The following is a 61,620-nucleotide window of genomic DNA, read 5'->3' as shown; positions in this document are numbered from 1 at the left end:
TCCATCTAATTTGGTATTGCATATGATCTGAAACCCGTTATTTTAATCTATCATTGTCAGTGGATCATCCATAGATCTTTTCCTACTGTGGGGCAAGGAGAGGAGATTAGGAATTTTGAGGAGGTGGGTAGAAAGTGAATTATCAGAAAGCTCTGATCAAGCAGGACAGGCAGAAAGGACTAGCCCATCCCCTCTCTCGCCAACCCCATCCACGCTCTTCTCAACTCACTACAGAACAAACATGGCTAAGGTGGATCAACAGTGGTAATATCAGATAGGTGTTAGTTTACTCAGCACCTATTATTCTACTCTTTATGCAGCAATTACTCTACTCCTCTGAGTAATTAATAGAGCATGTCCTATACCCAGGGGCCAATTTCTAAGTAAGAGGCTAAATAGGAGGGTTAGATAAAAAAATAAAGCTTATTCTTCTCTGTGAATTGCTGGGGAGGGAAAAAAAACTCCCAAGCACAAAGCGGGTAATCTGATTCAATGATTAGGAAATTGGAGGAAAGTTACATAAATTATTAACCATAAGAAATAAAATCAATCTCTTTTTACTTTTTCAGGCAACAAGACTGCCATCAAAATCACTGTCAAGAAAAAGTATGTACGATGAAACTCACTGATAAAGCAATTAACTATATTTTCTAATATGTTATTAGAGAAAAATCTGTGAATCAGACAACCAGCAAAATCATCTGCTGATATTAGTCAGTTTCCCTCTTTGCCTTTTTCTCTTCCTTGCCTTTCACTCTCAGTTAATCTTGAGTTTTACAGAGGTCCAAAATTATTGTTAAAAGAGTTGTTGTTAAGGGGGGTACAAAGTTACTGTTATTGGCCTTTTGCCCAGGGGGCTCAGGAGGGTAGATTGGCGGAGGCTTAGGAGGGTTAATCATCACGGGGAAAGCATCACATACCACAAACCCACTCCACAATGGGAAGACATTAAGGGAAATACCTTTGCAGACCCCTGCAGATCTGGCTCAGGGCTGAACATCCTGCCCCTCAGGCAGGTGAGCCAGGATGCCTAGATCTGTCTCTTAATTCTCCTGGGAGTAAGAAGAGTCTTACGATAGCTACTCCATCAAAAGAAGGGACCTGGTCACAAGAGAGCTGCAACTTGGGCCAGGCAGAGAAGAGGGTAAATTTGATAAGCCCCAACTCTGGGGCTAGACAGAGGAATCATGAACAAGAAAGGGGTTCAGGGGAGTAGCACACTCACACACTCTTTCACACATACACCTGATCAATTCATAGAATGTGCAACAAACACAAAGGCTGAGACATACTGGCACCAAAACGATATTTCTTGGTTTAATAGTATAGTGAAAATGAGCTGAATAATCAGGTTCTACTTATCGCATTTCACTTCATTAAAAACTTGATGAATGTCCCAATTTTATATGTCAAAGTTGGACATGCTTCTTCTCGGCTACCCTAAGAGTAGTAATGTAGGTCTGCTGTACATTATCTCTGGTGATAAGAAAATAATATATATTGAAATTCTTAGCTCATATGTATTGGAACGGATTTAGATCAATTTAGACCAAGAAGGTGAGTAACTTACTTATTAATGTTTAAACGTTATTCTTAGAAGTGTTTGATTTAGGACATTTTACATAAGTAAAACAAGTCTTTTTCAACCATATGCTGTCATTTCAAACTATGTTTTTCAAACTCAGTAGCCATTTTCTGGTCTGCACAATAGGTGAAAAAAAAATACATTACGAGAGCTAGATAGTAGTGATGTTTGTGCAACATTGTCAATGTACCTAATGCTGCTGAACTATACACTTTAAAATGGTAAATTTTACGTTATGTGTATTTTATCACAATAAAAAATGCATTAGGAGATTTGGGAAATGGACTCGAATAAAACAGCTTTTCCTTGAAGCATCCCTCAAACCTTCTCTAATGGGTCAGGAGAGAATATGCTACATACAGCAAGGTGTTAACTTTGATTGTTGGCCTAAACCTGAACAATCTGGGGCTACCTTTGGAGATAATTCTGAGGCAACAACAACATTATAGGGAATCGGGTGCCCAAATGCCAGGATATCAAACAATGCACAGCTAAAATGCCACGCATCCAGCCTTTGCTGCCACTGACTTGTAGCCACAGCCTTGAGAAGTAGAGTTCCTGTGGAAGGTACACACTCCTGGTCTGGCTGTCTTGAGGATAACAACTTTAAAAAGAATACTGTTTTATTATAGGCAAAAGGATTTTTATGATCCCAAAATATATCTGCAATAAGTACACATACATAAACAGTTATAGAGTTTGGCAGGTGCACTTTGCATCTGCCCCTGGTCCAGTCTAAGCTGTAACAGTGAGCGTAATTAACCATGAGGAAATGGCCATTCAAGTCTGGTCCCTGGGTTTCTACTTCAGCTCATACTAAAAGAGCCCCAACTTCCCTCCACTGCTTAGCCTTCTGGCCCTTTGAGTACGAGTTCTGGCTCAACCTTTTTTCCTTCCGAAATTAATGTGCTTCTTTATTTCTTGAGCTGTCCTCTGCCTCCCAATCCAAGACAGTTTGCACTGATAATCTTTCGTTGGACCTAAGCCTGTTCATTTCCCTTAAATCATCAGTGCTAACCGTTGCCCATTGATTAAACTTTAACAACTAGCTGTAGTCATTTGCATATATAAACACAGTCAATTGACAGAGGAAGGCAGCAACAGGCCAGCCACAGAACCCACAGGCTGATCCCTCCACTATGGGGCTTCATTTTTTACCCTCATCTCCGAGCTAAACGGATGCCTAAGTAAAAGGAGGCTATATCCACAAAGGCACATAAATGTTTGAACTGCAAATTTGTTTCATGAAATAGTTTGTTAGAGGTAACCTGGTTTGTATTTTTAAGAAATACTGCTTGGGTCATAAACACAGTCTTACTTCTTGCCAGGGCATTTGTTTTCTACGAGCCTAGACACCCATTTGGCTGTTTTTTTTTTTTTTTTTTTTTTTAACCAGGAAGCCATTTATCCTCAGCAATAAACTTTTATAGTTCCAAGGGATTTGGGGGTTTTCTTCTGCTTTATTTTATTTTAATGGGTGTACTATTTTATTAACACTTAAATTTCACCAACAATGAGCTCAAGTATATGCTAGCCCTATGTTCAGATTTTTGAAACAAAGATAAAATGGACAGACAGCTTTAAGGGTGCAATGTATTTAACACTACACAATATATTCAACAATTAGACAATCTCGGTGGTGGTATAACTATACACTTAGGAGCACAAGTATAGGGTCCAAGGGATTTTGAATCAAAGAAAATCTTATTCAAAAAACAGATCACAGCCACAGAGAATAAACCAACTTGAAACTAATCTGGTGTTCTAAATAGATTTCCTATGTTCTCTCTATACACTGTGGCTGGATTGTAGCTATGCATTGTTTGATAAAAGGAATTAAAGGTTAGTCCCTGTCCCTAAAATAGAGTAAATTCATATGTGATTTTCCTTGTACTCCCGCTCACCTCCTTTCCAGATAACTTCTGAAGAACTGAACAGTATAATTCAAAATATAATGACCTGCGTTGTGGCTGCAGTGACTAGTGTATTATATCCAGCCATCACAAAATATGAAGAAAGGTCGCGAAATATTACATACCCAATGCCTGATGACTCTACCCTCTCTTCTGATAGTGAGAGTTGCTGTAGCACATGCCGTGAAACATTTCTATATGAAACAAGTAAGACAGATGGTTCAGGCAGAGCCCTGTGCAGAGGCAGCTGACAAGTCAATAGGGCAACCAGTGGCACCGTCAAAATCATCTTCTGCCCATAAAGAAAGAACAGATGTAGAAAGAACATATCATAAGAAAGAACACTCGGAAAAGAAACCTAAAACCCCCAAACCTAAATATAATGAGAAATCTGAACCCCCCCCAAGCTTAAAACCTGTAAATCCAATAGTCACCTTGTTGCACTGATTGAAACAGGCACAAGGAAATGTAAAGATGCTACCACTGAAACAGATGGCTTAGAACGCCCACTGTCTCCTGATGAAAAAGCAAAAGCTGTAAATGAGATGCAGGAGTTAAGTGATGTTTTACTTAACTTTAAATATCACCTAAAAAAGGAAACTGAGTTGATTTTAGAAAACATTTTTCATGAAATGGTGTCTGAATTAACCCAGACCATCCCCACCCTTTCCTTTGTTACGGCCGAAGCTGTGGTTGACCAAACTGACACTGACAAAGGAGACTTGCTCTCCAGTGTTGATATTTCCTCAGCAGCTGCTGAAATTATGGAAAATGTGCTTGAGAAGCTACAGTCTGCAGTTGAGAAAAAATGTACCGAGGAATTTTCACAAGAAAATGTATCCGTTCACTTTAAATCAAACTTAGTCAGTGGAGAACATTTCATTTCTCCAAAAGAAAAAACTTCAAAAGCTTCACTGCCCTATGCTTTGGAAAACATGAATGATATTGCAGAGAATATGGTTCATGTGATTTTAGAAAAGCTGACGGCTCTTGCATCTTCTAAGCAAAGTGAACTTTTTCGTCTTGAAATCACAACTGAACTGGCTTATCAGCAACACAGGGAAGATCCAACATATACATTCCTTCAAAGAGCCAGCAAAAGGAAATCCAGTGTTGAACCTGATGCTGCCAATTTGATTGGCAAGGAAGAAATACAAAATTCAGTGTCAAATATTTTTTCCCAGTTCTCTCTGGTTGGTTATATAGAGGAAGCAATCAGCACTATACTAGGCTATATACAAATTGGACTTAACAATGAAAGGCTCATTGCAACTGAAGAAACAGTGATCATCCTTCAGCTACTTGATGATATCTTGGCTTAGCTACATCAGACAACAGTGAAAACAGATGTCCAAAAGAGTAGACACTCCAGAATGAGCAGTCCTTCTGGCACTGAAGAAGACAACAGACTCACCAGCACTAGAGTAACTAATGCTCCCAGGTATGTGTGCCTATTTCCACCTATTAATGTTCCTGGTATGGCTCTTTACTCTGAAGACGAAAATGAAGAAATAGACAAAATTGTAGAAAATGTATTGATTTCATCTATCAAAGATGAAAAAGCAAAATTACAAGAACAGGTTCCTGATCACTGGTTAACAAAGGAAAATGCTGGTTTTAAACACAAAAGCAATATGAACTTACCTACAAAGCCTGATTATCAAGACAAAGTAGTATTTCACGATCAGGGATTAAATACTGATCTTCCAACTTTTAATAGTAAGGACCTTTTTAAGGACAAGCCTGGTGTGAATAAAGACATTTTACTTTTCAGCCAAGAAGAAACGTATCAAATACAAAAAGCTTTAGAAAATATAGTTAGAAGTATTTTAGCACAGATGCTCAAAGATATATCTTCTGGGCTCTCTGAACACTTAGACTATAAAAATGGTAGAGAGGCTTCACTTCTTACCTCAGGAAAACCACAAGATCTGTCACATCAAGAATGGATGGAGCAGATGTTCTCTGTGTCAGAAATCCATACGGTAGCTCAAGATATTATAGATGCTGTATTAAAAATACTTCACATGGCTTCTAGTCACATTATTGGACATTCTTCATCAGTACATCAAACTTCTCTAGATAATACTGACATACCAAATAAAGAGCCATTAGCAACATGGTTTGAGAGTAAACAGAAGAAATTTTTATCTGCACTTGGTGTAGACGCTACAAAACATACCTGGTTAGAACCTGGAGCAAGTGGCTCGACATCTGAACCTGTAGATCACATTAATGATAAGATCATTAACACGATTTTTAAGAAGTTGAACTCATTTGTTTGTCCAAAATTACAAAACTGCTTCAAACCAGAAAGCCATGCTGCCCATTCAAAGCCTGCGCCTGACAAGAAATCTTTGTCTCGATCTCACCTTAGTGTTTACCCAATTAAAGTGATAAAAATTGTTTTGGATGCTATCCAGGAAGAACTACAATACAATAAGAAAAATCTAAATCTTAGCAGGGGTAGCCCTCCCAAGAATTTTAGAGGTAGAGGATTTTTCACTGACACCGAAAATGAATTAGACTCTGTTGTCACAAAGCTAAGTAATGACATTATGACAAGTTCATTAGCAACTTGCATTTGTGAGGTGTTAAGTGGAAACACAGATAAAAGCAATATTTTACTCCCTTCAGATAAACTAAGGTCTAAAATCTCATATGGAACTGGTGGCATTGATCAACAAAAACTTTTGCCTTCTCATTGCCAGCACATGCAGGAGGAAGTTCACCAATGTACTAGATTGCAAGTGTTAGACAGAATTGGAGATACCTTATATGACATGTTATGCAAGCTCATAGGAGACCATCCACATTCTCCGCTACCTGATGAGCAAAATACAGAGAGGATCAATGAGAATTTGAGAACAACCAGTACATTGCAGTCCAATATTAAGCTAATTTCTCATACAATTCTAGAAGGTATTGTTTCAAAATTATGTGGTGTTGAGATAGATTGCATTTTCAAAAATTCAGAATTTAAAGCTATCTCAGAGTATATTGACACTGACAGCCTGTCATTTGCTTTGCTTCTTGAGGAAATGAGCAGAGGCTCTGACATAATCTTCAGCATGGTGCCCAATGTGACCTGGCCAGGTAGCCAAGAGGTGACTAACAAAAAGGGAAAAACTACTGCCCCCAAAACAGGAACCACAAAAGAAAAGCATCTAAATAAACTGAAAATCATGGCTTCAGATATCCTTAAAATGGTTTTTGCTAAATTGGAAGGGTTTGCCAATGGAAATTTAGAAACTCTGGACGCTATAATCAGTGGAAATAAAAAGAACAGCAGGACATACTGGGAAAGTGAAAATACCAACATTTGTGCTAACACACGTGAAAAACGATTGCAGTGGACTTTATACATGCATGCAAAGAAAGTGTCAAGTACTATTTTGAAAGCTATTCAAACTGAATTAAACGTGAGCTTGCCAGATTTGGAAACATGTATAAGCAAGCCACTACAAGAGAAACAAACGCTTAAGAACTTAGTCAATTTCATTTTGGATGCAATTTCTCCAGATATCTTTAATGAAACTGAACCAGAAGAGAGAGGCATTGAAAATTATAGATACAGGCCAACCTATGGAAATTTTCTTCCTGGAGGAGCTGACCCAGAGTCATATCTAGAAGACCCTGCAGAAACAGAAAGAAAGTGCTGAAGAGGAAAGACCAACAGAAGAAGAAACTAAATCAGATTCTCTTAAGCAACAGGAACTCGAAAGAACATTAAAGAAATTTGAAGTAGAACTCAAAGAGCTACAAAAGTCCCCAGTCGTGCTCATTATAAGAAATATTTTGAATGAAATTTTTCAGAATGATTTAATTGATCAACCAAATGTGCTTCCTCTTCCCCAGTCCCATTTATGTGACATTCCTCATGCTGGTGATGAGCCACTTGCTCAAACGTCTGTTCAACCCCTGGATAAAACAATGGGCCCTTTAGTGTCTGAAGCGGATGTAACCATTGTTGCAGATAATGTTGTTAGAACCATATTTCAAAAACTTTATTCTGCTGCTATGACAGATAGAAATGAAAATTAAAATAGGTTTAATACTATCACCTTTCCAGCAAATATCTCTTTTACTGAACATACCAGTGGAGGAAAGTCCCCTGTTTATTCTACCATACTGGACAGAAATCCGTGTACACTTCAGTCCACATTCAATATTGGTAAACTGACCAAAATAAATGTAGTTGAAGATATTATACAGTCAGTATTAACAAAGTTAGAAACATTTGCTAGTACCAAAGTAAAAGCCCTCTTTTGTCCTCTTATCAATTTCACAGTTCCAATGGCTTTACCTTTACAGCAGGATGAGACTGCTTCAAGCCAACCATGCTTATCAACCAAAGATTCATATTCTGATGACCAATTTTCTTGGTGCTCAGTGAATCATAATAAATCAGGAAAGACCACCTCAATATGTCAACTGAGTGCCTCTAAATTAAATATATATGCAACAGAAGTGGCTAGACAAATTTTACAAGGAAGCAAACGTAAGTTAGATAAAGAAATAAAAACTCCATTCTTAACTCATAATGTTGTGGCTTCTGAAAGTATTCCAAGTCAGGTTGTTAACACAATGTTAGATATTGTGTCTACTAAAGGCAAATATGAAAAGAATATATTTGACAGAGAGACTGATCCAGGTCGGCCAGAAGATATTGTTGAAAAGCTGTTCAATAAAAGTGATTATCGAGAAAAACTTCAATGTCAAATACTAGATACCATTGAAGGTATCTTAATTGACATCTGTGAGGAAACAATAGATGAGAATAATCTCCCATTTGCTGTATCCACTCTTAAATGTAATGTAAGTGGGAGACATTTAGAAACAAACTCTGAAAGGGACCCCGAGTATGCAAATAAGGCTATTCTTAGGCTTTTAGTTCCTAAGGAGTATGTTGCTATGATTTCCAACGGTATGGTGGATATTGTTCTTCAAAATCTCACTTCTGCTATCATGCTTGCAGTAAATGCAAAGGATTCTATTTCTCCAAGACTGCCTCTGATATTTTCTGACGCATTTCCCATAGCAGAGGTCAACAATCTCCTGTTATAGACTCAATGAATGAAAGGAAAAGGGAGAGATTTCCATTTGCAAGAAATGAAAGAGATGTACAGCTGAAATCAGCTTATTCTGATGATAATCAGACAACTGTACTTAAGAAACAAGATGCCGGACTTCCCTGGTGGCGCAGTGGTTAAGAATCCGCCTGCCAATGCAGGGGACATGGGTTCGAGCCCTGGTCGGGGAAGATCCCACATGCCGCAGAGGAACTAAGCCCGTGTGCCACAACTACTGAGCTTGCGCTCTAGAGCCTGCGTGCCACAACTACCGAAGCCCGGGCACCTAAAGCCCGTGCTCCGCAACAAGAGAAGTCACTGCAATGAGGAAGCCTGCGCACCGCACGGAAGAGCAGCCTCCGCTCGCCACAACTAGAGAAAGCCCGCGTGCAGCAGTGAAGACCCAACACAGCCAAAAAATAATAATAAAATAAAAAATTTTTAAAAAAAGAAAGAAAGAAACAAGATGCCAAGAAATCTGCTCCTGAGCCATGTGAGGAAAATGCTCATTTCATTACTAAAACTATTTTGAATAGATTAAAATCTTTTGCCACAGAAAGAATAGATTTGCTACTTATTCCTCATACGGAGACTAGAGAAAAACCATATGTTGGATCAGAATTTACAAATTGTAAACAAGATGACAGCGTAATTCTTGAATCAAACCAAATGCCATTAGATATGAATATCCTGAAAATATCAACAGCTAAAACCGTTCTCAGTCAACAAGTCACAAATTACATATTTGCTAATTTCAGAGAAAAACATGGACCTGCAATTCATGTATCACAAGCTAGTCTTAAGGAATATGCTGACATAATCGCCAGTACCATTTTGACACATGAAAAATGACATATACCTAGAAATCCAAAAGATGTATACATATCAAAACAATACTTCATTCCAAGAAAACATCATTGCAAGTGAAACTGTCAACAACATCTTAAAGAGTTTACATGATAAAATATCTTTAAAGGCAAGTAGCTTTTACTCAAAGCAGGACCCTGGTCTTTTTACACAACTAACTGTACAAAATGAAATATTGCCTGGTCAAAGAAAAATGGAAGACAACACTGAACTGCCTCTCTTTTCAAAATGCTCAGATCAAAACCAAATTATATCAGAAGGAGAAAACCAGAGAAGGACTTTGGAAGAAATATTTAGAAATGGAGAATCTGGACAGGAAAAAATAACTTCTTTGTTAAGTGTAGTTAAGGATATTTTAAAGAAGGTATATCAAAGGGTAATGGAAGATACAGACCATTGGCCTCCATTTAATGAACTCCCCCACTTTATATCTGATTCTAAAATTAAAACATCAGCACAAAAAAAAGCTTTCCAGTCACATATAAACAGTGTCGCAAATGACATAGTTGAACGTGTTTTCAGAAAAATGTTCTCAATAATTATGACATCTTCATATGAAAACAGTGAGACCAGGGGAGAATTGGAAGCATCTGGCAATGAAGAACTGCTGATGAATCCATCGTGCTTTAGAGAATTGAAACAAGCAGAAAAAAGAAGTGTTCCCCCTGAACCTGTGATACCACAAGTTTATCCTTACACAGGTATTGGAAGTGTCACTTCATTGGAAAACATTTTATTGCAATTTTCTCCATTGCGACTGGGTGAACAATTGGTCCAAAAGGTTCTCAAAAAGATCACAGATTTTGCTTTGCTGAATCTAGAAGAGAGTTCATCCCTTAAAGGTCAATCTGATGAAATTCGACATCTGAGGCCATGCAGTTCTAAAGCTAGCCCCAAGGGCAGCCCTAAGGCAAGTTTTAAAACAAATTTTAAAACAAAATCAAAAGTTACCTCTTTGGCTAAATTTGGAACAAAACCACAGCTAGGACCTGGTGGAGCTAAAGCCAAAAGCAAAACCACATTAGGTCTTAGAGAGAAGACTCTAAGAGGCAACCAGTCCAAGACTTCCATTGGGCTACCGGGTCTGCTATCCATAGGGGATGCCAAAAATCTCTCAGTGAGAGCAAAACTCCCCACTGTGGAGCTAAAAATGTATTCCAGGGATATAGTAAGTAATATTCTGGAAACAACTGTGAATGAATTTCAAGAGGTGAGGCAAAATAAAGCAATGGTAAATGTAAACACTTTACCTTCTGATCAAATTGAGATAGCAAGTGAAATAGTTGATGCAGTTTTGCAAGGATTATACACTATGAAGAATAATTTGGCCCATCCAATAAAAGGCTCATACTCAGATGATCTCAAACTTTCACAGGGATATTTTAGTACAATCTCTTTTGCAAATCCAGAAGCCCATTTCTCTTCGGAGAATGTTTCTTCACAACTAGAAAAAAATCTTTCCTAAAGAAAATATTTTTAAACAAATGTTTGATAAATGGCAAACAGAACCAAGTGACGTGGATAATGAAAAATATAAGCTATCGACGATAGCTGAGGCTGCTTTGAATGAAATTTCAATGAAAGCAAAAGAATTAGAACAATCTGTTTCACTTTTAAGTTTGTCAGTTCTTGAGCCTTGTGAAAGCAGGCACCATAATTTTCAAAGAGCTGCTTCTAGAGTTGAGGATTCCCAAACACAAATTAATACATTTGGCCAGGAAATTGTTGAAAAACTATTCGAAAAATTAGAGTTGTGCTTCTTGACTCAGATGTTCACAACAGATAGTAAAGAAACCCTAGAAAGCAAGAAAGAAACTGCTGCTACAAGTAAACGTAGTTCCTTGAGAACAAACAATCTCAATTATGTACCATATTATAACACAAAGTTATATTTGCTCAAGAGATAAATTGCTCAAGAGATCTTGGAAGGGGTTCTGAACACCTTAGAGTCATTTGTAGACCTACAGTTTAAACATGTCTCTACATATGCTTTTTCCGAAATTGTGAGAACACCTATTGAAAACTTTTCTGCTGTGCAAAGGAAACCATTAATGAAAATAATATTGCCCAAGTTACAAACACTGAATAAATTTCCTGATGAATCTAAATCAAGTAGTACGATTTCCCAGGAAAACATACAGAATACCCTTCAACAGCTTTACTCATTCCTCTCAGAATCGCTTACTTATACTGTTAATACTGTCAATGACATGCTTAGTATAATTAAGAACAAACTAGACAAAGAAAAATGCCATGAGGAACCATCTTCAATTAGCATGTTTGAAGAAAACATTGTAGCAAGTCAGATCATCAGCACACTGATGGACCAGTGCACTTATTTCTATGAGCTGATGAGCCAAAGCCACCCAAAGGAAAATCTGCTCCAAGGAGCTAAAAATGCCTGCACTGCTAATTGGTCCAGATTTGCAACTGGAATGGGAATGTCCACTTCAAAGTCAAAGGGAATTAGCTTCCGGGATGATCCTCCACAAATCCTTGCCTTGCCTTATTCAGAGAAAGATATGAAAATAAAGGACAAGACTTCCTCAAATATACCTTCAGATGTCAGATACTCTGCAGGAAATTCAACTAAAACCACAGAGCCAATGGAAGGGCTCGAATCTGACCTTAAACCATCATCTTCTAGAAGTGAAGCTCAAGTCTTCAGCCATTTTGATCAAGCTGTGAAAGGATACTGCTCTCTCCTCGAAGGCACCGTCTTACAAAAGCCATCTCAGAAATCTAGTGACTCTGCACAAGCAGCACTAGAGCACCCCATGGCCTTCAGAGAAATGGAAGAAGGTAAAAATCAAAGAATGCTTCACTATGATCCCCCCAAACCAGTTGTTAATCCAAACCAAATACAGACAACCATTTCTCCACTCAAAATATGTTTAGCTGAAGAAAATATTGTCAATACCATGCTGTTGAGTTATGGCCTTTCAAGTCAAACCCCACACACTAACGGAAGTATGAAAACTATGAAGCCATTTTTTGTATCAAAGGAAAGGCCTTTCTCTGTAACGTGTGAAGAACAAAAGGATGAGAAAAGCTTGCTTAAAATATGGGGGAAAAGAAACAGCTATGAAATTGAAGAAGAAAACAAAAGCTTTGTGGCAAGTGGAGAAGATTCCACTTTACTGGAAAAGTGGAAAAATAAGTACCCAAAGTTAGAGAAAATAGCAACTCTCGAAGAGGCTGAGGTCATTGCTTTTGCAGATCAGGAACTGGGACCACATGAAATCCATCTAGTAGCAAGATATGTTACTATATCTGTAGTCACACATTTCAAGAACTTTGAAACCAGAGGTGAGTGAGGACTGACTTACAAAGAGTTGGCATCATTTTAGGGAAAAAAAGTCATTGATAATTTTAAGACTTTTATTTTTAAACCTCACACGCAAGAAGCTACATTCACTGCTTCTCTGAAAATAGCCTTAGATTTGGGGTGGCTGTTTATTTACTTGTGTGTTTTCAACTGGTCAGTATGATAAAAGAAAAAATGTTACCCATTTACATAATTTTTATATGGAGGAGTGTTTTTCAGTTTTCCCTATCTACAGATGAGATTAAATGGGCATAATTTAAGGTGGGATCTTTTGGTTGGGCATGAGGTATGGTTATGAAATGATGTTTTGCTTGGGACATACAACCGCTTTAAAGGCAATTCCCAAACAGAAATTCCAAGAGGGTTTTTTTAAAGTTCTTTAAAAAAAGACTTCTTACATTATAGTCAGACCTCATGCATAGTTAATTGACTGTAATGATCCAACTTCTTTTTGAGGTATACAGTTAAAGTCTTTACAATTATTGATGATAGTTTATAAGAACAGTGGCATTAAACTTCTTGTTCTGTTCATGTTCCAGTGTTCTGACCTAAATCCTTTTTAGGTATAATACTCTAAACCCATGCTTACGAGTATGATATCTGCACTCCCTTTCTATGAATGCTTACATGCATATATTGGTTGAACCATATGAAATAGCCATTTTTATATGTCAAACATCAGCAGTTTCATTCTGTTCTATTTATTATATACTATTTAGTCCCAAATGGGATAATTAGCTGAATAGCCAAAAATGTTTTCAAGAATTATATGAGACCTCTAGATATCACTGGAATCACTCTAGGGCCTTGTAACACTGAAAGCTAGAAATCATTTCTCTGCTCCAGGATTTCAGCTTCTTAAAGCAACATAGCTATCCAAGGAAGAAACCAGCAATTAGAGATTTGAATTCTAAATGGGCTGCCCAGCAGAAGTAAAGATTCCACAGGTGGGAAATAGAGATTTGAAGAAAACCCAGTTCCTTTCTTGACTAGATTTTCCTATTTCTTGAGTGGGGTACACCCAAAGTGAAATTCATATGTAAAATATTGCCAGTATTTTGAATGGTCAACATTTTTCCTTAATGCATGTTAATAATACCAATGTTTTCTGTTTCAAGGTCCTCTTGATGAAAAAGTGTCTATTGTTTCCATGCTGTTAAGCAAAAAATACAAATCAAAACACCCTCTAAGAAGCATAAACAGTGATTCTTCACTTAATTAACTTTGTGAACATCTCACTGAATTGGTTATTTCCTATATAATTTCAAGCATTTCTGATTGCACCAAAGATGGTGGAACAATACAGAAATCACTGGAAAACCAAGATGCAACTTTTAGCAAGGTTATTTTAGTTCATTCCCAAGTGTTTGAGAGTCGGTCAATTTCTATCGGAGGACTTGCTTTAAGCATTTCTAAAATCATTATTCGAAGCCTTTTAAATAGTGACATTTCAAAGGCAGACGTTACACAAGTGGTTTCTGTAAAAGCAAAATATATTTATTGCCCAAAACCAGCTGTGGCTGACTTCAGCAATCTCTTTCAGGATCTCTTAATAGGAGTAACCCATGTTCTGTCCAAAGAAATAGGAATAAATCATCACCTTGACAGCAAAGGAAGAAACAAATCACCGTCCACACCTAAAAGCCATAGTTTGCCCATTTGCAACAAAACCAAAACTATGAAAAGACAGATAGGTGCCAGAGGTTGGAAATCAGCTCCTACTCACCAAATTAATCAACTAGCACAGAAAAATAAACTAAATTCTCTAGCATGTAAGTTAGACATTCTGGTTGGCAGCCTAAGAATTCATGAATTCAAAGAAGTAGTCAACAAAATTTTCAAAATTGTTTTCAATTTGTTTTTGCCAGATGAATGCCCAAATTGGGATACAGATTCTGGTAAAATAGTAAGAGAAATGTTCCTATCTTCAAATAACCAGCAAAGTCATAGAATTCCTAGAAATAACCTAGGGCTCTCCCCCAAATCAGCTTTTCTTCTGAATGTTGTGTGTGAGAAACTTATTAGAATACTCTTGGAAGAATGCACAACCAACAACTTCCTTACAGATGGTCCTCTTTCTGATGAAATATCAACAGAATGTCAACTGTTCAACATACTTCAAAATGTAGAGGATTATTGCAGGGGAACAATGGACTGTGGCTTACCAGTTGAAGGATATGACATATCAGACCTTTTGGAAAATCTGGCGGAAATAGATCAAGAATCTATGCTTAGTATTATTTCCCATAGCTTGGTAAAATCCTTAATGGAAAAATTGTCATGCGGTATACAGCAACCTCCCAGAAGTCTACCACTTAGAAACAAGCATTTAGCATATAGGACAAGAGAGAGACCTCCTAGTTTCCCAAAAGCAAAAAGGCCAGAATTAAAAGAATCAGGACAGGGTAAAGACTCTGTGAGATTCATGAGTTATGACAGCAAGCCTCTGACAGGACCATTGAATAATCGTAGGGTGATTCATTCCAAAATGCAAACCCCATTCCGTAAGCAATTTTCAGGAAAATTCCCTTCTCTACCTCCTCTTCGAAGACCAGGTAAAAAGGAATTGAATGCAACAGCCTTTCTTAACATGTGATATCCAGGAGGCATGAACACAGGAGTGTACTCTGCCACGTTTCTGGAGGAAATAATTGCAGACATTTTTCTTAATCTCACCACCTCAGTGCAGGGCAGAAATGTAAATATCACTGAAGCCCAGCTCAACGAGATGAATATATTAGATGTCAACTCTGTGGTGAATGAGTTTAATAATGCTCAAGTCACTGTTTTACAGGATGTTGAAGAAAGGATATGTTTTCCACCAATCTATAAAGAAACTGTTAGTAAGATTGTTGACTCTGTTTATAATGATGTATTGTGGGACTATGCATTTCAATTTACCTGTGGCAATCATCTGGCACATGCTGCCAAGTCAGTAGCAGAACAGATAACTAATGGCATATTGAAAGAGAGTATAGACTACCAACTCCCATTGTGCTTTGTTGGAAAGCTCATGCCTAATTCATATTACCCTCTCAAAGCTGAAAATATACTACAGAAACTTCAAAACAACCTGAGTGAACTTAATTACCAAGGTCAACACTCAACAGGCTATACTACCATCCTAACACACGCATTTTTAGAAGATGTCATCAGAAGATTATTATCTCAGCTCATTCCTCCACCCAGCGAGGCTTCATGCTTGGGAAAGAAATACTTAATGACTTCGGATTTTAATGAGATGGCCACCTATATAATAAATAAGGTTTTGTTAGCCATTTCAAAGCATAAGATTTGGCTCACTAAATACGATTGTCAATATCTATATACAGAAAAAACCCTTCAAAATATGCTGGAGTCTGTTTATAATAATATTTTGTAGATGTCTGGCTTGCTTGCATCAATACAGAAAAGTATAGAAAGCCAAAGCCCAATAATGGTTGACCGAATGGCCAGTCTTATTATTCAAGAGATTATTGAAAATCATCTTCAACCCTTTTTGTGTGAAGAGGGCTTACCTCATTCAACGACTCCATTGGATGAAATACCAAATATGGTTAAAGAGGTTCTCAGTGAAGTCACAGGGTCACACAGACCCCAGAAGCCATCATCACTAGGTATGGACATTTTTTTAAATTTTTTTAAAAACTAGATCCTTACTGTATCTACAATTTCCCCTTTCTTCTTTGCCTTTAATATTTATTTATTTATTTATTTATTTTTGGCTGTGTTGGGTCTTGGTTTCTGTGCGAGGGCTTTCTCTAGTTGCGGCAAGAGGGGGCCACTCTTCATCGCAGTGCACAGGCCTCTCACTATCGCGGCCTCTCTTGCTGCGGAGCACAGGCTCCAGACGCACAGGCTCAGTAGTTGTGGCTCACGGGCCTAGTTGCTCCACGGTATGTGGGATCCTCCCAGACCAGGGCTCGAACCCGTGTCCCCTGCATTGGCAGGCAGATTCTCAACCACTGCGCCACCAGGGAAGCCCCACTAGGTATGGACTTTTATCCCAATGCATTTGTAGAAGAAATTGTTGCCAGACTATTTTCAAAGCTCTTCGATCCAAAATATAACACTGAGTGTGATTTGGATAAAGTGACCCAAAAAATAGTAAACTCAATAAACAACCATTTTAACAAAGCTAAAATCTGCATTCTTCATGATGACCAAGAGCAGCCATTCCCCACTGTAGATACAGACACTGTGGATGAACTTGTCAATCCAGTTTATGAAAATGTTCTGAAACAGCATGGGCTGGCCCCTGAGGTTGATAATAAAGAACTCAAAGACAGTGATATTTTTGTGGAAAACATTACCATTTTAATCATAGCAGATATTTCTGATTATCTTTTTCATCCACTGTTTTCTGGGGATTTGTCGGCTTCTTCCTATGCTACTTTAACAGCAGAAAACATTATTCAGAACATCTTTAGTGGCATCACTGAACCTACCCAGCCAAGCCAGCATTTATCTCCATATAACACCTTGCTGCCATACACATTTTTAGAAGACATAATCAGAATATTATTATCTAGAATCTTTCCTTCTTCATCTAACATGGTTCTATACAGTGAAACTCCAAGATAGATCAGGAATTAATCGCAGTGAAATCTCTTCAAAGTTAATCAGTGATATTAGGATGAAAATTTCCCAACATGAAACTCGATTTTCAAAAGATGAAGATGAAACCGAATCTGTTTATTCAGAGGATGATGCTCAGCATCTCGTTGATTCCACATTCAGAAATATCTTGCAAAACTCTGGGTCTCAAGAAGCAGTTGAGCACAATAACACAAGCAGTGACAATGTTCTTATTGATAGAATAGCAGGTTTTATCATTAAAAATATCTGTCAACAACATCTTCATCCATTTGTGTATGGAAAGTTGTCATTTCCCTCATCATATGCACACTTTGATAGTATGAGAAGAAGGCAATGTTTTTTTGCCAGTGTTTACTCCTCAGCCTTTTTGGAATATGTGATCTCTGGGGTTTTAAGCAAAATATTCCACAGGGTATTAGGTACTGTGCAAACAAAATCACTAAGAGATTCAGAAAAAGAACTGTTGGAAACAGCTGAAAAACTCATATATTTGATAATGGAAGAATTCTCAAAAGTTCAAGTTAGCATCCTAGAAAATGCTAAGGAACAATTGTGCTTGCCCCTAGTAGATAGAGATATAGTGATAAAAATTATTGACACGGCATATAGCAAAGTTTTACAAGAACGTGAACTGGAACCTAATAAAGACCTTCTCGGTGACACCAAGACACTGGCTGAGAGGGTAACTAAAATTATCCTGGCTGAAGTTTTTGATTTCCGAATTCCTCCACATTTCATAGCAAAGCTGCCTTTTAAATCATATTCAAAACTCAGTGCTGATGTTTTGATAAAGAGAGTTCATTATGCGATCAGTAAATCAAGACTCCAAAGACAGACTTGTACAATATATACCACCATATTATCATATACACATTTGGAAAAAATAGTCACTCGGGTTTTATCTCAGATATGTCCATTGAACTGCAGTGCAGAAGACCCATACCTTTCGCAGTCACACTTCAGCAACACAGTTGTGAGAATGTCAATAATTTCTAAACATGCAACATGCATTATTAAAGATAGAAGTGAAAAACAAAATGTGATTTCAGAAAAGATATCCAGGCTATGGTTGATGCCATTTATAATGACATTTCTAATTCAATCTATACCAGTCTCTTTCAAAAGATAAAAAAGGCATGAGTAATATACCTGTTACAAAAATAGCAAGTTATATAAGGGAGATATTTAACCGCCATCTTGAGTCATTCTTTTTTTTTTTTGCGGTACGCGGGCCTCTCACTGCTGTGGCCTCTCCCGTTGCGGAGCACAGGCTCCGGACGCGCAGGCCCAGCGGCCATGGCTCACGGGACCAGCCGCTCCGCAGCATGTGGGATCTTCCCGGACCAGGACAGGAACCCGTGTCCCCCGCATCGGCAGGCGGACTCTCAACCACTGCGCCACCAGGGAAGCCCGCATCTTGAGTCATTCTTATCTGGAGATAAAACTCTTCCTTCAGGTACAGTGGATCAAACTTATCAACAGAGAGCAATAGATCCTAAACGAAGAGAATTATCTTTCGTTGTGAATTCGGCCGTCTTTTTGGAGGAAGTAATTTCTGAGCTTTTATGCAAAATCCTTTATGTATTCTCACATAATGTCCTGGCTGCCGAAAACCCATGTAAAGCAAAAGCCAATGTTACTGATATTGTTACAAGATTAGTAAAATCAATTGTGCTGGAGTTCACCAGATCACAAATTTTAGTTGCAGATCACTTGGATGAAACCTGTATTTTTCAGAAGGATATAAAGAAATGGTTAAAAAACTATCAACATTATTTATGAAAAAATATTAGATGATTATCGATCTCTGGTTCATGTTTATAGAGCTATACAAAATGATGCTGTCAAGTTGGGGGAAAAGTGTATTATTTGCTGTTAGGAGAATTTTATGATTATCAGGTGGAGTCATTAGTTACAGGAGAATTAGCAACTTCTTCCTATTCCTCCCTCCAAGAGGAGAACATCATCAGAAATGTACTTGACACCATCAACGATGATAGCCATGACTTGCCATCATGCATCACTGTATTGCCTCGTTCCCTTTTAGAAGATATGATTTACAAGCTTCTAGCACATATGTTCCCTTCATCTGAGACTGAAACAGAACCAAATGAGGAAGAGGTGCCACCAGATTATGAGTTTGTGAACAGTGCTTCAAAACTAACTGATGATATCATAACAGAAATTTCTGAACATGAGATTAGACTTGCCAAGGCAGAGGAGCATGTGGAGGGTTGGCAATTAGGGGTAGTCGATAACTTCGTTGACTCCATATGTAACAATATTATTTAAAAAATTAAGTTTGAAGATGAAGTACAGAAAGATACATGCAAAAGAGGAGGCTCATTCCTTGGGAGAATAGCTGGTTTCATTATGAAGGTAATTGTGGACCACCATCTGCAGCCATTTTTATGTGAGGAAGAATCATTTCCCAGTGACTTACCCCAAAATGACCATGTCACTGAACTCTTGAATTCCATGAAAGAAAAAATACAGTCCTTCCCACAGGTTTCTGTATACCCTGCTGCCTTTTTGGAAGATGTTGTAATTGACCTTGTTTGCAAATTTTATACTCTACCAAGTATTGCTGAAAATCCTAAGGACAAAGAGATATCAGAAAGAGATATCATGGGCCTAGCTATAAAATTTGCAAATGCCCTGATAGGGGAATTTAGGAAAAGTGAAGTTAAAGTTCTAACGAATGCTGAAAAAATGTTTTCATTTCCACCGACAGATAAAGAGACAAGTCGATAAAGTATCTGATTCTGTGTATGATGAGGTCATAGACATATATGGACCTAAAAATGTTCAGAAACATGATAGAAGTAACGTTGTTATAGAGATGATTGCTGTTTTGGCCAAGAAGGCAATCTCTGCTTTCCAGATTCAACCACTTTTTTCGGGAAGCTGGTCTTCCACCTTCTTTTCATTTCTAGATGTGGATAGCATCATCCAAAGAGTTCAACAACTACCGTATAAAACCTTTACAAAGATAAAGAGAAGCTTGAAGGAGAACCCCGTTTCTTCACTAGAACAATTATCTACACTTATTCCTCTAACCTCAGACCTGAAAGACAAAATGGACACTTCGGAAATAGATGGAAGAGCACTTAATGGAAAAGAGAACTTCAAAAAGGAGAAGACATCAATGAAAACAGGCAGCATCCAGAAGCCAGTATGTACCAATATACATAGCATTATGAAGAACGAAGTAACTACCCTAGCATCAGGGTGAGGTGGAGGTGTGCCAAAGAAAAAGAAAGAGGATGAAAAGAAAAAGGAAAGTTCAATTGGAAAAGATAATGAGAAGGTATTGAAACTCACTTCAACAACAACCAGTGTGAAAAGTAAAGATACTCAGGGGCCAGATTTGGGTACAGCACTTACAAAGAATGAAATCAAGAAGAAAGACCGTTTGGCTAGAAAAGATGAGAAAGGGTGAGGTGATGAGGTATACCAAAATCTTTCACCAGCTATCGATGATACAAAAAACAAGGTTGTCCTGGAACCAGATTTTAAAATAGATGATGAAAAGAAGAGTGACAAGAAAAAAGAAAATTCATTAGGAAAAGGGGACAGACCTTTTGAATTACCATCTCTGAAATCCAAGGTGAGATATAGAGAGATCCAAAAGAAGAGAAGAGATTCTCCAGCTTACGCAGTTACAGATGACAAACAGATCTTGCATTCTAAACATGCCCCAAATGTCACTGGAATCATTTACAGAAATGGTTTAGAAATATCTTCTTTCCAAGGACCAGTGGCTGACTCAAAATCCCCAAATCCTGTAGGTGACAAAGCAGCATATGTAACTCAAGCGGATGGCAAGGATTTTGCAAAACCTGCTTCAATGAATTCAGCTAAACAGAATGCTCCTGCAAAAGAGGAAGAGAATGAGAAAAGTAAAGATAAAGAGATTAAAAGTACACCTAAGGGGCTTCCCTGGTGGCGCAGTGGTTGGGAGTCCGCCTGCCGATGCAGGGGACACGGGTTCGTGCCCCGGTCTGGGAGGATCCCGCGTGCCGCGGAGCGGCTGGGCCCGTGAGCCGTGGCTGCTGGGCCTGCGCGTCCGGAGCCTGTGCTCTGCGATGGGAGGGGCCACAGCAGCGAGAGGCCCGCGTACCGCAAAAAAAAAAAAAAAAAAAAAAAAGTACACCTAAGTAAACGGGACAATCCTCAGAACCCACCAGAATATAAACCTGGGATTTTCCCTGCTAACTTTTTAGAAGATGTTATCTCTGAAATAGTTAACAAATTGATTTTTTCTTCCTCATTGGATACAGATGATGCATGTCAAAATGTAAGCAGAGGTGTAAATCAAGCTGAGCTCTGTGACACGGCTATGAAACTGATTGATTCCCTGTTAAAGGAGTTTTCAGATGCTCAAATTAAAGTATTAAACCCAGATCAAGGAAGTAGGTTCCTACCATCAGAAGATAACATTTCATCAGTTCATAAAGTACCTCTCAGGCAAAAAGAACTGTCTGTGGAAAAAAGACCTCCCAAGAAAAAGATAATTATGGATAATATACCACCCATGCATAACACGGCACGTGCAACTAAAATACCTTCTTCAGATCAGGCATCTTTTATAGCTAAAATACCATCAATCAATAAAATTTTGGTCAATAAGATTGTTCACTCCTCTATATGCAATATTTTGCAGGAATATAGATCTCAAGACTCCATTTGCGAGCACATAAAGAGTAATGTTGAAAAATTAGCAAGAAGGCTAGCTAATGCAGTAATAGAAGAAACTTTTCAGTATCAGCTAAACTTGCTACTTTATGATGAGACTCCAGGTTCAGTATGTTTGCCTCTATAATCTAAGGAGGTTATGAAAAATGTCCATAAGGTGGCCCAGACAGCCTGCAAAGAATGTTAGACATCATCGCTATATACCATAATGCTGCTTTATGAATTTTTAGAAAGGATAATTTCTTCTCTTCTATCAAAAATTTTCTCAACAGTAGCCAACACTAAAACAGAAATATCTGAGGATAATTTGTACACAGAATTGGACTTCCTTCAAATGAAATTAGCAAGTATAGTTATAACAGAGATCTCCAAAAATGAAGATATGATTATACATTATGTAGAATCTTTACATCCTAATGATGATGAAATTATTCAATTAGTGGTTAAGACTATTTATAATAACCTTTTGCAACAATTTGGATCTCAAGAGAGCATACAAAAGTGTGTCAGCAGTGGCTGCAAAATCCTTTCAGAAGGCATAGTTAATTTAGTTGTACAAGAAGTGACCAGAAATCACCTACAGAACTATTTTTCTGGAGAACTAACGCCACTTCAGTGTAAAGAAGTTGACAGTGTTGTTGAAAATATCCTTAAAGATGTTATCCAAACCACTGAAATTCCCCAGCCTCAGCCATCACAGGCTTACAAAGTGCCTTTTAACATAATAGAAGAAATTGCTATAAATTTTTTGTCAAAGCTTCTATTTAAGTTTCCAAAAGCAGATAAGGAACAAAACAATTCTCTAAATGCTGAAATGCAAAACAATAAGCTCAAAAATCTTAAATTCATTCCAAGAATATATCTCTAAAAGTCAGATTACAGTAGTACCACAGGTCAAAGAATCATCCACTGTATCTTTAGCAGACAGTGCGACTATTGAAAAGGTAGTTAATTCTGTTTATAACACTGTTTTAAAGCACTCTGGCTCCCATATTTCAGTATATAAAGATTTAACAGGTAAGAACAATGTCCTCTCTGATATAATAGGATTTTTTAATGGTGAAGGAAATTTCCAATTCAGAATTTCATCCTCAAGTAGAGGAAGAAACATCAAGTTCAGAGTTAGCTCTGGAAGCTGTCAAAATTATGGAAAAGATGGTTAAGATTACTGATGATCTTAAGTCAAAGAAAAAACCTTCATCCAAAAAAGAGGCTGCATTAGGTGCCAGGTTTTTAGAGGAAACACTTGCCTTGTTCTTGGCTAAACTAGTAAAGTTGCCAAGTGCCTCAAGCAAAGATGCTAAAAACTTATCAAAGCCTGAGTTAAATACAATTGCATCTCAATTGACAAAATCCGTGACAACTGAAATTTCCAGAAAAAACATTAGTATTGTAGCTGCTAATCCTGAAGAAAAATTTTTAAATCCAGAAAGTATAGAAATTATTTCTCAGATGGTCGATTCTGCTTATAATCATGTACTACAACAATCTGGAACACATGAAGAACTTTATCATGACATGAAAGGTACAAACAACATCTTTCCTAAAGAGGTGGCTTCTTTAATAATCAGGAAAGTTTCCAATTGTCCATTAGAAACAATTAGCCCAGAAGATTCACATGCTAATCTCTTTGGCCATCTGGACATTGGTGGAATTGTTGAAAAGGCACATGAGCATGCTGTCAAAGTGGAACCTGAGCTACAGCAAAAAGGGTTACATCAAGGTTTAAGGCAAGAGGAGCTTTCAGTTAGGATAATTCTTCACCATGGGAAACAACCCATCAATATTGATCCAGACATTGTTACAGAACACTTAGGGGTCATTTCTATAAAAACTCAATCGCTTAAGAAGTTGCAGGTGGAGTGTTTAGCTAGAACTGGACACAGCATTGAAACACTGAGAAGAGGGTCAATAAGTGGGAAGAGTTACTCAACTGATACACCTGATACGAGAAAGAGAAAGAAAAATGCATCTCTTTGGATCAGGCGGGACGACTGAACATAAAGCTGTTAGAGGTAAGTGCAAAAGGCACTAGTGAAAAGAAATGAGCAGTCAGTGAGACCTGGCTGTCCTTCTGTGATTTCCTTCCTCAGGTAGGTCTACAGGAATGCATTTGTAAAATATGGTCAATTTTCTCTTGCGCATCCCAGTAGAACCGAGGACTCCGATTCCTCCAATACAATCCTCTGCTTTCCTGGGACTAACCCCATCAGCAATGTGGCTCAGTGTAAAGGTGGCAGGCTAGTTTCCATTAGCCAGTCAAACTGAACTGCCATTTTCTGAAGAACGGGAGTACAGAGAAATACCCTTAACAACAAACAAGACTGATTGGAATTGTAGTCCTCATTTGGCAACTCAGAGGAAATGCAGTTTTTACAATCACCACAGTTCTTTTTAATGGATATACATTATCATAGTACTATATGGATCTAGAAGGACCAGTTAGAATATCAGCTAAACTAGCCTCTATTAGAGATTGAAATCCTCAAACTTAATTTAAGGTTCCACAGTAGTATTGTTTTTATTTAGCAACATTCATCAACAAACATTAGACTGCAAGCTCTTTAGAGTTCGTTTCTTCTTATTTCACTTTTGTTACATAACACCTTCCCAGTTCTCCATATTCTTACATCCTCAGGATGTACTCGGTTTCTTTCCTCTTCTACCCTTGTCCTAGACCCAGTTGTCTTCATGCTGCTATTTTTATGAACTAGTTTCTCTGCAGTCCCATATTTGGGCTCCAAATGTACTTCAATAACGGGGACCTGAAATGCAGAAATGCTGTCCCTGGTACAATGCATCTATTGAAAAAGTAGTTAGTTCTGTTTACTGATCTTAGGGATGATGTTGCCAGGAGATGGAGTTACACCGATCCAGCCCAATATTCTCATTTAACGCCAAAGCCCCTAGGTAAAAACTTTGCAAATGGAGCAAAGTTCTATGGGACCAGGCTGCCTGAAGCCTAGGCCTAGGAGTATGTTTTCCTTACCATTATTTTCCAACTCACTGAACTAAGTCTAAGAGCTGGTGAATACATTGATGGATACTTGTTTTGTCTCAAATACTGAGACTTTCATAGACACTGATGGAATCGCCTTGGTCCATAGTTTCTTGGACTAGATGAAGGTCTTTTCTAGCTCTAAAATGTCCTTTTCTCTCTGGGTTCTCAAAGTTATATTAGCATTTACTTAGTAGTCTTCATTTATATGTAAGTAACTCCGTGGGCACAAAACCTGTTTGTCTAAACTGTAGAACATTACTCCCAAGTCATTACTTCTTAACCATGTGCAGAAATATCTATCAGTTCTTCTCCTTGGCAACCTGCTTTCTTCTCTTACATCCTTTATCAGTACTTTAACTATCTCTTTATAGCCCAGAGGAACTTGGAAGAGAATAGCTAATCCAAAACAACTACCCCTGCTAATCTTAAGGGAAGTAAAAGCTGTCTTAAGGAAACGAGACGTAGATGGCGCAGCAAGTTTCAGCCATGTTTTGATGCTATCTGGATGGCGGTGCCATCCATCCCCAGCATGAGGATGAGGGTTGCAGAAAGAACAGATCAGTTTAGGGAACCCAGACAACTCCCGGGCTATTCCTCAGTCAGAAATCCACAAGCAGGGTTTCATTTGCTATTTGGAGGTACCCAAACTTCCCAATACACCAGACACATGCCTATTAAAGGCTCATACAGTGTTACATTCCAAAGCCATATAGAATGATTTTTGATTTTTTGAACCACTTTCCTTCCACCAGCACAAATAACCAAAATTGATTGTGTTTCTATTTCTTACAGAAGTTCTTTAATTTTGTATTGCACAAAAGATATTCCTTTAAGGCAGCATTTATCTGAAAATCTGGTTTGCAGTGTTGCAAAGAGATCTAAGATTGATAACTCAGATTAACGTAAAAGTTCTGTGGCATCATCAAAAGGCTACAGAAATGGGAAAAGTCATTTGTTTAATTAAAACTGTCTCTTCCTTGATCTGTCTTTAACATTGCAAAATGGAAAGTGACACTTGACTAGGGAGGTGAGGAGAATGAAGATTTGCTCTTTGAAGCTTCCTTTAGAAAATACATTCAAAGGATTAGGGTGTGGAGGGGTGAGGAGTGAACATTCAAAGTCCTTCACAATTTTGGCTATTACTCATTTTAAAAAATCCAAGTCAGCCAATACTTTGTCTTTTTTCATGAAAATTTCTGTATTTAGTTAGTCTATTAGTTCCCTACTAAGAAGTTTAGAAAAACATTTAATCATGTCTAAATCTGTTAAAAAACTTTCAAGGCAAGTGATGAAAACAGTGTAATTAAAGTATTTGTGCATTTTGCACCTCTTGGCGAGTAAAAGGTAAAATCTGAAGCAAGAGAAAGAACCTTAGGGTTTCTTCTTTGAACTGGAGTGATAATCTTGAATGCAAAACAAATTACAGAAATGGGCAAATATTGCTTGTGATCTTCATTTATTTCTTCTTTTAAATATATCACTAATATATAAGTAAAAGCACTTGAAGATAAATAATTTTACTAAATTGAAACTAGATACCATGTGAAAGTTGCCTTATTACAATAGAACCACAGCAAAAAAGACTGAGGCGATTGTTTTTAATATTCATTGTCTCTTTAATTCCAGACTGCTAGTAGGAATTCATTTCAGAGTTTAATAAAGCCTGACATCACCAAAGTGGAGCTTTTAAAAGATGTCCAAAGCAAAAAAGATCTTATCATTCGGTTGATAACTCATGATATTAATCAAGAAGTTTTACAAAAGAAAGCAGAAGAGAGCTTTACTTCTGATGAAGATGAAGTTGTTTTACAAGAGGTTGTAAAAGAAGAATTTCCAGAAGGCCCACCTGAAAATCAAATAAAAGAAGACGTGAAGCCCACTGCCAGCACAGGGGCTTTCCCCAAGCCACTGATGAGCAAGAGCAATCTGAAAAAATTTTTGTCACTAGGAAAATGTTGTCAGCCAAAATCCAGTGTAACTACAATTACTGAAGCATCACCAGCTCAAAAGACAGAATCTGAACAGACACAAATAAGAACTGTTTCTAAAGTTGATGTAACTACCTCAAAATTCTCGACTGACACAAACTCTTCCTCTTGGGAGAAAAAGACACAACTGAGCATAAGTGTGAGAACTTTAAGTATCAGTGACTGGGTTTCTATAGAAAGGGTAGAGAGTTTCACAAACTTAGTACAAGTAATATACACTGGGTAGGAAGACAAGGGCAAAAACTAGATCTAGGCAGTCTCTCCCACCTCTGACGATATTTACAACAAAAGGGAAATGATTAACAGATGAAGCCAGGAGCTTCAGTTGAAGAAAAACAGATCATGGAAAGAGTCCTAGGCTAGTTAGAAGGACAAGAAAAACAGAAAATGGAAACCAGTTAGGAGAAATACAAGCTAATTATTTAAAATGATAGATTACATTCTTTTTTTGTACTCTTAACTATAAATATTCATTGGAAGTTTTGTGCACACAAACTCCATGCCAGTGGGCAGGACCAGAAGATGGGCTTGGAGGGGAGTAAAAAGATTCATGCAAATTCAGCCTATCTGGGTTTGAATTCTGACTTTGCCACTTAGTAGCTATGTGACCTTTGGGCAAGTTACTTAACCAACTATTTTCTTAAAAATTACTTATCCGGTTTGTTGAAACATAGCAAGTTGGTTGAATATGTTGAATGTTCCTCCTGTAATCAGCCCATAATCTCCACTATCACTTTGACACACAGCTCTTGCCCCTGGTTCTGTATCCTTCTAGTGATGGTCTGGGCCTCACTGACCTCTTGGGTTGGCCCTACCCCAAAAATTGTATCTTATCATGTGTATGGAGATTACATATGATTTAGAATTTCCTGGTAAGTCAATTCCCTGGATTATCCATTTGCAGTGATTCCCACTTAACCCAGAAGCTGCACTGAACCAGAGAAAGCAAAACACAGGGATACAATTCTGGCCAGTTCAGGAGCTCATCAGGTCAATAGCCTTAACACAGACTCTAATCTATTTATTGGGATCTATTTATTTACTGCGAAGCCATGTGAAATTTCAGGACCAAACAAAGTGTGCCTGGTCAGAAATGCTGGCAGTATATGTTACAGTATATTTTATTTGATTTGTTGTAAACTCTCCTTTGTGTTTTACCTGACTTGTACTTTTCCAGGGAAAAGAAATGAAATCTAGCACCAAACCGACACATTACTTCATACATAGAATTATGAGTTCATCCTCATATAATGAAGAGGATCTGCCTTCATTTTCTCGGTACAGTCAGTTAAAGCAATACTAGTTGACTAAGGAAATAGAAATCTGAAATGAAGATTATGCTGATCGAAGAATGGGCCACTCAAGTGAACCTGTGAGGAAGCCAGTGTTTAGCCCTTCAACCTCCCCTCACTCCTTCCCCTAACTTCCCTCTGTGGTTACTTCCTGGGCCTTCCCTTCCCATCTTCTCTCCCATTCCTATTTATCTGGTCTTTACTTCTCCTGGGACCTACTTTCTAGTATAGTGATCTACAGTATGGTTAGATTAAGACTTTAACTAATGTGTTAGGTTCTTGAACCCGGGAGACAGGCCCTGAGTCAACAGTCCCCACTCTAATGGTCCACCTAAAGGAGTTCATACTTAGTTCCCATATGTACCTAAATGCTCAACCGGGTGGCACTGTCAGAAGAATCCCAAGAATGGAGGGGGCGGTGTAAGCTGGAGCATTCAGGGAAGAATTTTCAAAAGCAGTGGAGTTTGAGTTGGGCCTTAAAAGATGGATAAGATTTAGATAAGACCATCCAGGTTGGAGAAGACTACAAGAGAAAGGCTGGACTATGCAGTACCTATAGGGACAGGGCAGAACAAAGTACACTGCAGACTTGAAGTCTGATTAATACTTTTTCTAGAATAGCCAAAACGTGTCTAAAATCATTCTTGTGTTTATAAGAATATTCACAAACTGGGAACAGTAGCACTTTGTATCATGGGAGAAATAGGGCATAGGAGAAAAATCAACCTTGTTCTAACTATATTCTTTTCCACCTGGCACTATGAAATTAAGTTTTCTTTTTGACCTGATGCCATTTTAGGACATCGCTCCTGGCCTACCACTGGCCCTATCTCCCATCACGATTGTTTTAACATAAATAATTAGTAATGCAGGCAAATCTCAATTATTTGTATCATTGCATAAGAAAAGGGCAAACATATAAAACCAAATAAAGTCAATGTAGCAATCATTTTTCATTAGTTCACAATAATCATTTTATCATTTTTATTTGAGAACTCAGAGACATACCATTCCAGGTTTGCATCTATATGAATAATGACTTTGACAGGTTGTTCTTTAACTAGTATTCCTTTAACAAGTATAAAATACAAAGAAAATGAAATGTTTTTTACCTTTTTCTTTTAGTGGTGATGACGAGCATCCCTCAGATCCAACTGCCAAAATAACAGAAGGTTGGATTGGTTATTTTTTCATTCAAATTAGATAGTATTTAAAAAAGAGACTTTGTTCATTGAATTGATGAATTTTCCTGTCAAACCTAAAGTTAATACTGAGCCTTCCAGTAGGTTGATCTACATTGGGGGAGTACTGGGTCAGATAACTAGTTAACATGAGCCAACTAGTTTGCTTTTTCTGAAACACTAATAATATTTCATTAATAATTTTGGTGGAAAGTATGTGGTGTGACTATAATTATGAGTTTACAATTACCAGGCTCCTGTGGGAAATATCTAGGAAATAAGGGTTTATCACATCTATATGTGGACTACAGCCCATGCTACTAGGATTTAATCATCTCTTTAACCGTGTATGTTTGTATTTAAAGTGATGAAATGGAAAAACCTACAAGCAAGATTACTCTACCCAGCAAGGATCTCATTCAGATTCGACGGAGAAATTAAAACCTTTACAGACAAGCAAAAGCTAAGAGAATTCAGCACCACCAAACCAGCTTTACAACAAATGCTAAAGGAACTCCTCTAGGCAGGAAACACAAGAGAAGGAAAAGACTTACAATAAGAAATCCAAAACAATTAAGAAAATAGTAAGAGGAACATACATATCAATAATTACCTTAAACGTGAATGGATTAAATGCTCCAACCAAAAGACATAGACTGGCTGAAAGGATACAAAAACAAGACCCATATATATGCTGTCTACAAGAGACCCACTTCAGACCTAGGGACACATACAGACTGAAAGTGAGGGGATGGAAAAAGATATTCCATGCAAGTGGAAATCAAAAGAAAGCTGGAGTAGCAATTCTCATATCAGACAAAATAGACTTTAAAATAAAGACTATTAGAAGAGACAAAGAAGGACACTACATAATGATCAAGGGATCAATCCAAGAAGAAGATATAACAATTGGAAATATTTATGAACCCAACATAGGAGCACGTCAATACATAAGGCAAATGCTAACAGCCATAAAAGGGGAAATCAACAGTAACACAATCATAGTAGGGGACTTTAACACCCCACTTTCACCCATGGACAGATCATCCAAAATGAAAATAAATAAGGAAACACAAGCTTTAAATGATACATTAAACAAGATGAACTTAATTGATATTTATAGGACATTCTATCCAAAAACAACAGAATACACTTTCTTCTCAAGTGCTCATGGAACATTCTCCAGGATAGATCATATATTGGGTCACAAATCAACCCTTGGTAAATTTAAGAAATTTGAAATCGTGTCAAGCATCTTTTCCGACCAGAACGCTATGAGACTAGATATCAATTACAGGAAAAAAATCTGTAAAAAATACAAATACATGGAAGCTAAACAATACACTACTAAATAACCAAGAGATCACTGAAGAAATCAAAGAGGAAATCAGAAAATACCTAGAAACAAATGACAATGAAAACACGATGACCCAAAACCTATGGGATGCAGCAAAAGCAGTTCTAAGAGGGAAGTTTATAGCACTACAATCCTACCTCAAGAAACAAGAAACAACAAACAACTCAAATAAACAACCTAACCTTACACCTAAAGCAATTAGAGAAAGAAGAACAAAAAAACCCCAAAGTTAGCAGAAGGAAAGAAATCATAAAGATCTGATCAAAACTCCTGTATTCAAAATGACATAATTGAGAGCTTTATTATAAAATGATAAATATGTTGTACATGAAGTGCCATCTTTTGAAGAATATAGGCTGGCCAGGGCACTTTCGCATTGATAGAAGGTGATAAACTACATCTCAGAATTGCATCTCAGAATTGAGCAGTGACCAAGGACAGCCTGCAGAGTTCAGTGGCAAGTAGAAAAGATCCCATCTAGGTTTCTAACTAGCATGTCCAATCAAAGCGTAAAATCATTCTTCTGTGCCTTTAGTTTGACAGGGACACCTCCTCCCAACCCCTGCATTCGGCATATTACAGGAACTCACTGGGAAGCAGTTATAAATTCAAATAACATACTTTTGCTCTGATAAGGGCTTTTGGAGGAAGAAATGCAGAAATGGCCACCTTGTGCTAAGATGCTCAAAGTAGTAAAAGCCCCATAGAGGATAATTTATTAGAAATTACAATGATGCCTGTTTATGAAAACCCACAAAAAAGGGGGGACTTCTGGACCAACACATGCCCATTATAGCTTATGGTGTATTTTTTACAGATAGGGTTTTATTGGGAATCTAAATCAGTTCATGGTGTGAAGTGTCATTCTATAGCACTTGGCATGCATCATGGCCCATCCACTTTTGCCATAAACACCCCAGACATGTCTCTCTCTTCAGAGTGACCAGTGCCAACCAGGAGAACTCCACTGTGCTGCCCACAAGCTGATCTAAGCAGCATCAGGGTGTCTTGAAGGAGAGCTGGTCTCACCAACCTTGCTCCATTTTGACATATGTAACTCCTACTTCCAATACACTGAGAATGCCACACCTACTACTTGATTTCTCTTTTCAGCAGCTTTGCTTTGAAAGGAATATGACTTGTTAGCCAAAGGGTTCATTGTGCCCCTAGGGATGAACATTGTGTGTGCTGTTATTCTAGCCAGTGCCCATCTTGAACAATATGCAGAATCTATTAGTGACTGCAAACTAGGGGCAGTGTCTCAAAGTGTCATTCAGAGACTGCTTGCACCAGCATCACCCAGGATGCTTATTTGCAGAATCCTGGCCCTTCTCCAGACCTGCACAGTCAGTATTCTCAGGGAAATCGTGTCCAGGCATCTGCAGTTTTAACAAGACCCACAAATTGCAAAAACAAAGCTTCATTTTTCCCCTCAACATTTTCAGAATGTGGCTTTGCGGTACATGTCTCAATCCTGTAACTAAGTCTTTGTCTTGCTTTTTCAGAGATCTCTCCATTCAAGCCTTTATCTTTCCCTCTGCAGATTTTGGCTTTTTCCTTATTAATTTCTTCATTGTTCTTATTTTGTTTAAACTACCAGCACATTCCAGTACTGCATTATTAATCTGAAAACGTGAACTATTTTCCCCCTTATTTGGAGGTAAATTTGCTATCTGCTACCTTAGTTTTAATCATAGATCCTTGAAGTTCCTAAGGTTATACTGCTAGAGAAGATAAAAACTAGGGAACTGCAAGAGGTATAGGAGAACTTTGTCTTTTACTAGAAATAAGAAGGTATGTGCTTTATTGCCCTGTGTCTTTTCATGACATCCTGTCATGATGCATCAGCCACATAGATAACTGCTCATTTCTGTCCTTACAGATACAACAATCATTTCGTTAACATAAACTATGATATACTTTAAATAAGAGCCCTTTGCATAAAACAAGTGGTGCAGAAAAATTGGTCTAAATGGAGATTCTTATTGGCCACACAAGTCCTTTACAGCTCACACAACAAACAGATCACTTGGGGTTAGTCAACTGAAAATTTACCCAAAGTGAGTGAGAAACGATAGCCTTCTTAAATGCACTGCTGCTTCTGCCTGGATATTTTGAAATGGACACCAGTACTGTTGAGAGTTGAAAGTTACCTTTTCATGTGGAATTAGCTCAGCAGGCTTTTTTGGATAGTTATCTGCTAGCACGAGGGAGGCAAGGCACTGCTGAGCTGGCTCAAGAAGCATCAGGGTGCAGGGAGTGAAGAGCTGGCCTGCACATCAGAAAGCCTTGGCCCTAGGGCAAATCTGGCCACTTTCTACCCACATGACCTTAGATGAGGCATCTGACCTCACTGAATTTCTCCTGCTTCCTTCCCAGGGCTGTCAGAAGGAGAAAAATACTCTTTGTGAAAGCACTTGAAAAATCAAAAGCTATTATATAAATACTTCTTTCTGAATCCAAAATTATCACTCCCCTTGCCTGACAGCCTCAATTGGAAAGGCTGATAACTGACCACATTTCTCTTTTGGTTTGTTCACAGACTCTGATAAGCCCAGTACTTCCAAACAGGGGTCTGAAATGATGAGGAAAGTATCGTCAGCTCTCTCCAAAGTGTTTTCAAGATCTAATGCCAATGTTCCCAAATCTTCCTCACCCTAACCCCCTCACCAAGACACAAGCTGAGGCTGCTACACCTGATATCAATTAGCATGTTGACCTTCCTCAAAAAATAAATGGTTTTTGAAGCATGACGTTGTGTCCTACACGCTGATTTTTATACACACTGAAAACAAGAGCAAAGAAAAAAAAAAAGGCAGCTGGAGAGAAGGAAGGCTTGATAAATGCTTTTGATAAGCATTTTGGGATGAAAAGAGAAGCTGTGCCTCACATATAGATGCATCTAACAGGCAGTGTGGGATTTAAGCTCTGCTCTTGAGGGCCCTGCAGCCTTGCTGGGAAGATGAGACTAACTTAGAAGCAAAAGTGTGACACCAATAAAACAACGTGTCATCACACATTTCAGGTGCCGTAGGGGTTCAAAAAGGGAGTCATCACTGTGAGCTGGAGTGGTAAGGATAAGTTTCCTGAAGGAACTAGAATTGAGGCAATCCTCAAAGGACCAGTAGGATTAGACAGGCCTGGAGAGCACCAAGGCTTCCCCCTTAGGTCACATAGCTGCATACAGTGCTGCCATGCCTGAACGATTTAGTTAGCACTGTCTGATACGATGTTCTACGATGATAGAAATGGTCTGTATCTGCTCAGTCTGATATAGGCGGCACTAGCCCCACATGGCTATTGTCACTAGTATGATTGAGGAACTCAGTTTTTCATTTTGATTTATTTCAATTTAAATAGCCACATGGGGCTATTGGTTCCCTTATTGGACAATGCAAGTCTAATTGGTACATGGCCTCAGGGCCACCAGCCAATTCTGATTAGATTGAGGGATTCCCTGGAAGTTCACTTCCAAAGTCTATCCTCAAACACCTAAAGCAGTGTAGAGATCTGACTCCTGGCCGGGGGGGGGGGGGCTTTGAAGCCTCTAGGCATCCTCTTGCTCCCTTTAAGAGAAACGAACCACCAATGTGGCCAGAGGGAAGCTCATGGTTTCCAATCATATTTGTGCCCCTGCACTTGCCAAAACTCAACTGATAGAGAAAGGATAGGCCCCATTGAGAACATCAAAGTCAAGGAATCACAAATAGCAAATTGGAACCTCACCTGCCAGCTGGCCTCAAACACTGCTTGGCTAAAAACTGCTTCCATGGGACAGAAACATATGACGAAGATCACTCACTAGTCATTCTCATACCAAGGCTTTATCCAGGAATTTAGGCCAGTGGAAGGTCTCAGATTTATACAAAATGCCCAAGGGAAATAATTCAAGGCAAGTAAAGGTCTCTTATGCTGTACCTGTAGTCCATAAATGTTATGTTAACTGAACTTTAGTAAACAGAATGGCAGGCACTTCTGCCCAAATATCACATATACACAAATTTGGCTGCCTTCACCTACTCACTCATTTCTGCCCTTACATACTGAAGTTCATCACAGGCAGCAGCATAAGTTTTAAAGTTAGTCTGTAAAGGTTCACAATAATGACCAACACTGATCTTACATATGGCTTTGTTTTTGTTAAAAAGTAATACCAATCCAGTTTGGAATTCAAAAGTTACAAAAGGTACAGTGCAAAGTAAGGCTCCTTCCCTCTCCTCTCCCAGATGCTACCTGGTTCTCCTCTCCAGAAGCAATTTCTATTACCAATGGATAGAGTATCCTTCTTGAGATAGTCTATGGATAACAAGTGTATTATCATATGACTTTAGAAAGAAGTCTAAATGAACATCCTCCCTCAAAAAGGCAGAAAACAGAGAAAGAGGAAGAGAGGGAGGGAGGTGAGAATGGAAGGAGAGAATGTGCACATGCTATCTGGCAGCTACTATGTCCTGATGTCACTGCTTGGGTCTGTTTCAATGGCTGCATTTGTAGCTTCAAATAAAGTCAGTCCTCATTTTTTAAAATGCTCTTTTGTCTAATGAACTAAAGGTCAAAAGGTGAGCAGCAGAGTGGTAAGAAAGGCACCTACCATAGCTGTTCAAAGCCTGCTGGCCATTAAGAATGTATGAGCTTGCAGCTCAATATAAAAAAACAAACAACCCAATCCAAAAATGGGCGGAAGACCTAAATAGACATTTCTCCAAAGAAGATATACAGACTGCCAACAAACACATGAAACAATGCTCAACTTCATTAATCATTAGAGAAATGCAAATCAAACCTAAAATGAGATATCATCTCACACCAGTCAGAATGGCCATCATCAAAAAATCTACAAACAATAAATGCTGGAGAGGGTGTGGAGAAAAGGGAACCCTCTTGCACTGTTGGTGGGAATGTAAATTGATACAGCCACTGTGGAGAGTAGTATGTAGGTTCCTTAAAAAACTACAAATAGAACTACCATATGACCCAGCAATCCCACTACTGGGCATATACCCTGAGAAAACCATAATTCAAAGAGTCATGTACCAAAATGTTCATTGCAGCTCTATTTACAATAGCCAGGACATGGAAGCAACCTAAGTGTCCATCATCGGATGAATGGATAAAGATGTGGCACATATATAAAATGGAATATTACTCAGCCATAAAAAGAAACGAAATTGAGCTATTTGTAATAAGGTGGATAGACCTAGAGTCTGTCATACATAGTGAAGTAAGTCAGAAAGAGAAAGACAAATACCGTATGCTAACACATATATATGGAATTTAAGAAAAAAAATGTCATGAAGAACCTAGGGGTAAGACAGGAATAAAGACACAGACCTACTAGAGAACGGACTTGAGGATATGGGGAGGGGGAAGGGTGAGCTGTGAAAGGGCGAGAGAGAGGCATGGACATATATACACTACCAAACGTAAGGTAGATAGCTAGTGGGAAGCAGCCGCATGGCACAGGGATATTGCCTCGGTGCTTTGTGACTGCCTGGAGGGGTGGGATAGGGAGCGTGGGAGGGAGGGAGACGTAAGAGGGAAGAGATATGGGAACATATGTATACCTGATTCACTTTGTTATAAAGCAGAAACTAACACACCATTGTAAAGCAATTATACTCCAATACAGATGTAAAAAAAAAAATTATACTAAGTGAAAGTCACTGAACACAAAAGGCCACATGTTATATGATTCCACTTATATGAAACGTCCAGAATAGGTAAATCTACAGAAATGGAAAGCAGACTGGTGGTTGCCAGGGACAAGGAGGAAGAGGGAATGGAGAGTAGCTGCTTAATGGGTACAGGGTTTCATTTTGGGATGATGAAAGTTTTGGAACTAGATAGGGTTGGTGGTTTTACAACACTGTGAATGCACCAAATGCCACTGAATGTTCCCTTTAAAATGGCTAATTTTATGTTAATTTCTTCTCAATAAAATAAATAAAGTTGTAAGGAAAAGATGTGGAGACATATCAACCAAAACAAAACAAAACAAAAACGTCTAAAATTTCAAAAAAGGGGGAGGGGAGGGGAGGTGGGAAGGGAGCAGGCTGATGTTAAGAATCCTTACCACATTCACCGCAAGCTGTCTGAGCCTAGTGAAGCCACACTTCTCTACTCTATGGTTATACCTGCCAACTGGAAAGGTTACTGCAAGGGTTTTAAATATCTCACAAAGACTGGAATTCTAGAATTGCCTGATATTTCCCCTTCCTGGCCATTTCATCATAAATTGGGGTCACAAATTCAAGGGCCATATTTATGAACCCAAATTTAGGATACATACTCCGGTTAAGTACCAAAAGTACCAAGTATACTCCCAGGGACAATGGATTTTGCTCAAAAATCCAGGACATTTAGCTGTTAAAAACTACAGCTCTCTCAATGATTCTAACACTCAAGGGATTAAAAGAACTCATGCTCAGATATTCTACATATAGAAATAGTAAAAGCATAACTGAATTTCACTGCATTTTAAAAACACAGCTCAGGGGCTTCCCTGGTGGCACAGTGGTTGAGAGTCCACCTGCCGATGCAGGGGACGCGGGTTTGTGCCCTGGTCCGGGAAGATCCCACATGCCGCGGAGCGGCTGGGCCCGTAAGCCATGGCCGCTGAGCCTGCGCGTCCGGAGCCTGTGCTCCACAAGGGGAGAGGCCACAACAGTGAGAGGCGCGTGTACAGAGAAAAGAAAAACAAACAAAAACAAAAAGAAAACACAGTTTATTTCCAATTCTACCATGCAGCTGAACAGGCTATGGCTTCAGTGATGCCTGTGGTCACTAGGATTAGAGGACTCCCGGTCCCGGGAGTGCCGGGCCCTTTTATGCCTGTGAGATTTATCTTGACTCCTACTTCTACTTCTGTGACTACGCCCCTCAGAGCGCCCACTGTGCCGGCTGCAATGTGCGTCTGAGCTTCGACCTCTGTCTCTATCTCTGTTCTTGTCTTCTCTCTCTTCCCTCCTGCTTGATGACTTGTGTTCGTGCTTGGGCTTCTCCTTCCTCAGCTCCCTCTCTCGGTCCTCTGTTCCACCACAGCAGGTCGCCCTGATCTCAGGGGAGCTGGGGTGGGGCTTCCACACCTCCCTGGACTCTGACTTCTGACCCCTCTCTGAGTTCTTGCCACTGTGCTTTTTAGAGCCAGGGTCATCCTTTTCCTTTATCATCTTGCTTCTGGGCGATGAAGAGGAGGCTGGCTGCTCTGCCTGTACCTCCTGGTCAGTCTTCTCTTTTTCTTTCTTTCTTTTCTTTTTTTCCTTTCTGTCTGGAGAAAAAGAAGGGCAAAATAAGAAAAGGAAGATGGAAAAGATGGAGGACATGCAAAAGGAAAGCATCCTTGGCAGCAGCGTGAAGCAGTCACAGTCTCTACTTCCAGAAAAGTGCCCCCGAGAAGCCAAGCTGGATGTCTGTCACCCTTGATATGTCGAGTTGCTGTATAAGGCAACACCCACTCTTAATTATCTCTTTAAAGACCCTACCTCCAAATACAGTCACATTCTGAGTTACTGGGTGGGGAAGGGCGGTTAGGACTTCAACATATGTATTTTGGTGGACAGAATTCAGCCCATACCATTAGCCTTCTGCTGATACCTCTCCTTTCCCAATTAAAGTAAGCTTCCCCACACCTTCCCCCTTCACACTTAAGAACTGATTACCAACTCTCACTGAATGCTAAGAAGAGCAAACACTAAGCCTACCCAGAATCTTCTCTTGGGCCTTAATGCTTTACCTTTTTTGTGTTTTTTGGTGGATTTGCCATCTTCAGAGCCCTCAGATGAATTCGGTGAGGGAGTGTGAGCCCCGCAGCCCCTCTCCTGCAGCTCTCTGGTCACATCATCCATTTCTTCTGAGTCCTTAGGAGCCCGATAGTTAGACACATGATCCACTCGGATAGTTCTTCCTTTGATCTAAGACAGACAGGCAATGCTTCAGCAAAGACAGCCCTCCTATCTAACTATTTGAACCCAGCTGCAGAAATCCATGGTTTGAACCATACCCATTACCCTCCCGCTATTCTATTTCTCGGGAAATCTTGAAAGCAGACCTGCCCAACTGGTGTGTCACAGCACATATCCCTACACATTAATTCGCTCAGCCCTTGGGGCAGCCAGGTGGGGCCTGGCGCAGCTGGAGCCCCCAGGGCAGTTGTACTAGGCAGCGTCATCAGTTTACCCCAGAGTGCCATACTAATATCTTCACGTTCTACGTGTGCCATGAAGTGAAAAGAGCCTGGGAAGTACTGCCCCAAAGCACAAGCAGCACGGAAATCTGTAAGAGTTCAGACGCACAAACAATGAATTACCCTCAATCTGTAACACCCACAGTGAAACACACCATGAAAAAGCCTGGCAGCAAGAGGGAATTCCTGAAATTGAGCTCAATGCTACAGCTGCTTTCTCGACACAGCAATTAGGACAAGGCCAAAGCAGACCAATAGTTGGGAGGGGGGAAGGAATCTAGAAAGGACTATTTTTTTTTTTCTTAAGCCCTCACACCTTGCTCTACCCCCACCATACTGGAACAACTGGCTCACACTGATACTATCACTGAAAAGCACAACTCTCCAGGTGAACAACAAAAAATTGACCCCTTACTTAAAACAAAAACATTCAGGCAGATACAGACTTATTCTATAGACAAAGCCATCTGAAATTTGAAATGTCTGGCTTTTACTGTTCCATTCAAGAGCAAGTTTTTACTCTTACCTTTAAGCCTGAGCACTTTCTATCATCTATCTTATTCCCCATTTCAAAACATTTTTGAAAACCTTCCCTTTATGGTGACTCCCTTTGACTGCCGGCTCTCTTAAAAATCAAGCCTAGAACCTTTTTCCACCCTGTCCTATAATCTCCAGTTGTTCCACACTGGTGCAGTCAGTGACGAACTCTCCAAGTCAAGAGTTACCCCTCTGACCTGTGACAATGCTCGTTCAACGGCAGTGCTTTTCCTAAACAAGCATAGGGACCACGTGGAGCACAGATAAGCCTGACTTGCCCCATCCCCTTCTCTTAGCCAAACGTCTCACTTACAAGGGTGGAAGAGAGAGGGGAACAGAGGAGAGAAAACTTCAGAATGAGTTACTTTTGTAGAATTTGTCATCAGATTTTAACTAGAGAATTTCCAGGGCCCAGTACTGCTAAGTCAGTGGAGACATATGACAGACATACATGGCTATGTCCTCAGCCATGAAACCATGATGGAGCCCCAAATTTCCTGATACAGGACAGCATGGAAGAGCAGCATTTGCTAGTCTCTTTGTTCTCCAGTATACCAGAAATGAGAGTGGAGTGTGAGGAGGGAAAGGTGAGAAATAGAGGCCTGGTTGGGTGCCGGGTGAAGGGGAGTGGGGGGTCATGGTACCTATGCTCCTGAGGAGATGGTTTGCTAAGAGATGGGTAAAAGGAACAAGTGCTGGCAGAGTCATGAGCCAATGGAATTATTTTCTGGGATCATTTCCTGGTCAATATGTCCCCAAACCTCTGCAACCCTCACAACACACCCAGCTGACCCGTACTGCCCTTGAGCCTGTGGCTATCAGGTGGGAAATGAAACTGAAGCCCTACATGAAGGAAAAGTTCTGCTTAGTAAGCATACTCACCTTGATCCCATTAAAATTGTCAACAGCCAGAATTGTGCTCCTCTGGTCTTCATAGCAGAGGAAACAGAATCCTTTGGATTTCCCAGTCTTCTTGTCCCGTACCAAATTAATGTTAACAATTTCACCATATCTATTTATTTTATAAAAGATTAAGACACTATTGACTTAAAATGCAAAAACTTTCAGATTGGATGACAAAACTCAAATAATATAGTCTGTACGGGAGACACATCTAGAACAAGATGACAACGAAAGGTTAAAAATAAAAAGTTAGACAAAGATATATCAAGAACACCCAATTAAGAAATGGATGGTAGTATTAAGATCAAAGATGACTTAAAGGGCTTCCCTGGTGGCGCAGTGGTTGAGAGTCCGCCTGCCGATGCAGGGGACACGGGTTCGTGCCCCGGTCTGGGAGGATCCCACATGCCGCGGAGCGGCTGGGCCCGTGAGCCATGGCCGCTGAGCCTGCACGCCCGGAGCCTGTGCTCCGCAACGGGAGAGGCCACAACAATGAGAGGCCCGCGTACCGCAAAAAAAAAAAAAAAAAAAAAAAAAAAAGATGACTTAAAGGCCAACAAAAAAAAACATTTACATGTGACTAAGAGGGCTCTTTTGCTCTGAAAAAGGTCCTAATACGTAACAAAAGTCATGAAATTTTATGCATAAATCAACAAATCAAAAATTATAATTAAAAATAGGATGAGCAAGTAAGAGTGAAAGTTATGAGAGATTTTAACACACCACTTTGAGTTCATAACACATAAAATTGATAAAATAGGCCAGAGGAATTAAGTAATATAAAATTATATAATATAAATACAAATAAACATATAACTAATAATATAACAATTATATTGTTAAAAATATTAACATCAGACTAGTATATGTACAGATATATTTGATTGTACAAAAAGATGAGTTTCTTCTCAAGAATCCATGAAACACATATTAAAATTGACTGTAGACTAGGTCTCAAAGTAAACCTCAATCATCTCCAAAAACAGCACAGACCATATTCTCCAACCACAATGTTAAACTGCTGGAAATTATATTTTAAAACAAAAAATACCCTACCTAGAACTTGAAACCTACTCTCCAAGCTAACAACTGGATGAAAGAGAAAGTAAAATAAAGAAATCAATGGCAGACTCTTTAGAAAATAACAAAAATGGGAATATATACCAAAATTTATGGGATGTGGCTAAAACCACACTCAGGAAAATCTGTAGATTGTACATCCCCTAAAAAGTCGACGTTACCATAACATAATTTAAACATATGAATAAATGAATGCATAAAAATTAAAAAATAATAATTTTGCATAGCAAAAAGATCACAATAAGCAAAGTCAAAAGTCAAATGACAAACTAGGAGAAAACGTTTGCAATTTATATCACAGATTAAGGACTAGAAAGCCATTTTTTTCCTTTTGCTATAAAAGACATTATCAGGACAACTGGTGGAGTTGAATAAAGTCTATAAGATTAGATAATAATACTGCAACAGTGTTGATTTCCTGAATTTGATCACTATACTGAGGTTAAACAAGAGAATGTACTTGTATTTTGGGAAATACACATTGAAGAATTTAGGAGTAAATGGGCATCATGTCTGCAACTGACTCTCAAAAGGTTAAAAAAAATATGTATAGGTGGCAAGAAATAATAACAAAGCATATGTGGTAAAATGCTAACATCTGGGGACTCCGAGTGAAGGGGGTACAGGTATACTTTATACTATTTTATAACTTGCCTGTTTTAAGCCAGAAATTATTTCAAAATAAAAAGTAAAAGAAAAAAGAATACAGGAGTTGGCTTGAAGGGACTACTACAGACCAAACTGGGACAATGAGCATCAAGAAATAAGAATAACAGCAATGTAGTATAACACATCAAATTAAAAAAAAGTCCACAGCAATACAATACATGATAAAGTGTTACAACAATACGTTCATACCCTTAACACATGAAGAGCTCTTGTAAAATCAGTAAGAAAATGAGGAATACAGTAATAGGGAAAAAAATAGGCAAATGATATTAATAGACAATTTACAAAGAAAAAGAAATAATAAGGGCCTGTAAATCTATGAAAGGATGTTCAACCTCTCTGATGATGAAATAAAGGCAAAGTAAAATAATACTGAGAGGCTGTATTGCAAATATTTTTTTAAATAACGATTACTGATTTGGATTCAGAAAAATGACTATTCTAGTGAGAGTGGAAATTGATACCACCTTTCCAGTGGAAACTGAAACAACCTTTTCAGAGAGTAATCTGGCAATGTTTATAAAACATCTTTAAAATGTTACCATACTGATCCAGTAATTTCACTAAGGAAACCATCAGGGATGCATACAAAGATGTATATACTACAATGTATATTGCAGTATAATTTATAACAGCAAAATATTAGAAATAACGCCCAACTTTGAAAAGAGAACAATAAAGAAAAACACCAAGATGTTAACAGCTTTTCCTTAAAGTACATTCTATTTTCTTCTTTATACTTTTTCTTTTTGCCAAATGTTCTTTTTTTTATAACTATAATTTTTTTTAAACATTTTTATTGGAGGACAACTGCCCCACAATGGTGTGTTAGCCTCCACCCTACAACAAAGTGAATCAGCTACACACACACACACACACACACACACACACACACACACACACGTCCCCACATCTCCCCCCTCCCGCATCTCCCTCCCTCCCACCCTCCCTATCCCACCCCTCTAGGTGGTCACAAAGCACCGAGCTGATCTCCCTGTGCTATGTGGCTACTTCCCACTAGCTATCTATTTTACTTTTGGTAGTGTATATATGTCCACGCCACTCTCTCACTTTTTCACAGCTTACCCTTCCCCCTCCCCATATCCTTAAGTCCATTCTCTAGTAGGTCTGCGTCTTTATTCCTGTCTTGCCCCTAGGTTCTTCATGACCTTTTTTTTTTTTAGATTCCATATATATGTGTTAGCATATGGTATTTGTTTTTCTCTTTCTGACTTACTTCACTCTGTATGACAGACTCTAGGTCCATCCACCTCACTGCAGGTAACTCAATTTCGTTTCATTTTACAGCTGAGTAACATTCCATTGTATATATGTGCCACATCTTCTTTATCCATTCATCTGTTGATGGACACTTAGGTTGCTTCCATGTCCTGGCTATTGTAAACAGAGCTGCAATGAACATTTCGGTACATGACTTCTTGAATTATGGTTTTCTCAGGGTATTGCCAAATGTTCTATAATGACTATACATTACTCTGATAATCAGAAAACAAAATACTTTTTGAAAGCCACTGTTATTAATCGCAAAGGCAATCTTCATGGAGAGCAACGTGTATAGCCAGAACAGAGAACTGGAATAAACACACACTAGCTGTGTGAAACAAACACACTCAATGCAAATAAGACAAAAACAGCTCCCAGATGGAAGGCTGGATCAGGGAGAGGTATCACAAAGGGATGGAAATTATAGGCTGTACCTGCTGTGAACTTCCCAATACCCAGGAGTTGGAGGAAGCAGCCTCTGTCCCTCTCAGGGTCTTCTACCATGGCCGCCTTCTTTTTTTGTTGTTTTTTTTGTTTTGTTTTGTTTTTTGTTTGTTTGTTTTGCGGTACACGGGCCTCTCACTGTTGTGGCCTATTCCATTGCGGAGCACAGGCTCCGGACGCGCAGGCTCAGCGGCCATGGCTCACGGGCCCAGCCGCTCCGCGGCATGTGGGATCTTCCCGGACCTGGGCACGAACCCGTGTCCCCTGCATCGGCAGGCGGACTCTCAACCACTGCGCCACCAGGGAAGCCCCATGGCCTTCTTCTTGCCCAATTTCTTTCCCATGGCCTTCTGCCCTATATGCTGCCCAACGATTCTGCCAGAACCTGCTGCCCCCTAAGTTGCCCAACCACTCAGCCAGGGCCCTCTGCCCACTGGAAGGCCCAACCATGCCCTGCCATGGCAATGACTCTGCCAGGGTGTGCTAGCCGTGTTTGCTTGCCCAACCCCTTTTACCATGGTCCTCTTCCCCTGAGGGCTACACAGCCCAGGGGTCATGGCCCTCTGCTCCTGTGAGCTGCCAAGGCCCTCCGGCCCTATGGACTAACTACTCTATGTAGCTCTGGGGTTGTGCCCAACCCCTCTCCTACCAGCTGCCACTACTAGTGTGAGCTGCCAAGACCCTCTCCCACCCAGTGCTGCTGCTATCATCCCATAGCAGAATGAAGAACATAAGGTTCTCCTATACATTCTTATTCCTCAGCAGCCTGTGATTCTCAGCCTCCGGTTAGAGATTGGCTCTGCTCACTAACCTTACCCTAATCTAGAAACAAAGCAAGCAAACTATTGCCTAAACCTGTTGCTCTTTTCCCAATTCCTCTGTGCTTTGCCCTAATCCTACAATGCCACACAGGTGTGGGCCCAGAAGGGCCCCCGTGATCATGAGTTACCACGGGTTTGTAGGAGCCCGAAGAGATGGGCCAACACAGTACCTTCCTGGGAGTTCCAGCCTGTTCCAGTGTAGGCCTCAGTGAAAGAGTAATAAAAAATAGACCAGAATCCCCAAGACAGCCTCCTAAATCATCCAACTTCTTGGATCTTCCACATTGGGAGAGTACCAGCACCATGTCCTGGGACTGATCTAAACTAGAGCAGAAGCTCCAGCCCTCCCTGTGCAGGGAGGCCGGTCAGCCTAGAATTAAAATAAATGGTTTTTGTGATGCCATAAAATGCATTATGGAAGCAAACTATTCTGATGACTGAGAAGGCAGAAAATGAAAGGGGACTTACTGTGAGAACACACAGATGATGTCCCCTTCAGTCAGCTCATAAGGAAGCCCTCCTAGAAGAAAAAAACACATTTCAGTTCAGCAAACATTTACCAAGTGTCTACTATGTGCCATGCATGCTTCCAGCCAGGCACTGGGGGTGCAAAGAAGAATAAACAACAGGGCCTTCCCTCAAAGAACTCACAGTCTGATGCAATGACAGAAACACATAGAAGATGTAGCAGTAGTACAGAAAAAACAGTGATTAACTTTGAGTGGAAAGATCGGGGCCACCCCTAACCAAACTAATCCTCCTCACACCCAAAATCTTCTGGACAAAGCAGATAGTTTCCAGCACAAAACTTAGATTCCATAAACATATCTTGAACTCATGTGCTCTTTATCTACAAATTCAACAGCTAAGATCCAAAATCAGTTTAAATATGCAAATATTAACCCCAACTCACACAGACTAAGGATTATAAAGTCAATTGTTAAGCATTTCATAGGAAATAAATTCCCCTGCAAATGTTTCCTTCCTCATCACTAGAATGGGGATATTAGTACTTTCTTCACAGAATTTTTATAAGAATTAAATAAAACAATGTTTATAAAATGCTCAGCACAATGTCTGGTGCAATAACCTCTTTGAATAACCTGTCAAACTACTGGATGTGACACAAGTGAATACAGAGATGGTGATGTGACCATGGATAAAAGGCAGGAGCTAATTAGATGAGGAAAATAAATTCTGAGGGAAAGGGAATGGGGCGGGAGGGAGTTGGCAGTAATATGGGATAGGGGCTAAGACCATGAGTTCTAGAATCCCATAGTTCTGGCTGTTTCACTTACTAGCTATGTGGAAGGAAGTCTATTAACTTCTCTGCACCTCAGTTTCCTTAGCTGTATAAATGGGGGGACGGGGGTGATAAAAATGGTCTCTGAGGGCTTCCCTGGTGGCGCAGTGGTTGAGAGTCCGCCCGCCGATGCAGGGGACGCGGGGTCGTGCCCCGGTCCGGGAAGATCCCACATGCCGCGGAGCGGCTGGGCCCGTGAGCCATGGCCGCTGGGCCTGCGCGTCCGGAGCCTGTACTCCGCAACGGGAGAGGCCACAACAGTGAGAGGCCCGCGTACCGCAAAAAAAAATAAAAAATAAAAAAAAAGTCTCTGAGAAACCAAGTGGCACGATTCTTAGCATAGTGAATGACAAGCAGTACCTATCATGAGCACTGACTTGGCAGAGAGAGAAAACTAGAAATGGGGGAGAGAAAAGACATGGAAAACGGATTCACAGGCAGAGAGCGGAAGGAAATAAAAGTGAGTGATGAATGTCGGGAGGACTGAAGGGCGGGAACGCTGAAATGTTAGGGAGCAGGTCAGGAGAGAATGAGGAGCCCTACGGGAGAAAGATGTGGGCCTCACCCAAGAAGATCCAGGCGCTGTCCTTGTACTCGGAGTGCCAAGACACCTTCTCCGCTACCCCCAGCTGGACCTCACGCTCATTCAGCTCGTTGATCAGCTTAACCTTAGTTAAAGGGCTGCACAGGGCGCGAAAAAGCGCACAAGTAAGCGCGGCCCGGCCTGAGGTAAAGGAGAGCAAAACTGGGGGACTAATTTTCTAGTCTCCCCGCCTCTCCCGCCCCTCAGCCCCGGCAGGCCACCTCCGGCTGCCAGTCCCCGACACCTCCCCTCAGAGGGAAGCTCTGGGGCCTTACTTCATCTCTGCAGGTTCACGCTCAGAAGCTAGGAACAGACTTCACGCTCAGAACCTAGGAACAGACTTCACGCTCAGAACCTAGGAAGCGACTTCCGGGAGAAGCCGTAAGACGCATGCGCAGCCCCAGCGCCGCGTGCCCATTGGTCTCCGCGGAACTTGCGCCGCGCCGGAAGAGCGCAGCCGCGCGCCCATTGGTCTCCGCGGAGCTTGCGCCGTGACGGAAGAACGCAGCCGCGCGCCCATTGGTCTCCGCGGAGCTTGCGCCGCGCCGGAAGAGCGCAGCCGCGCTGCGGGCGCGGCGCCTGCGCACTAGGTCGAGAAGCGGCTTTCCTGGTCTGGTGAACTTGTTCCCTCGGAGTTTTTCTCTGGTCCCTCCCTTCCTCTGTGAAATTGGGCGAGAGTGCGAGCCTGGTCTGTTACAGGACTCCTAGCTCTTGGACGATGCCTGGCATTGATTGGGTTAGCTATAAATGTTTGCTGAATTAAGACTGAAAAAGGTGCCTGATACGGCGACTTGAGTCCCAGCCTTCGCTCCCAGGGCTAATTCCCACTCCATCCTTCACTCCAGCCGATTACTCACACGCACACCCCCATCAAATCATCCCTGTTCAGGAGTGATGGCAGAAAAGTGAAGAAGATACGTGAGGGGGTAAATCTTTTTTGTCTCTCAAATCCCAATGCATAGGCAACTGACAAGTGTGCCTCCATAGGCTGAATTGAATACCCAGATTTGTGTGAAAGCTGCTACCCCTTTTCTGTAGTCACTTTCCTACTCAAGCGGGAGGTAGAAATTCATATTGTTAAATTAATAGCTAACAGTTGAGCAGAAAATGTGTGCTAATCAATTTACATGCGTTGGCCCTCTATCCTTGTAACAACCCCGTGAAGTCTATAGATACTATTATGGTCCCCATTTTATAGAAGAAACTGAGGTTTAAAGGAGTTAAAGAGCTTGAAAGTTACTCTCTCTCTACCCATCAGGTCTGGCTGATTCATCAATCCTTACTAAGCATCTGTATTTGTCCTGTATAGAAAGCCTGTAGACAGGATTGTAAGGTTGGGTTCTCTGCCTTCAAAGAGCTATAATATCATCGAGGGGACAGGGTATATTTGCTTGATAGATTTTACTCCAGAAGTAATCAGGAACATGTAGAAGAGGTGGTGGCATATAATGTGTGAATAAACCATACTGAAGACTTGAATCCATCTTGCATATGTGGACATCAGTATCTGGTCTCAGATCATGCATGGTCTAAAAGTGAAATTTCGGAGCTGTGTAGTTCTCTGTGTAGGCCTAGCTCAGAGCCCCAGAAACTAGGCACTTCATAAAAGTACTTTGATGACGATGGTGATGATGACAACTGTACCCTCAGTGGTTCACGATGTACCCAATGTCTTGCCAAGAAGCAGAACAGAGGCTGCCCATAAATGACAGTTTCTCTTCATTCATTCTGTGTCTTTTCCCCTCCCCTACTCCAACCCAGCTATTCATTAACTTTGCAGAATTACCTTGGCAATGAAAACTAAACAGTGACAGATTGCATATGGGTTTTATCTGCTCCTAGAAACCTTAGGTTGCTTAGTTGTAGGGTTGAAGTAGTCACTGCAAAGTGGTAAACTAGCATGCAGTATTATCTGGCTGGATTCTTCAGGCAACTGTGAAATGAGAGAATTGGAGCAAATACCTGGGCCTCAGTCATCAGAGTTCAAAAAGAAGATGAAGCAAAAGAGGAGAATAAGATGAACGAAATAACAGCCACCTTGGATGGCAAACGCTGGTCCTCCTCTCAGACATTAAATTCAGAGGGTCCTCTGGATTCCCATCCCCTTTCCACTAAGACTTATGGAAATCTCTAGGCATCATCTTACCTACCAATTCCTACCAAGTGGAAGCACATCCATGGAGATGTCCCAGGTAAACTGGGAAGATTTTTAGCTCTCCCAGCTTCTACTCCTTTCTCCACCAATAACATTCATTTAGCACCCATTGTATGCAGAGCTCACTTTTAGGTTCAGTGGGTAATGCTAAGGAAACTGAAGGCAGTCGCCACATTCAAGGAAAAGCTGAACAATATGTCTAGCCAAATTCATCTCTCCACTTCCCACCACCACACCACACCCCAATGTTATCACCATTTTCCTGGTTGCCCAGGTTCAAAAACAGGGATGTCATGCGTCAGTCTTCCCTACTACTCACCCAAAAATATATATCCAGGGCTTCCCTAGTGATGCAGTGGTTGAGAGTCCGCCTGCCGATGCGGGGGACACGGGTTCGTGCCCCAGTCCGGGAATATCCCACATGCCGCAGAGCGGCTGGGCCCGTGAGCCATGGCCGCTGACCCTGCGCGTCCGGAGCCTGTGCTCCACAACGGGAGAGGCCACAACAGTGAGAGGCCCGCGTACCGCAAAATATATATATATACATATGTATATATATACACATATATATATCCAATCACCAATTCCTAATAATTGTGCCACTGCAGTGTCTATAAAACACATCCGTCTACTCTCAGTGGTGTTTTGAGTCATTGTCACATGCCTCCCAGCTCTTTCAGTACTCTTATAACTGCCCCAGCCTCTATTCTCCAGTCTTTTCTCCCACTGCGCCTCACCATGAAGCCTCAACTTCAGCCAGGTTCCACTTCTATCCATTCCCTCAAGGGCCCCTTTCATTATCCAATCCAGATATCTCTTCTGAGAGAGCCCCATATCCCTGGGCCACTCGCCTCTCTCTAACTGAAACCTGCCCAAGCTCCAAACTCTCATCAAGGCATCTCTCATACAGGAAACCTTTCCTGACCTTGCCAGCCTGCAGTGATGGCTCTCACTTCTGAACTCTGCAGCACTTCGCCACTCTTTTATGCTCTCCCCCCAGAAAGACTGTGAGATCCCAGAAGGTAAAGACTGCATCTTTAAGCTCTCAGCACCTCAAACCTCAAACACTTTCCTGCACACATAGCAAGCACACAATACACTTATTGGTTAATGAAACTGAAAACACAGTTATGGTTACCTTTAGGGAAACAGATGAAGGTAGGGGAAAAGAGGCTTTTATTTTCCCTTTGTCCCTTTCTATACTGTTAGAACTTTCTTACCATTATCCAGCTATCTTACCTTTATCACACTTTTTTATTGCCATGTTATGATCTTAATTTTCTTGCTTTTGTCTTTTATTCATTCAACAAATATTTATTGAGCAACTATTATATGCTAGACACTGTTCTAAGTGCTGGGGTTATAACAGTAAACAAGGCAAGTGGAATTCCTGTCCTTATGGAGTTTACATTCTTGTTGGGGAAGAAGGAAAACAGACATATAAATATACATTCAATGTTGATAAATGCTATGAAGGAAAAATAAAGCAGCATTAGGGGGCAGAGAGTGAGAGAGTATTGGTATTTTATAAAGGGTGTCAGTCAAAGAAGCCCCCCCCCCCGATTAAGTGACATGGAAGTGGAGATCTGCAAGCCATGGGGGTATCTGGGAGAAGACTGTTCTAGGTAGCAGGAACAGTACGTGCAAAGGTCCTGAGACAGGAGTGTGTTTGAGAAACAACAAGGAGGCCAGAGTGACTGGAGAGGAGCAGGGAAGGGAAAGAATGACAGATTTTTGTTTATTTAACAAAATCCAATTTAATACCCACCATGTACCAGACATTGTTTTAGGTACTTTACACATATTAATTCATTTACTTCTGACAACAGCTCTATGAAGGAGATACTGTAATCCCCATTTTGCCGATGAGGAAACTGAGGCACAGAGAGGTTAAGTCACTTACCCTAGGTCACACAATGGGAGAGCCAGGATAGTGTGGCTTCAAAGTCTGTACCCTTAGCCACTATGCACAGGATAAGTGGGGTTCAGGGGAGCAAATCAGGCATGGCCATGTTGGGTGGCAACTTTGGATTTTACTCAATGTGAGGTGAGAAGCCACTGAAGGATTTTAGTCTGACTTACATTTTAGCAGGATCACTTTGGCCACAGATTGGAGGTGGCCAGGGGCGGGGAAGTGGGAGGGGGAATGCCTAAGGTAGAAGCAGGAAGACTAGTTAGGAAGCTCTGCAATAATTCAGGGAAAAGATGTTGGTGGTTTATCTCAGGGTGACAGCAAAGGAGGTGGTATTCCATGCTGGTATCTTTTTAAGCTAAAAAATATATTTAAAAAAATAAATAAGAACACGTCTAACACCAACATAAAGTCATATCCTGTGTTTGCGAGTGTTTAGGTGCTGGGCTAGATGCTGGGGATACTACAGTGAACAAGACCACAAGACACCAGCTCACAATGTTGCCAGACAATTACATATGTGAATAAATATAACACAAAAGGATGAGTGTCAAAATGAAGACATGAGTGAAATGCTATTGGAACTAGATAAGGAATCAGTTAATTCTGATTGCTTGGGGTCAGAGGGAGCTGGGGATGGAAAGCAGATTGTCATGTAAAGATACAGAAAGGCAGGTAACAGTTGAGCTGGACCTTGAAGGCAATCACCATGCAGGTGGAAGATAGGGGATGGGTGCCATGCAGAAAGAGCGTTTCAAGCAGAGGAACCAGCAGAAGAAGAACCACCAAAGGCAAAAGCATCAAAGTGTATGGTGTACTTACAATGCCAAGACATGGAAGCAACCTAAGGGTCCATCAACAAATGAATGGATAAAGAAGATGTGGTATATACACACACACACACACACACACACACACACAATGGAATACTATTCAGCCATTAAAAGAATGAAATAATTCCAAGTGCAGCAATATGGATGGACCTAGAGATTTTCATACTAAGGGAAGTAATCCAGAAAGAGAAAGACAAATATTATATAGGTAAACAACAAGGACCTACTGTATAGCACAGGGAACTATATTCAATATCTTGTAATAAGCTATAATGGAAAAGAATCTGAAAAAGAATATATATATATATTTATATCACTAACTTTGCTGTACACCTGAAACTAACACAACACTGTAAATTAACTATACTTCAATTTTTTTAAAGTGTATAGTGTGACCAGGGGATGGAATGGGGGGCAGGACATCCTATGAAGATGGAAGAGTTCAGGCCATTTTGTGAAGGGCCTTGTAGATGAAGCCAAGAAAGTCAGATTCCATTCTTTTACATGTAGCTATCCAGTTTTCTCAGCACCACTTATTGAAGAGGCTGTCTTTTCTCCATTGTATATTCTTGCCTCCTTTATCAAAGATAAGGTGACCATATGTGCATGGGTTTACCTCTGGGTTTTCCATTCTGTTCCATTGATCTATATTTCTGTTTTTGTGCCAGTACTATATTGTCTTGATTACTGTAGCTTTGTAGTATAGTCTGAAGTCAGGGAGCCTGATTCCTCCAGCTCCATTTTTCTTTCTCAAGATTGCTTTGGCTATTCGGGGTCTTTTGTGTTTCCATACAAATTGTGAATTTTTTTGTTCTAGTTCTGTGAAAAATGCTGTCCATCGACAGATGAATGGATAAAGAAGATGTGGCACATATGTACAATGGAATGTTACTCAGCCATAAAAAGAAACGAAATTGAGTCATTTGTAGTAAGGTGGATGGACCTAGAGACTGTCATACAGAGTGAAGTAAGTCAGAAAGAGAAAAACAAATACCGTACGCTAACACATATATATGGAATCTAAAAAAAAAATGGTTCTGAAGAACCTAGGGGCAGGACAGGAATTAAGATGCAGAGGACATAGAGAATGGACTTGAGGACATGGGGAGGGGGAAGGGTAAGCTGGGACGAAGTGAGACAGTGGCATGGACATATATACACTACCAAATGTAAAATAGCTAGCTAGTGGAAAGCAGCCATATAGCCCAGGGAGATCAGCTCGGTGATTTGTGTCCACCTAGAGGGGTGGGATAGGGAGGGTGGGAGGGAGACACAAGAGAGAGGAGTTATGGGGATATATGTATACGTATAGCTGATTCACTTTGTTATACAGCAGAAACTAACACACCATTGTAAAGCAATTGTACTCCAATAAAGATGTTTTTTAAAAAGTCAGATTCCAGCCTGTAGGCAATGAGAGGTGATCATATGGCTCAGTCATTCAGTCATTCAGCCAACCAACAAGGCAGCTGCTTTTGTTGAGGACCTGCTATACGCAGATACTGCATTAGGTACTGAGAATACAAAGGTGAACATGCTCAGTCTCAAGGGAAAACATATATGTGGGGGGAAAAAATACAATCCTGGCATTCTCCCTTAACCCTGGGAATGAAATTGTCAATTTTATTTTCGATCACCTTGGAACCACTATGGAGAATAGACTGAAGGTGCACGAGTTCTTATGTTGGGAGAGCAGTTGGCTGTGATGGGCAGGACCAAAGTCAACAGACTTCAGTGGCACAATATGTTGATTGAAGTAAATGTGGATGGTGAGGAAACATCTAGGGATGACGCTTAGGTTTCTGGTTCAAGACTAGCTGGGTAATGACATTCTGCCGAGGCAAGAAAGGCAGAGAGGAAGACTGGTTTGGGAGAAAGATTATGAATTCATTGGTAAACTGTTGAGTCAAAGTGCCTGAGGAGCCAACAAAGGAGATGAGGAGGAGGATGACAGATGAAGATGAAGCAGCAGGAGAAAGTAGGATTCAAGAAGAGTGAAAGGTGATCAGCATTGTCAGACACTACAGAAAAGGTCTCTTGGTAGAAGCACCTTTAATTTTTCAGTGTTTTCATCCACTTATTTCAGTTGATCCAAAAACAATGTCACCATCAGGAAGGCTGACTCAAGAAGACCCATAAATCTAAGCAGCATGCCATCCTGTACTTACCTGCTCCCACACTGGAGACTTAGGGGCAATGCTGCTTGATGGAAGCAAAACAGAAGCCTAAAACAATGGATGCAGGCCACCCTTTACTTGAGTTAAAGAAAGCTGTTTAAATGTATTTGTTTCAAAGATCTGGTCCTGATTTGTAGGTTTCCTGGAGGACTAAAGGGAATAAGAAATGATACATTGTGTTAACAGAGGATCTTATCATCTCTTCCTGGGATATTAACTTGAATCCATGCGTGGGCTTCAGGGAGTCTATGAAGACCCTGAATTTGTTTGTATGATGTGTATGTACATGAACATGTGCATTTTTTAGAGGGAGGTACACAGCTTCCATCAGATTTTTAAAGGGTTCTATGATTCAAAAACAACAGCTAGGAGAGAGTATGAAGAAAAGGGAACCCTCCTACACTGGTGGGTGGGAACGTAAATTGGTGCAGTCACTATGGAGAACAGTATGGAAGTTCCTTAAAAAGCTAAAAACAGAGTTACCATATGATCCTGCAATCCCACTCCTGGGCATGTACATCCGGAGAAAACCGTAATTCAAAAAGATACATGCACCCCAATGTCCACTGCAGCACTGTTTACAATAGCCAAGACATGGAAGCAACCTAAATTTCCATCGACAGATGAATGGATAAAGAAGATGTGGTACATACATACAATGAAATACTACTCAACCATGAAAAAAGAATGAAATAATGCCGTTTGTAGCAACATGGATGGACCTAGAGATTATTATACTAAGTGAAGTAAGTCAGACAGAGAAAGACAAATATCATGTATCACTTATGTGTGGAATCTAAAAAATGATACAAATGAACTTATTTACAAAACAGAAATAGACTCACAGACATAGAAAACAAATTTACCTTTACCAAAGGGGATAGGTGGGTGGGGAGATAAATTAGGAGTTTTGGATTAACATATACACACTGCTATATACAAAATAGGTAAACAACAAGGACCTACTGTATGGCACAGGGAACTGTACTCGATATTTTGTAATAACTTAGGAAAGAATCTGAAAAAGATTATATATATGTATAAATATATGTATGTATGTATAACTGAATCACTGTGCTGTACAATTGAAACTAACACAACATTGTAAATCAACTATACTTCAGTTTTTTTAAATTACCACAATAACAGCTAAGGATAACTGCCTTAGATAAGCACCTTTGATTATCTGTGAATACCGTCATCCACAGATAATTGAGAGCAGTCTGCAAAGCTTAGCAAGAAGGTGTTGCAGGAGAACTGGCATGAGTTATGTGAGTCAGGTATTGGTGAACTGGAAGCACAACTGCACCCCTATGGGCTCCCCGCCAGGCTCAGCATAACTGTTGGCCCCTGGCAATCTGATGCTTTAGGTAGAATCCCAAGTAACTGGACGGAGAATCCCAAACTCTTGAGGAGCAAGAGGCCAAGTTGCTTCCAGGGGTGAGTTTGCCTTCTAGAAGACACACAACAGATGTCCTTTTACCACCTGGCTGTCATTTTCCCCTTCCTCCACTGCCCAGAGCAGCAGCTTTCTACACGTCAAGCACCACAAATTTCAGAAGCAGCCAAGATTTCTGATAAGCTGACTTTGAAAGCAGAATCCAGTTCCAGAGAAGAAAGTGAGAGAGTAAAGAAGAAATTGCTGGGGGAGTAAATGGCTCTGATCCAAGAGGAGCCTCCTGTAATCACAAATCACATTTACTCTAAATCCATGATGTTAAATCCCCATTGGCATGCAGGCCTATGGAGTGTGTGTGCTGAACTGAACTGAATGGGACAATCATACCAGATGGGGTGAGGAACAGAACTGGGCCAATCCAACTGGAGCTGAATGGAAAAGCTTTTTTTTTTTTTTTTTTTTTTTTTTTTTTGCGGTACGCGGGCCTCTCACTGCTGTGGCCTCTCCCGTTGCGGAGCACAGGCTCCGGACGCGCAGGCTCAGTGGCCATGGCTCACGGGCCCAGCCGCTCTGCGGCATGTGGGATCTTCCCGGACCGGGGCACGAACCCGTGTCCCCTGCATCGGCAGGCGGACTCTCAACCACTGCGCCACCAGGGAAGTCCGGAAAAGCATTTTTGAGGGATGACAGGAGCCTGCCTACTCAAGTCAATCTCCAACCCAATGACTAGTGCTCTACTCCCTATTCTCCAAAATGTTCCCTGCATGATCAGCTTTTACTGTCCTCATTTTCACTATTTGAGCCAGACTTTTTCTGGGGTGTTCTGTTGCTGAGCCGTATCACAGAATGACATACAGAGACCAAGGTGAAGAAGCTAGTTAGCAGGAATGATCCAGAAACACTGATCCAGAGAGTAGGAGACAGTCTGCAGATTAGGGAAAGGAGCGGGTGGGCCACAGGGCAGAGAAGCCAGATCACTGAGACACATCACTGAAAAGACTAGATCACATGGGCGATCAGAGAGACAAGCTGAGGGGCAAGCAAAGCCCTCAGAAAAGAAGCACAGGACGGGCCTGTCTTGGCTCAAGCCACAATGACATTGCATGTAGGCTGGCAGCATTCTTCCTGTATGTGGTGAGGGCTAGCATCCTTCATGAGGCTGGGCACAGGTTTTCAAAGCCTTCAGATGATGCCACATAGCTTTCACCCTTTCTCTGGTCAGCAATTTACATTTCTGTATTAACGTTACAATTCTGAAGAGACCAGCTGACAGAGTTAGAAGAATATAGACTCTGAGGCTTGGCAGACCTGGGTTCAAACCCCAGTTCCACCCCTTGCTAGCTGTGGAACCCTGAGCAGTTTAATTAGCTTCAATGAACTTCCATGTGCGTTGGTGATAATATCATCTCACGCAGATATTGTGAGGAATAAATGAGATCACACATGTAAAGTGTGTGTGATAAAATGTAGGTATTACTAATATTAACAATAATCTTCTCAGATTCTACATACCCCCAGGCATTGTTACAATCCCCCACCCCTTCTACAGCCCCCAAATCTTACCCCCAGATCTTCCTCAGGAAACAGTTGGAAATGGCTGTCTGAGAATGTGTGTGTGCATTTCTGTATAGCCCGAAAAAGGCCTTTGCAAACTAGTGCCTGAGTTGGAATAGGAAGGGGGAGTTTTGAGGTTTTTTCTTTTGAAATTACATGAATACATCCTCACTGTGAGAATATATAACAAGTAAGAAGTATTCAAAGTAAATCATGATGGTCTCTCTTCACCCCCCATCAATCCCACTGCCCACCTCACAGCTATTCACTCACTGTTAACAATCTCCTCTCTATACATTTAGCTGAGGTTTGGGGTTTTATTTTCATAAGTGGGTTCAGACTCTACATATTGACGTGTGACTTGATTTATCGACCAACAACATGTCTTGGAGGTCTCTCTGTGTCAGGACATATAAACCCATCCCATTCTTTTCACACCACTGCATAATATTTCACAGTAATGGATGTACCAGTCTACTCATTCAGGAAGAGATATTAAAGTCCTGGGCAAGATGCAGCTAAACCATCACCGGCAGATGGCTGGTCTAGGCACCATGAGAAATCAGGTGTAACTTGTCTTGAATATCTTCCTAGAGCTCCTCTCCCATGAGCCTGGCTCCAAAGCCAGGCTCTGTTGAAGCCTGGCATCTCCTGCACTCCCATTCCAGCTGAAACCTGTGGCCCTTTGTCCCGTTCCCTAGGGGTGGATGAAGCGCCCTGTTGCATCCTTGGTGACAGCTCACTGTGACCAGCCTTTAATGCATTCGTTATAGGATAGTTTGACTGGAGAATAAGCCCTTTCATTCTTCCCTTTCTCAACCCTAGCTTGTTTGCCTTGTCAATGCTCCACACTGGAGACTCAGAGTCCTCAGTCTGCTCCAGGACTGTAAGGACCAGCAACCAACCTCCCAGGAAGGAGCCATGTTCTCTGTGGCTATGATCTAGGACACACAGCTGAGACCAGGTGGTGGTGTGGGAAAGGGGGTTGAAAATACCAAGGGAAACACAGAGATGGGGGTAGCTAAGAATGAAGGGAGAGAGCTAAGGGAGACTCTTGGAGGCCCATCAAAAACAGATTGTGTAGGGAGTGAAAGACAATTCAGTGGGAATAATGATGTTTTGCACCACTGCAGAATCTCCTTCTAAGGCCCTCCTGACAGGTGGGCATTCATCGTTTACTTGCATACTTCCAATGACAGAGAGCTCACTATTTTCCAAGGATGCCTAAATTAGTTTGAATCAGCGTGTGGGTTCCTGAGACAGAAAACAGGAAAGTGTTAACGGCTAAAAGAAAACAAACAACTGTCTAGGATATGAGCAAAGGAAAAGTAGACTGAGAAGAGCATCTGTTGGGGATGGAGGGAAAAGAGACCTGGGCAGCAGAGAATACTGGTGCAATAGGCAGAATAATGGTCCCCACACCACCAAACATGTGCACATCCTAATCCCCAGAACCTATGAGTATTTTACCTTACATGACAAAAGGCACTTTGCAGATGTGATTAAGGATCTTAATATGGGGAGGATATCATGGATATCCGGGTAGACTCAGAGTAATCACAGGGCCCTTTAAAAGAGGGAGGCAGAAGGGTAAGAGTCAGAGGAGGAGATGTGATTATGGAAGCAGAGGTCTGAGTGATGTGCCATGAGCCAAGGAATGTGCTCAGCTTCTAAAAGCTGAAAAAGACAAGGAAATTATTCCCCGCTAGAGGCTCCCGAAGGAATGCAGCCCTACCAACACCTTGATTTGAGCCTGTGGGACCAGTTTGGGACTTCTGATCTTGAGAACTAAGATAATAAATTTGTGTGGTTTAAGCCGCTGTGTTTGTGGTAGTTTGTTACAGCAGCAAAATGAAACTAATACAACCAAGCACCTGACAGTAGGAGAGAGGAAAGGACAACCTTACCATGCCTACAGATCACCTGGATATCTTGTTCAAATGCAGACTCTGCATCAGTAAGTCTTGGGCAGGGCCTGAGATTTGCATTTCTACCAAGCTGTCAGGTCATACCAATGTTCCTGATCTGATACACCCTTTGATTAACAAGAGGATAGAAGAAAATCAAGAAAAATACCTGTGTAACATTTTACTGTTCATAAAGCCTTTTTGCATCCATCATATCTCATTTTTATCATACCCACGACACTGAGAGGTAGGTATTATTGTCCCCATGTCACACATGAGGAAGCCAAAGCCAAATCAGAGAGGTGAAGTCATTTGTCCACACAAAAGCACAGAAATAGCGTCAGGCTGGCCCCCAGGTGCCCTGACTCCAGAGCCTGTGCTTCTGCCATTTGACAGTGGTTCCCACCCCTGGCTGAATATTAGAATCACCTGCAGACCTTTTAAAACTCCAGATGCAGAGGTCAAATCCCAGACTAATGACATCAGAATCCCTTGGTGTGTGACCCAAACACCACTAGTTTTGGAATCAACAAGTGATTCCACTGCACAGCGAAGGCTAAGAACTGTTTCACTAGAGCATTTCACTAGAGCAGCACCAGCATCAGCATCACCTGGGAGCTTGTTAGAAATGCAGATTCTTGGGCCCACCCCAGAACTAACACATTCAAAACTCTGGAGGTGAGGCTCAAGAATCTGGGTGTTAACCAGCCCTCCAGGGGATTCTGATGCACTCTTGAGTTTTAGCATGGGTTTGAAAAGGGCCACCTTGACTCCACACATAGAGTCAAGGGCTGGGGAAACAAACGCACACATTAGATGCAGGTATAAAATTAGGCCAGGTGCTAAGTGACTGAAACTAGCCTCCTAATGGATGTACCAAAGAATAAAAACAGTTCTCAGGTTGGCAACCAGAATACCAAGTCCCCACGCCACAACCTTTCTGATCCTTTGTAAGAGAGACATCTGCCAAAGGCCCTCTCAGACTGTCAAAACATCCTGGAATATAATATTTGCTTCCAACTCTGCACCTTGCTCTTCACTCCCTCACTTAAAACACTAACCTTTCCCATTTGTGCTCTGACCTGAACTGAGTAAACAAGCTTCTCACCACTCTTCTCCCCACCCCTCTCTTCTTGGTATCCAAGATGAGAGTAGCAGGCAAAAGGTTAGTTCTAATGTACCTGAGCAAATGGATATACAATCTAAAATAGCAGTGAGCTACACAGCCGCCCTCCCTGGGCCCATCTCACCTGCCTCAGCAACACTGCCGCCCTTTGGCCTAACTCTATCCCAGGAAAATGGAAAATTCCACAACCAAACATTAGAGTAGATACTTTCCAGAATGGAGCTCACCTCCCCTTCTCCTGTCCCAGAGATACCTCAAGTCTACAGGATCAAGAAAAACAAGGCTAATATGATCCTGCAATCACACTCCTGGGCATATATTCAGAGAAAACTCTAATTCGAAAAGATACATGGACCCCAATGTTCACTGCAGCACCATTTACAATAGCCAGGACATGGAAGCAACTTAAATGTCCATCGACACATGAATGGATAAAGAAGCTGTGGTACATACATACAATGGAATATTACTCAGCCATAAAAAAGAATGAAATAATGCCATTTGCAACAACATGGATGGACCTAGGGATTATCACACTAAGTGAAGTAAGTCAGAAAGAGAAAGACAAATACCATATGATATCACTTATATGTGGAATCTAAAATATGACACAAATGAACTTATCTACAAAACAGAAACAGACTCACAGACATAAAGAACAGACTTGTGGTTGCTAAGGGGGAGGGAAGGTGGGGAAGGGAGGGATTGGGAGTTTGGGATTAGCAGGTGCAAACTACTATGTATAGGATGCATAAACAAGGTCCTACCATACAGCATAGGGAAATATATTCAATACCCTGCAATAAACCATAATGGAAAAGAATGTGAAAAAGAACATGTATATATGTATAACTGAGTCAATTTGCTGTACTGTAGAAATTAACACAACATTGTAAATCAACTATACTTCAATAAAGTAATTTTTTTAAAAAAAAGAAAGGCAAAGCTACAGGATCGAGAAAGTAGAATGCAGGGAATTTCCTGGTGGTACAGTGGTTAGGACTTCACACTTCCACTGCAGGGGGCATGGGTTCAATCCCTGGTCAGGGATCCTGCATGCCTCACGGTGTGGCCTAAAATTAAAAAAGAAAGAAAGAAAGAAAGAAAGTACAAGACTGGCAGCCACAACTCATGACCAGAAACATGGTCCAACATAATGCAGAAAAAGTTCTCAGTGAGTATACCCAATAGACAGCAGCTCTCGACAGGGAGTAGGCTCTATTCTAAACTGAATGACAGCTAGTAACAATTCTGTTTTGCTTTTCCTGCCCTTCTGAATCCTCAATTAATCAAGTTCTGAGGGATGAGAAATAGGGAACCAGCACACCCTATTTGAAAGAATTAGAATCTGAGGTGTTAGGAAACAACAGGTATAGCTGATTCACTTTGTTACAAAGTAGAAACTAACACACCATTGTAAAGCAATTATACTCCAATAAAGATGTAAAAAAAAAAAATATATATATATATATATATATACATACACTACCAAATGTAAAATAGATAGCTAGTGGGAAGCAGCCGCATAGCACAGGGAGATCAGCTCGGTGCTTTGTGACCACCTAGAGGGGTGGGATAGGGAGGGTGGGAGGGAGGGAGACACAAGAGGGAAGAGATATGGGGATAGATGTATATGTATAGCTGATTCACTTTGTTATAAAGCAGAAACTAACACACCATTGTAAAGCAATTATACTCCAATAAAGATGTTAAAAAGAAAAAAAAAGAAAGAGCCTAAGCGTGTAGTAACTCCCCTGAAAGTATGCTGGACCCTAAAATAGCTTGTCTGCCCCACTTCCCACTTCAACTGATTATGATCATCTTGCTTGATTAAAAGCAGACATAATAGTAACTGAGGATTTGTTATTAA

At 40.5% G+C, this 61,620-nt stretch overlaps 2 protein-coding genes across 3 annotated transcripts; one reads left to right on the top strand and one right to left on the bottom strand.

Moving 5' to 3' along the window:
• The first annotated feature begins 1,421 nt into the window (after nucleotides 1-1,421).
• LOC136142245 (fibrous sheath-interacting protein 2-like) lies at nucleotides 1,422-28,354 on the top strand. Its single transcript, XM_065900256.1, is given in 26 exon segments — nucleotides 1,422-1,454; nucleotides 3,501-3,716; nucleotides 3,718-3,889; nucleotides 3,892-7,153; nucleotides 7,155-8,547; nucleotides 8,550-8,681; nucleotides 9,030-9,409; nucleotides 9,411-10,279; nucleotides 10,325-10,887; nucleotides 10,889-12,746; nucleotides 13,884-16,368; nucleotides 16,743-17,339; nucleotides 17,341-18,410; nucleotides 18,413-18,460; nucleotides 18,463-18,565; nucleotides 18,774-19,081; nucleotides 19,084-19,125; nucleotides 19,128-19,208; nucleotides 19,211-20,109; nucleotides 20,111-21,309; nucleotides 21,526-22,885; nucleotides 22,887-23,111; nucleotides 23,113-24,019; nucleotides 24,022-24,077; nucleotides 26,690-27,188; nucleotides 28,236-28,354. Coding segments are annotated over 26 exon segments (18,876 nt in total).
• Nucleotides 28,355-37,595: 9,241 nt separating this feature from the next.
• Nucleotides 37,596-47,079, bottom strand: RBMX2 (RNA binding motif protein X-linked 2). 2 transcript variants are annotated; one of them, XM_065901202.1, is made up of 7 exons: nucleotides 47,034-47,067; nucleotides 46,963-46,982; nucleotides 46,670-46,785; nucleotides 45,270-45,321; nucleotides 40,483-40,612; nucleotides 38,614-38,791; nucleotides 37,596-38,148 (listed from the first exon to the last, which is right to left on the bottom strand). In XM_065901202.1, the coding sequence occupies exons 2-7, from the start codon at nucleotides 46,965-46,967 to the stop codon at nucleotides 37,646-37,648; spliced, it is 984 nt and encodes a 327-aa protein (XP_065757274.1). In that variant the 5' UTR covers nucleotides 46,968-46,982; nucleotides 47,034-47,067; the 3' UTR covers nucleotides 37,596-37,645. The 2 variants fall into 2 exon arrangements, with proteins under 2 accessions (XP_065757274.1, XP_065757273.1); XM_065901201.1 differs by having other exon boundaries at nucleotides 37,646-38,148; nucleotides 46,963-46,990; nucleotides 47,034-47,079.
• Nucleotides 47,080-61,620: the final 14,541 nt, after the last annotated feature.

This window comes from Phocoena phocoena, chromosome X, assembly GCF_963924675.1.
Source record: "Phocoena phocoena chromosome X, mPhoPho1.1, whole genome shotgun sequence".
Classification (NCBI taxonomy): Eukaryota; Metazoa; Chordata; class Mammalia; order Artiodactyla; family Phocoenidae; genus Phocoena; species Phocoena phocoena.
Note: the sequence above shows the minus strand (reverse complement) of the source record. Positions and strands in the feature narration are given on the sequence as shown.

Bases quoted from the DNA above. Each gene is read 5' to 3' on its own strand.
- RBMX2 (XM_065901201.1), bottom strand. From the start codon at position 47,079: ATGCGTCTTACGGCTTCTCCCGGAAGTCGCTTCCTAGGTTCTGAGC. The intron at 46,991-47,033 runs GTGAAGTCTGTT...GTCTGTTCCTAG, and splicing joins TCGCTTCCTAGGTTCTGAGC to CTTCTGAGCGTGAACCTGCA. The intron at 46,786-46,962 runs GTAAGGCCCCAG...CGCCCTGTGCAG, and splicing joins CGTGAACCTGCAGAGATGAA to CCCTTTAACTAAGGTTAAGC.